This window comes from Styela clava, chromosome 13, assembly GCF_964204865.1.
Source record: "Styela clava chromosome 13, kaStyClav1.hap1.2, whole genome shotgun sequence".
Taxonomy (NCBI): Eukaryota; Metazoa; Chordata; class Ascidiacea; order Stolidobranchia; family Styelidae; genus Styela; species Styela clava.
The window spans coordinates 1107260-1165389 of record NC_135262.1 but is presented as its reverse complement, the minus strand read 5'-3'; the positions used below and the strand labels follow the sequence as shown (position 1 = coordinate 1165389).

General features: G+C 35.6%; 4 protein-coding genes and 1 long non-coding RNA gene across 8 annotated transcripts in view; 1 reads left to right on the top strand and 4 right to left on the bottom strand.

The window, feature by feature from the left end:
* Positions 1 to 5022, bottom strand: part of LOC120328261 (kelch-like protein 24a) — an 11394-nt gene extending 6372 nt beyond the window's left edge. Inside the window, exon 1 of one of the 2 annotated variants that reach the window (XM_078119235.1) lies at positions 4131 to 5022. In XM_078119235.1, the coding sequence (XP_077975361.1) occupies positions 4131 to 4195 (65 nt within the window). In that variant the 5' untranslated portion in view covers positions 4196 to 5022. The remainder of the gene's footprint in view (positions 1 to 4130) is intronic. The other variant, XM_078119234.1, reaches the window with a different exon arrangement.
* An 11191-nt stretch (positions 5023 to 16213) lies between these two features.
* LOC120333333 (uncharacterized) lies at positions 16214 to 17297 on the bottom strand. The gene is made up of 3 exons (XM_039400737.2): positions 17253 to 17297; positions 16823 to 16968; positions 16214 to 16431 (listed from the first exon to the last, which is right to left on the bottom strand). The coding sequence occupies exons 1-3, from the start codon at positions 17295 to 17297 to the stop codon at positions 16308 to 16310; spliced, it is 315 nt and encodes a 104-aa protein (XP_039256671.2). The 3' UTR covers positions 16214 to 16307.
* Positions 17298 to 17841: 544 nt separating this feature from the next.
* On the bottom strand, positions 17842 to 32826 carry LOC120333323 (kelch-like protein 28). 3 transcript variants are annotated; one of them, XM_078119231.1, is made up of 14 exons: positions 32491 to 32826; positions 31258 to 31401; positions 25496 to 25616; positions 24624 to 24771; positions 24022 to 24239; positions 23698 to 23844; positions 23020 to 23113; positions 22878 to 22898; positions 21702 to 21778; positions 20978 to 21185; positions 20250 to 20375; positions 19634 to 19789; positions 19041 to 19182; positions 17842 to 18628 (listed from the first exon to the last, which is right to left on the bottom strand). In XM_078119231.1, exons 2-14 carry the CDS (start codon positions 31320 to 31322, stop codon positions 18505 to 18507), a joined length of 1647 nt encoding a protein of 548 aa, XP_077975357.1. In that variant the 5' UTR covers positions 31323 to 31401; positions 32491 to 32826; the 3' UTR covers positions 17842 to 18504. The 3 variants fall into 3 exon arrangements, with proteins under 3 accessions (XP_077975357.1, XP_077975359.1, XP_077975358.1); XM_078119233.1 differs by having other exon boundaries at positions 21005 to 21185; positions 32491 to 32813; XM_078119232.1 differs by lacking the exon at positions 32491 to 32826 and having other exon boundaries at positions 31258 to 31402.
* Positions 32827 to 42695: 9869 nt separating this feature from the next.
* Positions 42696 to 45453, top strand: LOC120347776 (uncharacterized). The gene is made up of 4 exons (XR_013479960.1): positions 42696 to 42821; positions 43285 to 43392; positions 44149 to 44371; positions 44862 to 45453. It is a non-coding gene; the product is annotated as an uncharacterized LOC120347776 (long non-coding RNA).
* Positions 45454 to 54858: 9405 nt separating this feature from the next.
* On the bottom strand, positions 54859 to 57698 carry LOC144431434 (uncharacterized). Its single transcript, XM_078119576.1, is given in 7 exon segments — positions 54859 to 55929; positions 55932 to 56013; positions 56094 to 56267; positions 56448 to 56556; positions 56626 to 56725; positions 57423 to 57476; positions 57591 to 57698. Coding segments are annotated over 7 exon segments (630 nt in total). The 5' UTR covers positions 57655 to 57698; the 3' UTR covers positions 54859 to 55882.
* Positions 57699 to 58130: the final 432 nt, after the last annotated feature.

Below are 58130 nucleotides of genomic sequence, written 5' to 3'. Positions count from 1 at the left end.
AATAAAGACCACAACAATTACAACCAAAATGATATAGTGTAAGAAATACGATTTTCCTGACCAGTTACTTTTCAGTGATATTTCTTGGTGACTGATGAAAGCGATAAAATATATTAGAAATATATGCTATATTAGAAAACTCAGGGTGGGCTACTATATATGGTGAAATGCATATGTGCTAACTGATTTATCTTTCACTATATTAACTGTTAATAGTATAATGAGGTAGTAAATACTGCATACAAGTTCCTTCCACTTATACTAGGTAACTTTTAACTTAAACATTTTAGATGAGATCAATACACATCTCTAATCTGAATATATGTTTCCTCACAAGTTTAATATTCAATATTCCTGTAAATGCCCACCACTACCTTCAGTTTTTTTTTTAATTTTAAATTAGGTTAAGTTATATATAAGTACTATTTTGTTTGTTTACTAAAATTGCCTCTTATTTCAGAGGGTACATTAGGAATTCAAATATATAAGACTTCACCAGTTATCATTTGCCAATATTGCCTCCTTTTTCCTAGCCAACTCCTTGCTGTCTGTCAAAGTTGATTAATTCTTGTGAAGTTTACGCCTTGCTGCTTCGAATAATAGTCATGTATCTAAAATTATATTTTAAATGGACCACCATTTTCTTTGTTCGACAAAATTGCTCCTTATTTGAGAGGCTGACGTCTCGCTGCTTCGAATAATAGTTATGCATCCAGACTTATACATGAGACTTACTTGTGTATTTGCAAAAGCCATTTATTTTTTAGTCTGAACCTTTGCTGCTTCAAATAATTATTTATTTACCCACATTTATATTTTGAGAACTATTTGTGTATATCTGCAAAAATTGTCTTTTATTTGTGAGGGTGAAACCGTACTGATTCTAATATTTGTTTAGTTATCACATTTTTATTTTGAGGACTATTTGTGTATCTGTAAAAACTGCCTTTTATTTGTGGGGATGAAACCGTACTGATTCAAACAATAGTTTATTTATTTATATTAAAATATTTTGAGGAATATTTGTGTATTTGCAAAATCTTCTGTTTATTTGAGAGGGTGACCCTCCTGCTTCAAATAATATTTATTAATCCAAATTCCCATTCATATACGAGAACTATTAGTATATTTGCATACACTGCCTTATATTTGACTTATCTGACTTATTGCTGCTTCAAATAATAGTTTATGAATTGGTATTTATATATGGGTTTCAGTCATTCATCTGCCAAAATTCTTTGCTATAGTAAGGCTGTTTCCTCGCTTCAAATAATAGTTTCCAAATTTGAGTATTAGTATTTCAATTGCCATATTGTTTTTTATTTGTGGGGCGTAGTCCTCGCTTTTAAATAATAGTTTGTGTATCCAAGTTTGAAAACAAGTATTACGGTAGTTGATAATTTGCCCATACTGTTTCCCTTCTCAAAGACAAATCCTATTTGTTAAAAATTGACTTTACTAAAATAATTTTTTTTTGTAATCGTATTAATTTGTACATGCAACTCAACCCATCTCTCATTCTCACATTTTGTTTTCAATCATTCCAATTGTCATTGGCTATGAAATTTGGTGTCCAATGGCAGCATGCAGGCAATCTAAATATTTGATAACGGCTTCGAACCTTAGGTTTCACCTAACATCACATATCAGAGCGATAAATATGTATCCGCAATCTTTTGACCTGACCTCTTCATAAATTATTCTTCCTATCCAAAATGATTATTCAAATAAAATATAGTAATGAGTTTGTTGGTTGCATCATATGGCATTTCATAACTTATTTTATATTAGGGCCATTCCAAGCAAAAGTTGAATTCCATCAATTTTTTAAAAAGTGTAGTGAAAGTAATTTTTTTTATTTTTGATATCAAAAGACATTGGAATTTTATTGGACTGCATTCATTTCATCGAACAATTCAAAATTTCACCCAGGTTTTTGATGGTTTATAAAAAATGGCCTGAAATGTAGCAATATTTTGTGATGATTCCTGACACAAAGTGTTTGATTGTGTGGTACAGTTATTTCATATGGAATTGACGCACTGGATTTAAGTTAATATAGTTTAAATGTTTGCAGTGCTGTAGGACATTTCTTCACCCATTTAATGATTTATTACCAGAATTTTAAGAGATGATAGAGGCCGCTATTCCGAAGTGGAAAAATGTCCTGTAGTGTCACGTCCTGTAGTGTCACATACAATATGCACATTATTGGCATGGATTTTCAGTGTTACATTAAGTAACTTGAGCAACACATAGAGGGGTAGTTCAGCTACTCCACCAGAAAATATTATGGGCTCCCACTGTACCATCGCAAAAATTTACAGCACAACACAACGTACTGTTAGTGCATGGTGGGTTTTCCATTCTGTAGTGTCACGCTATATTTTACTATATTTTTTTTATCTACTAGGTAAGGTTGGATGTAACTTTTGTGCAATTTTTTACATATTCAATAAAGCAACTGATTGGACAATGAAACAAAACATGTAGCTGAAAATGCGAAAATATATTGAATTCAACAACATGCAAAATTTCTGGAATTGTCCTGTAGTGTCACTTGGAATAGCCCATTACTGTTTGTATATCCAAGAAGTGCATTTGTATAATTACATGTTCTCATCCTGAAATATTGCTTGGCCTTTTTTCCCCTTTGATTGTTGTTTGTTTCTAAAAGTCATATTTACTGTGAACTTATCAGCGCCAACTTGGAGGCAGCTGACTTCGATGTCTGCATGGTCACATTGCTTCCTCCAGTCTATACTGAGAAAAGTGTTTTTTGTAGCCTTATTTTTTTATGACTCTTATTTTTTTCTAGTTTGACATAATAGATCTCTCTCTCTCTCTCTATTGAATCATTGTCCCACCTTTCTATGCTTATCTTATGTTGTTCAACACTTTTGCTAACCTAACTTATCTCTATTTAACCTAAACAGAATAAAGAGAATCAAAGAAAATATATAAGAAAATTAGTGGTGGGACAATAACAGCACAGTAATAATATACAATTTATTTTAATTCCAATAAATAGAAATTGCTAAATGATACTGAAATAATACTAAATATATAATACTAATGATAATAATATGATGATAAAAAAAAAATAATAAAATGATAAAATAAATAATAATAATGATACTAAACCGAGAATACCTGACAGTTTTACCAGTGATACATACTATCGCAAAGAAGTCAATATTGTAATACGTTAAATGCATCTCAGAACCCATAAATAATGCTATGCAAAATAGCAATGGTATTGAAATAAGATTATTCTGACCAGTTACGCTTCAGTGATAATCTTGTGGATAAAAAAAAAAATGAAGAATACTACACAGACCTAAAAAGTACTGGCTTGCAACAGTTCTCAACAGATCCCAATATAGCATTCAATTTAAATTATGACATACAAACTCTAAATCTGGTTTACAGAATAATCATAGCCTAATCAGAGGGTAATGATTCTGCCAGTTTTTTTGTGCTGTAGGAGGGCGGCATACTACATTTCATAAAGTTCTAAAATTACTTGATCAAATTTCAAGCAATTATAAAAAGGCAGTAAATTCAACTTAAATTTTATGTACTCAATTGTTAAATACACCGTGATTTACAAAAATATATATTATTTACAAATTTAAGTAATAAGAATAGATAAATACTTCTAAAATTCCTGACCACAGTACTGATTGAGCAAAATATAAAAATTTTATCAACAAATTAAATATTAGGACTAAGAAATTCAATTTACTGTATGACACCATCTAGGAGGTATATTGTGTCTTATTATGATTCCGTGCCATAATCTGGAATTATTAGACATTCATTTATTATTTGGTTTTTAAATTATTCTGAATCCTAATAGTTTCCAGCAATACCATAGGTATATAATATCCATGTTTATAGCCCACACTAACTTTTATTTTTATAAACTTGCTTGGCAGAATATTCTTTGTGTATTTTAAGTGTAATAATTGTGTCAGCTTAGATGCATTTTTCAAAGCTCTTGCAAAATAAGCAAGAAGATTCTAAGGATTTGATATTATATTTCAGAAGGTTCTGAATATTCTCAGTCAGATTTCAACACAATAGTAACAAAGCAGTAAATTTTACATGAATTTCTATGTACTTACTTGTTTAGTGCCATCATCATTTTCCCACAGTGCTTCAAATCATATGCATCAAGAGTTAAATTCATTGTTTCAGTTCCAGGTTGGAAAGTTCTAATTAAACTCACTATGTTACAGATCAACCTTAATATCTTGATAAATAATAGTTCCACAGATCTAGTTGAAGGAAAATATCATATCAGAAAGAGTTTTATGCAAACTGAACTTTCAAAAGTTTGCATGGAAGTCACAATGCCTAGACTATATTTTTTCTGGACCAAAATTGCAAAACTGAAACTAGTTGTCAATCAGAACACTGATTTTACATCATCGCCAAAGCATGATAAAAATTTAATTCTTGCACATTTGCGTTATTATATGCAAGATAATGAAGAAATAAATGGAGAAGCAGTACTCCCGAAGTATGTGAACCAAGATGGAGGACACTGTAACGTAGTATGTGTACCAGGTTAAGCTAGGGTTGCCATACCGTCTGAAAAATTTCGGACATGTCCGGAATTTAAGGTTAAATTTTGCGTCCGGGAAAAATTGAAAAAATGCTCAAATGTCCGGAATTTTACTGCATCTGCAATTGTACTGTACACACTGCTAATACAGAACACTGTTATTTCGTACCGTGCGCATATTTTTTACTACGAGGTAATGAAAATAGTCCTGCACTGTCCAGAATTTTGCTTTTTTAAATATGGTGACCCTAGGTCAAGTCAAATTTACAGGTACAAATACTATGGCAGTCATTTGGCTAGTCCCCAGTACTCACAATAGAACTAGTATATGGAAAATTGGAATAAAATTATGGCCTAACTCTAACCGACTACGTTGCGGTGTCTGTCATCTTTGTTCACATAATTTGGAAGCGCCGGTGGAACAACTAAAATTTGTTTTCATGGTGTACATAGGAAAGGTTCAATAGTCCCTGTTCATATTAACATGACAGTTTCACTGTAATTTCCACATCTTACATTTTCATGCCCTACCTGCCTACCGGTACTAATTTACGAGGATTAGGTAAGGCGCACCTTTTGTTTTTGTTGGCTCAACGAAAGAGGTAAACTATACATAACCAAACAATACCACAACAAACATTCAATACATCGCTTATTAACACACAGCAAACAGATACCATAACTTATACAAAATATTGCGTAAAAGCTTTTACTTTACAATAGCTTTAGGTACCAGTAAGTATGAAATGCTATCCCAGTCAAATTATCATAAAAACTGGTTGGATGACTTAATGTAATGTATATTTAGTCTGACAACTGCGACTCTTGATTTACAAGTCCATTACGTGGTTCCAGACAAAAGCAGAATCTGATGCATCAATATAGGGGATTCCCCGTCTACTCAAAACGGTCGTGATTATTCGTGCGTTAAATGTTCCCGGTGTCGGGTATTCTATCTACATCAGTGGTTCTCAAACTTTTTGGACACGAAATGGACATAACGATCGTTTCAAAATTTTGTTGTTATTGTTATTTGTCTCCGTCTCCATTTTTAAAAAATCGCTTTTCTCTTCGAATACTGGACCAATTGCTTTGAAATTTTCAGTGGTTAAAGATAAAATTTTTCTCCAGAAGGCTATTACTTTTTTTTTCGCTATGACGTCATCAAAATTATTCCCACTGGGTGGCGCTACGTGTCCATATATGTGAGCATAGCTCTCTCGTTCCAGTAAGCATACCGGAAAAATTTCAAAACAAATTTTGCGGACTGGGGGACCTTTACGGAACCTGCCGACCAGAAGATTTTCGCTTTCCAACTTTCAAATCCTAGTCACTTGTGCGCGCATGTTTGACAGAAATTAGGCGACCCCGGAAAATCTTCACGCGACACCGGAAAATCTTCATGCGACCTCGTTCGGGGTCGCAACCCACAGTTTGGGAACCACTGACCCACACCGACCTGGTGAAAAGTACAAAAAACTAGTTATATAATTGATGTAATGCATCTTTAGTCTGTCAACTGCAGCTCTTGATTCACAAGTCGATTATAAGATTCCAGACGACAACAGAGGAATCAGGTGTATCAATATAGGGGATTCCCCGTCCGGTCAACACATTGTGATTATTGATGCATGACTTGATAACCACCCAACTTCGCTCACGATGTCAGGTATTCTACATTTAGGCCGATAGCTGAGGCCATTTATCTTCCAGTTTCGTAGCGCACATAAGGTAACTACCTGAAAATGATTTTAAAATGTTCCTTAGAAATTTAGTAACAAATATTGCCTTGTTCCCACTTCCAAAAGTTGCACGTTTTACAGAAAAGACGCTTTTACTACATTAAATATGTGGTACCATCTGTCCTATTTTCTCTGTTTTTCCGGTATCATGGGCCAATGAACGCAGACTTCTGCATGACGTAACAACAAATTAGTCAGCTGTAGGTGGATCCCCCGTGGTCGGATGAATATCAGATGTACTACTACTTTTGCGTTGAGCAGCCTTTCCATATTTTTTTTTCAGTTAATATTAGTTCAGTTATTCTAAGAAGGTGTTGAAAAGTATAAGTAAGATATCCTTACCATGGTATATCCTTACCATAAATAGCAATTTTAATTGAGCACTACCGGTAGCTCATAAGACGTTGTTAAATAGGTACGGTGCGGTAACTCCAAGGAAGACTAGAACTAGAATAATATGTCACAAACAACGATATTTTCTGGCTTGCATGAAATGTTTATGATTAATTTAATGACTCTTCTTAACTATTCAGCAGACTTATACTACTATATAGGCCACAGCATATTTGGAAATAGAAATTAATGGCTGTTTCTGTAATGCACGGTTGTGAGAAAGAGAAGAAAATAATCAATTTTACTAATGCCGGTTGGTCTAAATCTAAATTCACAGCGTCGATAAGAACCTGGGAAGCAATGATAAGTTATGCCGGAGTGGAAAGAAAGTAGCATTGGAAGCAATTGAGAGGTGAGATTCAAGTTGTAGACAGACAGTTGTTGTTTCAAAATATAGTCTATAGTCCTGAGACGACCACGTCTATAACCCTGTTTTATTCTGTTCGCCCATATTTATTCTTACCACTTGAGTCACTAGTGAGCAGCTGTGTAACTTTCTCTTTCAGCTGGTTTGTCAGACTGCCGGCAGTGTAGATATTTCTCTGTGTATATTGTTATAGCGTTTTATTGCCGTTAATTTGTGTAATTATTGTTGTAAAATGATATTAGTAATACAGGTTTACTGTTTCTCTAGTTTGACATAGCTCTGTTCACTAGTTAGCTTGTATTTAACGTTTCCGTAACTAGTCTATTTTCGCAGTTTATTTCCTGTGTGATTTCCATATTTCTATGCGTATTTCCATGTATATTACCTGTTTGTCGATAAGATAGGATTTGTGTTGTATCTTTAGTGTCATACTAGTTATTCTTATGTATATCTGGGTGTGTTTTACCCGGTTTTTAGTATCCCATTATAAGTAAATAGTTCATGACTGTGACGTCATAGACCAATTCCGTATCTTGTGTTACGTATGTATCCTACGGTATTTGTACTGTGTTTTTATTTGTTTATTGTATTTCTGATTGGAGTATTTGGTTGTATTAAGTTCTCACAGGTGTATAATTAATCTAGTTAGTTAACTTAGTTACTCTGCTGTATTTGGAACCGCAAGAAGATTACTTTGTGATCGACATCCATAGCAATTACAACGTCCAAGAAGCTGGCAGAAAGAACCTGAGTGGTGATATCAATTTTGGTACGCCACATATACGAATTTTTGGCGAGCACACGCCAGGATATATTATTCGAAACAGGGACTATTAAGACTTAGCCGATTAGGTAGGCTAGTCTGTGACGGATAATATTTGGATAATATTGGACAGATAATTGCCGATATTTTTTTTACTACTGCGTTTGCCTGATATTTTGGAAAAATGGTTAAGAGAAGTAAGATTGTACCGACACCAAAGGAAGCAAAGGAGAATGAACTTTTGCATCTGCAAATACAGGTATTGAAAGCGAAACTTAAAGATTCCGAGGAAATGCAAGAGGATATGGACAGCCGTTTGCAGCTGATGGACAGTCGTATAGAACAGATTGGAACTCGGAGTTGGAATCGGTTGAACTCCAGAATTCAAAAATGGGCTCGCAAATTTTCAGCATGCTGCAAGATATTTCTGGCAAGATAGAAACAGGAAAAGTTGCTGATCCCGAGGAAACCCAGCCCATGTCACATGAACCGGATGTCAGTCTGATCACTTCAACACCAGCAGCGGTTGTTCCTAAATTACTACCTATTCTCAAGGATGATGAAATTTCAGATTTTGGATCTGAAGATGGACAGCCAGAAGGAAAGCGGAACGCATTCTCACAGACAATGGAAGTAAAATTTTCAGAGGAAGCTCACGTGAGTAATTTTGTACCTGTGGTCCCTTTTCTGAGTACTAATGGTAAAGAGGGCTCTAATACTGTCAAAAAACAACCCAGGGCTAATCCGAAAATGGTTTCAGTGGCTACACAATCAGCTCCTCCAGTGAGTTCTAGCAGTGTCGCAAATAACAACGTTAGTAATAGTGTTTTCAATAACACAGCCAATGCTACGATGATGGTGAGAAATGCCAAAAGGCCTATGTATTTCGATGGGTCAACTGTCATGGCGTGGCCTAGTTATTTATATCATTTTCAATTGGTTTCTAGTTATAATCAGTGGAATGATGACACTGCAGGGTTAGAATTGGCTACTTGCATGACAGGGCAGGCTCTTAATGTGTTGAAAGATTTACCCGAGTTGAAACGTACTAGCTATCGTGATATTGTGGCTCATTTTAATCATTTCTTTAAACCTGCCGGAAATGAGAGTTCATACCGTACTACATTTCACTGTCGTGGGATTAAGCCAAATGAAGCGCCACGGGATTATGGTAACAAGTTGAAAGAGCTTGTTATTCTTGCTTACCCAAATCTTGATATTGCTGGTCAGGATGATATTTTGAAATCGCAGTTTCTCGCCGGTTTAACCGATGAAAGCATGATCAAACATGTTACCATGCAACAGCCTGATAATTTTGAAAGTGCTTTGTCTCTTGCAACACTGTATTACTCTGTGGATACTAACCACTCTGAGAGGAAAGACGTTTCCAAACCGCGTATTGCGGCAGTGAAACAGAGTAATCCTGGTAATGCAGCTAACCAGCAAAACGACTTATCTTTCGAAGGCAGTATTGGCGAGCGCATTTTAGCAAAACTGGATGAGATACTAGGACATGTGGCGCCGCGCTCCAACAACAATCGCAACTTTGCTGGTACACCACGCAACCCGTGTCCTCGATGTGGTAAACATGGTCATTGGGGTAGGGATTGCAAGGCATGTTTTAATTGCAAGCAGACTGGTCATCTTAAACGGGATTGTCCACATCTCCAGAATCCTGTTGACCCTGCAACATCTGCTTCTTCTTTGACTGCAAATTTAAACGACACTCAGCGGACTTGAGGTCCTCAGTGTCCGCTGAATTATTACTTGATGACGGACCAACAAACCAGAATATAGACCTGAATATTTGTTCCATTCAATATGACAATAGTTGGCATGCGAAGGTACTTGTAAACAATCAACCGTTCAACTTTCTTGTAGATAGTGGTGCCATGACTACTCTTATTGACATTTCCATCTTTGAGGCTATAGGTGGGAAGGAAGCACAATTGGCACCGCTCGAAGAATCTCTTGTTGCAGTGGGAGGGCATGATTTATCACCACTGGGTACATTGGAGGTTGATTTATCGATTGATTCGTTTGTATCACGACGCACTGTGATTGTTGCCAACTTAGGCATGACTAGTGGTATTTTAGGCATGGATTATCTCCGAGAACATGACTGTGTTCTTTACTTATCATCGGGACACATGATGATAGAGGGTCATGAAATCGAACTGTTTACTGAAAAGTCTGTACCGTGTTGCCGTGTAACTGTTCGAGAAGATATTACTATACCGCCATATTCTAAGGTTGTTATCCCTGCACAACTTAGTCGCCCTTGGCCGAAAAGCATTGTGTCTGACGTTGCAGCTCTTGTTGAACCGCTGAATTCTTCTTTCCTTGCTGATGGCGTTCAGCTGATCTCTTCTGTGGTGGATCCTGGAAAGTCCACTGTTCCAATTCTTGCAGTCAACCAGAAAGGCAGACAACTTAAGATCAGGGCTGGATCTTTGCTTGGTATTGCACACCCTAAACTTGTAGCACCGATTCAAGTTGACGAATCCGAAAGGGTTATAGCTTCTGAATTACCAGAACATCTACATGACATGGTCAATTCCGTTGAGGATCTAACCCCGAGTCAACGTTAACAGTTGGTCAACTTGATTTGTGAATTCCATGATGTATTTGTAGGACCAGATGGTGAACTTGGCCGTACTTCAGCAGCAAAGCATAGGATCATCACAACCACACCACAGCCGATTCGGCAGGCTCATCGTCGAATGGGGTGGGCGCGTAGGAAGATAGCCGAAGAAGCTGTTGATAATATGCTGGCTCAGGGTGTCATAGAACCCAGCGATTCCCCATATTCTTCTCCCATTGTCCTAGTTCCCAAAAAGGATGGTTCTACTAGATTTTGTGTGGACTTTAGATTGCTTAATGACGTCACATACAAAGACGCATATCCCTTGCCGCGTATTGAGGATATCATTGAGTCCTTAAACGGAGCACAATGGTTCTCAACTCTTGATCTCGCAAGCGGGTACTGGCAAGTGGAGGTTGACCCTGCAGACCGTGAAAAGACAGCATTCAGCATTCCTGGACGTGGACATTTTCACTTTGTAGTGATGCCATTTGGGTTAGCTAATGCTCCCGCAACATTCGAACGGATGATGGACAATATCCATGGTGATCTCCTGTGAAACGGGTGTTTCAATTTTCTTGATGATGTTTTGGCTCATGGTAGTGATTTCTCAATGGCACTCTCAAATCTTCGGGAAGTTTTTATAAGACTTCGCCGTGCCGGTTTACGCTTGAAGCCCTCAAAATGTAAACTTTTCCGTCGAAGCACCTCTTATCTTGGTTATCTTATTTCATCTGAAGGTGTCTGTTGCGACCCTGGAAATGTTGCGGCTATCGAAGAATGGAAAACTCCCAACACTGTTAGTGATATTCGTAGTTTTCTTGGTACAGCGAGCTACTACCGGAAGTTTGTTCAGGATTATTCAACAATTGCTGGACCTCTTATTCGATTGACCAGGAAGAATATTCCATTTGTATGGAGTAATGAATGTCAAAAGGCTTTTGAGACGTTGAAACATTGTCTGACATCAGCTCCAATTCTTAGCTTTCCTAGAACAGTCGGCGAGTTTGTATTGGATACTGATGCCAGTGGTTTTGGAATTGGTGCGGTGTTATCTCAAGTACAGGACGAGCATGATTGGTACTTTCTTATGCCAGTAAGACTATGTCCAAGTCTCAACGTAGATACTGTGCTACACACCGGGAACTATTAGCTGTGGTGTGGGCTGTTCGTCACTTCAGTCATTTTCTTCTCGGGAGACCGTTCAGAATTCGCACAGATCATGCTGCTCTGAAATGGTTGATCAATTTTCGTAAACCTCAAGGAATGTTAGCAAGATGGATATTAACACTTGGCGCTTATGACTTTAAGATTGAACACAGACCTGGCGTGAAACATGGCAATGCTGATGGATTGTCACGCCAAGTTCGCAAATGCAAACGAGAAGATTGTTCTGATTGTGGTACCAATGGTGATGTGGCTGTGAGCAATGTTATTGTAAGTGCAATATCAAAACAGCCCGGTCAATCATCGTCAGACGGTTCCGATTGTAATTGGCTAGATACCTACACAGATGAGCAAATTAAATCTTGGCAAAGTGAAGATCCAGATATTTCTGCTGTTTTGAAATGGAAACAACTTTCTGCTCAGAAACCTGATATTCAAGAATACATGCCTGAATCAACAGTGACCAAACGTTTAATGTCGCAGTGGGACTTGATTTTTGTAGATAATGGACTTCTCTATCGTCGTTGGATTCCTGATTGTAAATCGGAGGAATCGCATATCCAATTGATTGTTCCATCAAATTTGAGGCAGGATTTGTTTCATAAGCTCCATTCTTTGCGCACTGCAGGTCATCTTGGTGCCAATCGAACTTTCAAGAGTATAAGGCGCAGATTTTATTGGCCTGGTTTCAAAAGGGACATTCTCAAATGGTGCAAATTTTGCAAGTCTTGTGCTTCGACCAAGATGCTTTACGGAAGAAGACGGGGAGATTTGAAACAACTTATATCTGGAGCTCCTATGGAAAGGATCGCCATTGATTTTCTTGGACCATTGCCTGTAACTGAAAATGGAAATGAACACATTTTGGTTTTGTCGGACTATTTCTCTAAATGGGTGGAATGTTTTGCTTTACCAAATCAGCGAGCTGACACCACTGCTGATGCATTGGTTACTCAATTCTTTTCGAGATTTGGGGTACCAAGAATTCTCCACTCAGATCAAGGAAGAGACTTTGAATCAAAATTATTTTCAGAAATGTGTCAATTGTACGGGATTCAAAAGACTCGAACAACTCCATATCATCCTCGTTCAGATGGACAAGTTGAACGTTTCAACAGGACTATACAACAAATGTTGAAAGCTTTTGTAAATGAGAATCGAAATGATTGGGACGATCATCTCCCATACCTTTGCATGGCATATCGCTCCACTGTACATGATAGTACAGGATATTCACCGAACAAGTTAATGCTTGGACGAGAAATCGAGATGCCTGTTGATGTAATGTTTGGCAAACCAGAGTCATCTACTCATCCTTGTTACACTGAATTTGTCGAATGGTGTTCCTGTGCAACTGAAAAAGCTTTTCTTCATGCTAGGCAACATCTAAATGCTGCTGCAACCAGACAAAAGCGAAATTTTGATCTGGGTGTTAAACCACTTACTTTCCAGAGAGATGAATTGGTGTGGTATTATTATCCACCAAAGCATCGCAAGTTGAGTATTCCTTGGATTGGACCTTATCGAATTGTGGACTGTTTACCTAATCACTTGTATAGGATTCAGAAGAATTCGGGAACACGTTCTCGAATTGTACACGTTGACAAGTTAAGACCTTACCTTCATGAAGATGAAGAAGACAATGACATTGACTTAACTGAATTTGACATTTTACCTGATGTGGAACCTATTATGGAAAATGATGAGCAGGCTGCTCATGATATTTTTGTAGAATTACCTTTCTCTTCAAGGCCAGACACTGTACCGGAAGAGGTTACAGTTGATGCGAACTCTGATAATGGCCAACGTACTAGGCGAAGGCCTAGATATTTGGATGATTACATTTGATTCGACTGTGATAGTGCTTTAGAAATTTCGTTTGAGTGTACAGTTCTTTACAATTTCTTCATATTTTTATGGATCTGAAAAAGGGGGGAGTAATGAGACGACCACGTCTATAACCCTGTTTTATTCTGTTCGCCCATATTTATTCTTACCACTTGAGTCACTAGTGAGCAGCTGTGTAACTTTCTCTTTCAGCTGGTTTGTCAGACTGCGGCAGTGTATTTCTCTGTGTATTAGGTTATTGTTATAGCGTTTTATTGCCGTTAATTTGTGTAATTATTGTTGTAAAATGATATTAGTAATACAGGTTTACTGTTTCTCTAGTTTGGCATAGCTCTGTTCACTAGTTAGCTTGTATTTAACGTTTCCGTAACTAGTCTATTTTCGCAGTTTATTTCCTGTGTGATTTCCATATTTCTATGCGTATTTCCATGTATATTACCTGTTTGTCGATAAGATAGGATTTGTGTTGTATCTTTAGTGTCATACTAGTTATTCTTATGTATATCTGGGTGTGTTTTACCCGGTTTTTAGTATCCCATTATAAGTAAATAGTTCATGACTGTGACGTCATAGACCAATTCCGTATCTTGTGTTACGTATGTATCCTACGGTATTTGTACTGTGTTTTTATTTGTTTATTGTATTTCTGATTGTAGTATTTGGTTGTATTAAGTTCTCACAGGTGTATAATTAATCTAGTTAGTTAACTTAGTTACTCTGCTGTATTTGGAACCGCAAGAAGATTACTTTGTGATCGACATCTATAGCAATTACAACGTCCAAGAAGCTGGCAGAAAGAACCTGAGTGGTGATATCAATTTTGGTACGCCACAGTCCATAATCATAGGGCATTTCAGACTGTGATATATCAAAATTTAGTGTAGATATAGTCTAGTACTGGTATGCAAAAACTGCTGGACTGTAGTGCATGCAATGAGCATATATACGATCACTCAGTACATCAGATAAAATGCATTATGTATTCAATGTATTAGTTAGTATTTAGTGGTATTTTTACACTCATGCTGTTCCAAATATGATTTTCCTCCTCATTTTAGATACTGTACTACAAAAGAAAACGGCAATGTTCCACCAATCAGACCTAACGCAGGCTCTAATCCCTGCTGCTATCAGGGCTATAAAATGGATTAAACAAAAAGTCTTGAAGCGTAAAGGTATATGAGAATCATAATAGTTGCAAACAGCTTAGGTGAGCTATTCATATTGAAATACTTTAGCACTTTTATGCAATTGGAACTGCCCATCAAACTCATGTTGGAGACTTCATTAAGGTTTTCAATTCATTTTTTTCTTAACTATGAAGATCTTTTGAGGTTGACGAGGCATTAATAAATAAAGCTGAGGAATTTGTTTGTTACTGTATGAAGAGGATATGAAGAATGTAAATGATACCAGGGCACGTCTATTTAACACTGGCAAACATAAGGATTATACTCTCCCATCCAACAATGATTCACTGAAGAAGCATGTGGCTCTCAAATCAGTTCTTGAGTTGGCAAACTGCAAGTGTAAGAAAAATAGTCAAAATAATTTATGCAAGTGTGCCAAAATCAACTTAAATTGCACAGATTTTTGTTTTTGTATTGCCTGCAAAAATCACAGTACACTTATAGAGAAAAAGTCGATTTTCGAGATAGTGGATTTCGAAAACAATTCAGAAGAAAGTGAATTAGATATTGCAGTTGATTTAATAAGTATCATTTATTTTTTTCGGACATTTGTTAGTGTCGTAGCCCTGTTTCTAGAAATAATATTGCCTTTGTTCAAATACATAACCACATAAACTAAAAAAAGACTAATTGTAATATTTCTGTTCACTATGTTATGTAGATATTGTACATTAATTTAATTTTCTTGACTTTTCCGGTGAATTTCTAAGTGAGAAATAACTGATTTATTTGTGTTTTCGTGCTCACGAAGTTAATTTGTGACTTCATTGCTTAAAAAATAAATACATTTGATAGCTTCTATAAAATGGATGTAGCTTTTTATGCCGTTCTTGTTGCAAACTGCTTGTGGTTATTACATAAAATTTATTCGCTAATGTGAATCAGCGTTGTTGGTGTCGCTGCTTGAAGACCTTTCGAGGTCACTCGCGACTCCTGCTACACAATTAAAGTATTTTTTTGTTGTTGGCTACATGTATGCCATATTTTTCGTAATCTACCTAATAAATTATGATTGACTGGGGAAGTCTGATTTTGGTCAGTCAAAACATTACAGGAATACATTTGTGTTAGCGTGCTGTAGGGCTCTCGAATTGCATAGTTCTTATGTATGTGTTGTAAATCTATGGTTATTGAATTTCCGGGAACCTCTTATATTTCGCATCAGAATTGTGGAACAAGCTGTAATGCGTTCAGTATGTTCATTTTCACACAAAACTGAAGAATTTATTTAGTTACCAGATGTGCGCTACGAAACTCATTTTCTGGGCGTTTTCAAGGCTTCGTCTCACGGCCCATATCCGTGGTAAGGATCTACAAGTGTTTAATAACTTACTTATACTTTAACAACGTCTTAGCATACCTTAACTAATAATAACTAAACAGGGCCATGGAAATGCTGCCCAACTCAACGCAAGATCGAGCAGTAATAACTAAGATTCATCTGTTCGCTAACAGCTGATTCGATTCAATTGTTACGTCATGCAGAAGTCATTGTTCATTGCCAAAAATAAAATTATAAAATTGTTCAATCCATCACGGGGGAGAGTAAGATGCTCTTCGTTGTTTTATATCATCGTCGGGTGGCCTAACATGTTGGATTGGTAAATTAATGAAAGTTTTCAAACATCAAAGTGATTGTCAATCGCCGCAGTGCTTTGGCGTGGGATATTCAGACCTTGTTTATAAAGAAACATTCAAAGCGATAGAAGCCCATATCTGAATGTCTTTCCCATCCATTGTTTCAACAACTTTCCAGGAGTTAACAGCTGGATCATATTCTTCTATTGTGTTCTTGGAAACATGCCTGCAATAAATAACGACGCAATCAAATTATTAAATAGGAAACCCAAAATTAGTATAATAGAGTTATACATTAGTTGAATTTTACTTATTTTATTCCTTTCTATCAAAACGACAAAAGTACAAATGATGGCTAAGTAGCGATAGGATAGATACACCTTGGACATGGAAATCACCCAATTTGGGTTGCGATTAATCATGCTAGAGCTAGACTTAAAGAATCTAATTTTCCAGACATGGCAGATTTGAACTACCGAATGAATGGTTGCTTATTCAGAGTCTAAATTACTAATATACAAAATAAGTTGTTTTCAGTTTTGGACTAAACAACATGTTGATTGAATAATAGATACGTGCAATAAATAGCTTAGTTTATAAATCAAGTTCCAACTCACCCTCCAACAGCAAATATCTTTCCTTCAATAACACAGGCTTTAAAATATCCCCTTGGATTGTTTAATCTGGCAACAGTGGCCCATGTTTCGGCAACTGTATCGAAGCATTCCACAATATTCGAGTAAAAAAATGCCGCCGTGTCCGCCTGAAAAATGAGATATCTCAAACTATCATTCGAATTATAATTGGAAAATTTATTTGATTTTGTTTCTTGGATTTCAGCCACGTGAGTTTATGTCAATATTGCTTGAAAAAATTATGTAACACTTTATTGGGTCTGTTAAATAATATCGACCCGAAGACATATGTATCGGTGATGTGTACGTATGGCCAGTAAGATGAAATTTTGCACACATCCGCGAGGCTGATTTATGAAACCTATTCGCAGTGTATCATTTACGCAGAATATATTTGAAAATAATTTCTTACCCATGTCATAAGTCTTCCCATCAAGTTCAACTGCTTCTGCACCATTTCTTGCAGTCGGCATTGAAGGAAGTTTCGTCCATGTTGAATCTGACGGATTGATTTATTGTATTTGATAGATATTTACCGTTGTAACTTCCAATACAGTAAATGAAGCCTGAATAGAATGATATGAAGATTTTGTGAACTTAGATTTTTAGGTTGGCAATCGTCATGTAACCATAAATTCTTCCACAAAATTAATGTACAATGCAGATGGAGAGCTGTTTTATAGAATTAAACTTTTTTAAGTCGACATTTTCTATTCAACTTAACTTTTCTGCCCACACGTATGCAACTGGAGAACATGCACCAACTGAATTCCTATTTTTTTCCCTCTTGAATCTTGTTTTGCCTCATAAGCCACCGACAAAGAGAATTTATTCTTTGTAAATTATACCAACTCCTTAGAACCATGTCCAAGTACTCTCTAGTATTGAGATAATTTTCCATTTCCAATACGTATAATTTACCATTTTCGAATGTAGCATCTAATTTCTACAGTTTTTCATTATTAATTATTTTTTACGTCATTCCGAGACAACCAAATTGCTCTAAATTTACAAATAAAATTATTCTGAATTATTCCGGAAATAAAGAATTCAGAATATCAAATACAGTTAATTCTGATTCAATTCCAGTCGTATATGTCTTGGCAATTTCTAATAAAATCAAAAACAGCTCAGATATTATTTTCAAAATTGTATATTGGTATAGATTCCTGTTACATATGCTCTGTCACTAGTACAGCCAATTCTACATTAAGGTGTTTATTCACACCAAGATAGCGAAAATATTGATATATTGAAAATCTGCTGTTTTGATAAAGCACATAGGATGAGTAAATCAATGAAAGTTCCATCAATAAAGTTTATCAAAATCAATTAATAAAGAAACATTGGAATGATGAAAAACCATTATATATAGTAATTACTAAGTTAAAACAAACAATAAATTCTAGATAAAAGAGTCTCAACAATGGAATCCTTTACTTAAGTCTTAATATCGACCTGAATTGTTTGATCTGTGAAATGATATTTACAATTTAAAATCACACCAAGATATCGAAAATATTGATATATTAAAAATCTGCTGTTTTGATAAAGCACATAGGATGAGTAAATCAATGAAAGTTCCATCAATAAAGTGATTGTTAATCATAGCAGTTTAAAAGGGTTGAGGGTTGAAGTATTGACGTTGGATATTCAGTCATTGTTTATAAAGGAACATTCAAAGCGATGGAAGCCAATCTCACAATGTCTTTTCCATCCATTGTTTCAACAACTTTCCAGGAGTTCACAGCGGGATCATATTCTTCTATTGTGTTCTTGGAATTATTCCTGCAGAGAATAACGACGCAATTCAAGTATTGAATGGTAAATACAAGCATTGATATATTTATGTAGTTATACATTGGTTGAATTTTACTTATTTTATTACTTTCTTTCGAAATGACGAACGCATAAATGATCGTCAAAGTAGCCATAGGACACGCATAGGATTTCTGTTTTACACAGTTATATCTGGATATGGAAATCACACAATCCGGGTTGCGAGTAATCATGCTAGACTCGAAGAATCGAATTTTCCAGCCATAGCAGATTTGTAACATCGAATGGTTGCTTATTCAGAGTTTAAATTACTAATACACAGAATAAGTTTTTGTCATTCTTGGTCCATGCAACATGTTGTTATATTAGTCATAGATACATGTAATAAATATCTTAGTTCGTGAATCAAGTTCCAACTCACCCTCCAACAGCAAATATCTTTCCTTCAACAACACAGGCTTTGAAATAATATCTCGAATTATTTAATCTGGCAACAGTGGTCCATATTTCAGCAACTGTATCAAAGCATTCCACAACGTTCGAGTAGTTATGGTAGCATCCACCTTGTAAAACAATAGAAGCGATGAAATTATTTGATTGTTTTATTAGGGGCGATTTGCAACATAATGACTCGACGCAAGTCAATTCGTGAGCTTATGTTGATATAAAATGCTGTGTACAATCAACTTCTAACTGTTAACTGAAAAATAATTCTGGACTTGAGAAATTCATATTACATTTTAAATACTGCACATTTCAAATTTGTTGCGAGTAATTTGCAGTTATTTTGTATTCGAAGTGAGTTGAAAAAGAAATTGAAATTTATGAAGCAATGGCTAAATCTATGTAATATTAACCCGATGTTACGGCATTAAGACAGCTTATGCTACAATGGAGGTGGAAAGTTAATGGTCAATTTGCAGAAGATCCGAACACCTGAAAAACTACTTATCGTTGGCACCTGGCTGGAAAGGGATGTACAAAATAATTATTTTCTAGAGAGTAAATTCTCACCCATGACATAAATCTTCCCATCAAGTTTAACTGCAGCTGCACCATATCTTGCAGTCGGCATTGAAGGAAGTGTCGTCCATGTTGAATCTGACGGATTGAATTTCATTGCGTGAGATATACACCCACCACTGAACCCCCCTATACAGTAAATGAAACCTGAATAAGGTAAGAAAATAAATGTTATTTGCAAATGTAGCATCCATGTTCTACAGTTTTCACAAATGAAAGTTTTTTACGTTATTCCAAGACAACCAAATTGTTATAAATTTAAAATTGAAATTAATCCAAATAATTCCCGGAATAAAGAATTCAAATTATTAAATAGATATAATTTTGAATCATTTCCAATCTAATATGTTTTGAAAATTTTTAATTGAATAAAAAACAGCTCCGTCATTATTTTAAAATGTCTTAGTAGGTATAGATTCTTGTCACATATGCCCTGTCTCCAAAACAGCCAATTTTACATTAAGGCGTCTATGAAGCAGTTCAAGCACTTGCTTTGCTGCTTTAGTTCGCTGTCATTACAAAAATTACTACCCAGCGTGTTTACTGTAGATTATATGACTACACAGTGTATATTTTGCAGTATAACTTCATTTTTCATCAAACATACCTCCTGCAGCAGCTATTGATGCCAAACATCCGTCCACAGGTTTATCAGTGACATGAGACCAAGTTACATCAAATTTCTCAACTGCTTTACTGTTGCTGCCAGAATCATCAAATGCATAGATTGAACCTGGTTGATGGAATATAAATGAATCGATTCAAATGTAGAAATAAAGAATCACAGAATCAGCATCGGGAATGTAACATCATGCCACTAAAAGTAGCTCACTGGTAGTTTCGAGTTTTTTTCGTTGCTTCTACAAAGTTATAAACACTATTGAATCACAGATAATATGACTACTGACTTAGTTGACACATATCCAAGTCAACATAATATCTAGCACTTGAAGTATTAACGCCAAATACTCGCATAGGACAAAGGACTTTTCGGTGTTATGATTTCAAAATAAAATTCTGACTAATTTATTATATATTTGGCTTATTCGGATGAGAATATATGGTGCCACATGGGTCGAACAAGGATTAGATAATTATGGGTGAAAGATCATTGTGCAGCGCATGTAAAACTCAAATATCTCAGGTAAAATCTGGACTGAACAAATATAAGAACAACAATTCATATTTGTTTTCAATTTCTCACTGCGCTTGATCAATACTACAGAGCAAATATGATTCAAAATAACGTATGCTGAAGTAATGGTGACATTTCGGTTATAAAACCAATCATGTGAAATTTGAATATTACAATCTAAAATACGATCCCGGATTCACCTTTAAACTTGCTTCTGTCATACCAACCTTCAAATGCAACAGCAGCCACACGTCTCTTTGTCAATCTCCGATCTGCCAGTCTTACCCATGTAGCTTTGGTATCAGTAAAATTCAGTTGATAATTGGTTCCATCATCCACAAGTACATATGTGAAGTTACCAAGTACTACAGCAGTGAAGTCTTTACCAAGAAATTCCTCAATGATGCCCTGTTGAGAAACATTGCAAATAAATTTATACGATAAAACCATGGCACCGCATAACATTTTTATTTTTGTATTAACCAACTTGGATTGGAAATTAATGACTGCGTACACAACATAACTAGTCATTGGGATTCAGAGTAAAAACATTTAAAATGGGCAACATAAGTCAAAAAAATTCTCAAGAATAGCTTGCATGCATTAAAGTTTTTGTGGTCAAAATTTTGACAATTTATTTATTGCATGTGATGAAGTTGTTCCATACTACATACAATACTACTTATAAAGACTACTTACAAAACATTCAGAAGACACTTCAAGCAATACCTATATTTGGTTGAAATTTTCTTTCCTTTATTTCTAAAAAAACTCGAAAAAAAAATTCTTTCAAACTAACAAGAGTATTTGGAGTTAGTCAGGTATCAGTTACAACATAGATTTCAATTTGTAAATAAATAAATGATTGAAATTTGAATAACACAATAATAAATAATGAACAATAAACCAATAACAGTGTCAAACCTCCAGTTCTATCCAGGTTTCTATCTTTGGATTAAATGTTTGAATTGATTTAGATTTTATATCAAAAACAGCAATTGCTGAAAAATAATGAAGAATTGTAAACATGGATTGGGAAGAATGGAAAGTAAATGAGACCATCAACCAATAGAATTGCTTATATAAACGAATGATGTAAACCGGGGGTGCACAACCTGCGGCGATTGGAGATGAAAAGTGCGCCCGTGGTGGTATGTGTTTAAGCTGCAAAATAAACACAAGACAAAAATATTTACAACGCCATTAGTTACCCGTACTTCTATTAGTTATTTGCGGTGTCGTTGACGTACCCTCTCATGCTCATCTTGTCGGATGTCACAAAAATGTATTAAATTAATAAGGGAATTTACGTTCGAAGGTTGGTGTTGGCCCCTGGATGTTGTGACAAATCAAAGCAGTGATTGGAAAATAGATTATCGGTATCATAAAGCGTAATGCTTGTAAATATCACTTCATACAAGCAGCAACTGATTCAACGACTTATAAAGAAGTTACTGTTGTTTGGAATGACCGAAATCTTTTCAGTTCGGCATTGTCTAACTATTTTTCCAAAAATATGTATAATAGTATGATTAGTATTAACGGAGAAATGTAACACTGAGGTGTCACTGGCAGGTCGGGTCATGCAATGACGTCTGGTCGGGATGTTTATTTAACATGAAACACGGATGCGATAGACAAATATAAGTTCAAGTTTCCGATGCTTGCTAAACAACAATGGCGTATGGGATGGGGATAATCAGCTTATTTGAATGGTCGCATAAAAATATCTACGATAGCAAAAAATAAGCCACGTTTTCTGCCTTAAAGTCATTTCCAATGAAGGGGGGTATCAATTCTGAGTGCTTCACATTGTATATCAAAACTATTTGATATATTGAATTCGTTGACATATTGTATCATAAAACACTCTTTTGGCGGCCGTAGTCTTTTACAATGACATAATGCGGCCGTCTGTAGAAAAAAGGTTGTGCACCCCTGATGTAAAAGAAGTTGAACCAAACACAGATTTTTATTTGATACGGTTTGTATTTTCCAAATAAACTAATCAAGTAACACATAGTTCATGTTATAAGGTCATGAAATCATGTCACTAACTTACGGCAAATAAAACTGATATTTTGTTTCCTATAACCTTACCGTTAATCGGCTTGGCAGCATCTGAAAAAGTGAGAAACATTTTTAATTTAATTATAAATCAATGACTTGTGACGAAAACTGAATTAGGCAAAAGTTTGCTTATCCAGTTAGTGACGTTATCAAAACCAATCTATATACGTACTTCTGATGTCAATATCTTCAGCTGTAACTTGTGATCCAGCGCTTAAGATATTCTGAAGTGCTTCATGGTATCGTGCAGAATCAAAGACCAGAGGCTGAAATATAGAATAAAGTCAACTCATTGAGTGTAATATTCACTTAGCCACAAGGATGAAATGAAGTACTAAATCATGGTGTTCACTGTGAATTAAATCTAAACAAGACACAAAACTGAACAACAGGGTCACGAACGTTGTCATTTTCTGTACTGTGGCAACGTATGATAGGTCGGGACTTACATATGTATTCCAGGGGAGAGGAAGCCGATAAGACGGCTTAACCCTATCGCGAACCACGGCCTCTCGTCCGGTTACCATTCCAAGTCAGGTATGAGATTAGTTAGTTATTTGTTTTTTTTCGGAGGCATGGATTTGATGGTCGAGGAAGCCGTAACCGACCAGTGGTTACGTGAACTATCCAACGGCGTCCCGCAATCCTCTCGCACATAACCATCCTTGCATGATATTCGAACCTGCGAACCCACGCAGAGTAATCAGAGGTGCGGTGGCAGCGTACTACTAATGCTCAGCACGATGAATCACACTGCCGCGGCAACGTTCAAATTATGAAAAACATGACAAAATTAGCAATGCTCTGTTGCCCATATAACTATCCTTGATGACAAACAATTATCCCCAACCTCTTTCTCCACCAAAAACTTTTGATATTTCTTCGATATCTTTGCCAAATCCAGATTTCCAAATAATTCTTCAAACGTCGATGCCCGAGTCTTTAAATCAAAGTTGGTCCAAATAATCAAAGCTTTACACTTGACAGCTTCAGTTGCCTACAATTGAAAATAATCCTAAATATTAATGTGTAGGAATTTGAGTTCCTTCAAACAGATTTTAACGCTTCCACTTTGTTATGATTAAAAATATCATCTGAAAGTAAGGACTAATGTTGTATTTCTACTGAAGTGAATATTAAAATGTATTTTTTAATATAACTTTAAATCCCATACATTGATTGATTTTGATCCAATAAGAAAGGAAACATAAGCTTCATTCAAATGTTTGAAATCGTCCTCACATACAATTGCTTGAAAATTTCTCGAAGCATATTTGTTGCAACTTTCAACTAAACTGGCGCAGTTGAAAGTGTTAGCGATCATCTTTGTTGAATAGAACGATTGGGGACTCAGTTCTTTCTCAAATGATATTGCAATTTTGTCGCACAAGTCTAAATATAGTTTTCAAGTAAGCTTATACATAAAGCAGAAAATAGCGATTTTTATTTATTTATATTAGTTAAAATTATGATCCAAACTGTGTCGCGCGTAACCTGAATTGAAACGTAAACCTTGATAAATTGAAGACTTGTGAACCGTTAAACAGATGATGTAAACACGCTATAGTATGTCTTGTTACTTTAATCTATAACTCATATTTGACATGAAGATTATTCTGTTATTGTAAAATGGGCGTTGGTAATTTAAAATTGCTGTCTATTATCAAAGTGACGCTGATAATGCTCACTTCGCTCAGAATTCATCAAGTTGTAATGCACATTTAATTGGGTATACGATCTATGCCAACTCCAAAAAAATAAACACAACCCATCTACCTTGTAACTGGAGCATATGAGCGGTATGCATTAGTTGTTCGCGATTAGCAGTTGGAACATGACCGGTGTAAATATAATCGATGCATGTTTTCAGATTTGAGTATTGAACATGTTTCATCACCACAACGCCACTGCTGCTCTCAACATTCTGAAATATATCAGAATACATTCGGTTTGTTCTGTTCAATATACATTCTACTCATCATAAACGGATGTACGTTAACAATGGTTTATTATTGCAGTCTTGTGGCACTGTTGATGCAGTTGAGATAGAATATTTTGGCATACGATAGATACAGGGTGTCTCAAAAGTAAGTATACACTTTTAAATTCTGATTTGCTATTCAGGTACTCATCATAGAGCGCTCATTTCTTCAGCAAACATAGTATGGATGAGTAGTAAAATTTAGGTATTGTTTGCATTTTTCAACAACCCAGAGAATGACATGGAGATTGACTTAAGATATAATGTGCAAAATTGCTGTTTGGCAAAAAAGCATATAAATCAGTATGGCAAACTCAGTGCCTTTTAACAGAGAATTTAGAATTAATTCGCCTCTGAATGCTTTCATCAGAGTGTCCGCGCCTTGGTCTTCCTGATTTTTTTACAGATCCGGTTTCCATGACTTTTCGATGAATTACATAAATTGTTCGTCGTGTAGTAGCCGAATTAATTCCAAATTACCAAAAAGCAATTTATTACCAATTTCTTGAGTTAATCTGCTTATCATTCTGCGGGTTGTTTAAAAATGCAAACAACACTTAAATTTTACTGCTTATCCATACTATGTTTCCTGATAAGCAAATCAAAATTGAAAGTGTATACTTACTTTTGAGACACCCTGTATCTATCTTATGCCAAAATAACTCACTTCATGAGACAACATTGCCCGAAAGTAATCTGATCCTGCTGACAGAACATTCCTGTGTGTAAGTATTTCTTTACCATCAACCATAATTGTGAAGTCACTATGCTCTTTGCTTTCTCTTTGTCTGAAATTTCAAAACAGTGTACAACGTACAATGTTCATTTCCAAAACATTGATGTATATAAATTTTCGTTTTAACCTCAAACAAGAGAGAAGTAAATGACGGACAGCATCAAAATCAAAACATTGAATTCAAAAATAAAGCAATATATATTATCATTAGAGTCGTCAAATTCTCTGTTTTTAGATACATTACTCTTTCGAAGATTATTTTTTTCAAGGTGGATTCAGTACTTTGAGAAATAACCATAGATTATTAGAAAGTGGAAATTTTGGAAAAAACAGCACAAACGTAGATTATCAAACACTGTGAATCGGACGGCAAATTCAACAACTCTATATGATATTTTATTTCTCAATTTTTATAGAAACACCCAGTTGCCATAATTATACGAATTTTGTATTATCTCCAATTATTGAGTTGGAGTATTACTATCTTGTTTAATATTTGATACTCTCCCGTAATTGCCTAAATGACTAAATTGATTGTATCTGTGTTTATCTCACGGAACAAAACTCTTTTATTGGTCAAAACTTATCCATACCCAATCTAATAATAATTAACACAAACAAAAAAGGATTAGGCAATAGCAAATTGTTACCTATAATTGGAGTTTAATTTTAATTCATGAACACTTATATAAGACACATAGAACACTTTATATCAGTGTATCACTATTAGCGTACTTTTTTGCAAAAACTGTGAGACTGCGACATCGCCTTTTTCCGTTTTTGGAGTGAAATAATTTAAATTTACCAAATTGTTGTAGTTTCAAAGTTGACAAATAAACTTGGTGCGAGTAATTTTGTAACCTAATTTGACATTACATAATGGTATTAGTGAAGATATTAAGTGTAAAGATTTCATGTTAACTGCAAAATTCTAATGTGATATTTTATACAACCATTCGGATTCCACTCCTGCAAAAATATTAGAAAGCGTTTCTAAGATCGAGAGTGTACCACAGTCTATGATTTTCTGGTGCAAATATATGACTGAAAAATATATAAATTGGAGCAGAAGTTTATCAGGTCCACTGTTTCTTGCTATTCAGAGTGTTTTGATGCCAGACACATAGTTCGGTGATGAAATTTCGGTCATTATTTGATATTTATGGTTTCCTAATAAAGATTTGCTATTGTCGCAGTGGCCCAAAATTATATCACAGAACGATATTTATTCGTCAGAGACAAAAACCCTCCATTATAACTGAAGCAGATTTAGCGAAAAAAACATTTGATTTCATTAACATTGAAATACACAAATAAAGTTTTACATTTAATGGAAATCTAACCGATGCTACATGTGAGATTTATGCCGGTGAACGATTATATCGCGACTGAATGTCTGACATTTCCAGGATTTTATCGTACATGCGAGCGCATAATAAATAATTTCTTTCGGAAAAGGATTGATATTTTCCGACATACTCAAAATTAGATGGGAACCACTAACATATTATTTACCGGTATTCATGTTGTTTCGATATTGATATTATTTCGTGTAAGTTCACAGAACTTATTTGTGTCATCGTTGCTAGTAGTAACGCCGGGAATGGGAACGCCGCAAGTGACATCGGAATGCAAATATTTCATCCTGGGTCTGCAGCATTCCAGAGAGAGAGCTACAACATTCGTTTTCTTATCTCGGTATGTACCTGATACTTGACTAATTCAAGAAACAATGAAAATAAAGCAAGGCAATTTGAGGGGGACTTCGACTATGTAATGACTACTGATATTGATTTCTTTAATCTTTTACGTTCGAAAACGTCATTTTAATTTGTTTTTGTTCCATAATAACTTTTAAATTAGGAGCATGCATGACATGGCTGATAGCAAGCCATCAGGCATTGCGAGATTGTGACAAAGATTTCGCATGAAATGAATGTGAGAAAAAAAATAAGGAAAAACTGCTATGGGAGTGGTCGAGAGACTTTTTACACTGTGTGTGCTTTTCTGTTATATTTCAATATGATTCGAATAATTTGCATCTCTATGGGACAGCCCTAGTTATAATATATTCAATGGGCACAACCAGGGTTGTCCAAAACGAATCGAATATTCGAATACCTTTTCGGCCGATTTTTGAATAATAGTAATAGTGAGTTTTCGCCATAAACGAGGCAATTCGTTTTAGAGGGATATCTTTTAAACGATATTCCTCACTTTGTGACGTATTGGAATGGCTGTGAAATAGTATCAGCACTTTGATTGCTTATCTTCTGTGCGAGTGCACCTGATATTATTGTGACACATTTGCACGGTTTCGTGATTTGCACTGTCGCCATTCCCTTCCAAGGCTTATAATTTACGCATTCATTGATTTGCACTGTCGCCCTTCCCTTCCAAGGCTTATAATTTACGCATTCATTGATTTGCACTGTCGTCATTCCCTTCCAAGGCTTATAATTTACAGCTTCATTTTCATTAAGTCACACGTCTCGCATAGATCTAACCATACGAGGTGTGGCTAAAAAGAAACGAGACTGACGTCACAGATTGCGCAACTCGATTAACCATTGGTAATCAACACTTTTACAGTGTGGTGTAATATGTGTTCTTTGTTCAACAGCTTTTTTGACACAATATCGCAATTATTTTTGCTCTTTAGGAGCCATAGGTGAATGTGATTAATTGCTTGTTGAAAAAAAAATTGCCGTGCGAGATCTGATTGAGTTTTTTGGCGATAGGGGGTTCAATTGCAGAATGACGATTGAGCAATGAATTAACATTAAATTTTGTGTCAAACTTGGAAAAACGGTGACTGCGACTTTGAAGAAATTGTGTGATGTTTATGGAGATTCTTCCATGTCCAGAACAAGAGTTTTTGAATGGCACAAGCGATTTGTGGGATGCAGGGAGGATGTGGAGGATGATTCGAAGTCAGGAAGGCCTTGCACTTCCACAACTGATACCAACATCGAAAAGGTATCAGTTGTGAGTTCAGTTGTGAAAGGCAGTTGATTCGCAGCGACCGTCGCTCAACAATTCGCGTCATTGCGAAGTTGGAAAAGACAAAAAAAAACGGTTCGCTCCAGTTTGGTTGACACTTTTGGCTTGTGAAAGGTGAGTGCCAAAATGGTGCCAAGGCTGTTGACTGAGGAGCAGAAAGCTCAACGATTAAATGTTGCCCAGTTGACATGCATTTTTCCAAGTTTGACACAAAATTTAATGTTAACTCTTTGCCCAATCGTCATTCTGCAATTGAACCCCCTATCGCCAAAAAACTCAATCAGATCTTGCACGGCAATTTTTTTTTCAACAAGCAATTAATCACATTCACCTACGACTCCTAAAGAGCAAAAATAATTGCGATATTGTGTCAAAAAAGCTGTTGAACAAAGAACACATATTACACCACACTGTAAAAGTGTTGATTACCAATGGTTAATCGTGTTGCGCAATCTGTGACGTCAGTCTCGTTTCTTTTTAGCCACACCTCGTAGTGGTATATTAAATAAGTTAAATTAAGTGCGAATTAAATAAGTGCGATTTGTTACAAATTACGACACCCGATAAATTGTCGCAAGTCTGAAAAAACGAGTTGATTTATTAGGATAAAAAATTTATATTTTTCACTACTTAATTTTGATAGTTGGAGTATCGAACCTGTACCAGAATGATTTTCTGTTGCGCAAAATATTCAAATCTTTGAACGCTTCCAGCATTTAAAATGCCTTACCATATTAATTTAGTTTTGTTCAATTACCGTAACTAATTGGTTGCCTCGACGAAAATATATAAGCATCACTATGAAAGACCGCGGACATAAATTGTGTGGTAAACTGCCCGATTATAATTAATTTTTGAATCCTATTTTCGTACTTACGAAAAACAATAGCATTACAAGTTACAACTCTAGAATATCGGGGCAATCTGTGGACATAAAATGTATGGTAAACTGCCCAATTATAATTAATTTTGATTCAAATTTTCGTAGTTACGAAAATACACAAGGCATACTACTATCAAATTTCACGACAATCGACGGACATAGAATGTATGGTAGCCAGCTTGTAAATAACAGTTATTCCATTGTTTATTGTATGCAAAGAGAAGCATAAAAGCTATATACATATACTTGAAATTATTTTCGAATGTATTTAAAATAGTGAATTATTCGGTATTGGCCATCCCTGGGCACAACGCTTTTTCGAGTACCTATTCTAAAAAAGTTGAAACGAAAGATCACCTAAACTAACTCAATAAAATTAGCCAGGGCACTTTTTTTTAAAAATCAGCCGGTGCTACATGGAGAACTGCATAATATGCTCACTCATATATGGGTAATCTTCCACTAAACTAACTGGGAAGAGTATAATGAACTAGTAAATGCTGCATACATGTTCCATCCACTTATATTGATTTATAATTTAAAAATTCTAGATGAGATCAATCCACATCCCATTATTGACCCACCACTAAGGTCAGTTAATTTTTTAATCTTAAGTTAGAATAAAGTTATCCTGACTTATTGACCCACCTTTCTATGTTTATCTTATGTTTTTCAACACCTCTGCTAACATAACTTATCCCTATCTTACCTAAGATAAACATAATCAAAGAGATTAGAAAAAGAAAATAGTGGTGGTGCAATAACAGCACAGTACCTAATTTACAAATTATTCGGTCAGGCTTTAAATCATTTCAAGTGATAGAAATTGCCGAACGATACTGGAATAGACTCCAGTCATGAACTGAGAATAACTGACAGTTTGACCAGTAATGCTATCGCAAAGAAGTCAGAATCCTAATACAGTAAATCCATCCCAGAACTCACGAATGAGGGAGGTCAGGCAAAGAAGCAATGGTATTGAAATAAGATTATTCTGACCAGTTACGCTTCAGTGAAAATCTTGTGGATATTGGAAAAAAAAGAATACGACCCACACCTGAAAAGTAGTGGATTGCAACAGTTCTCAACAAATCCCAATGTAGCATTTGATTCGAATTATTACATACACACTATAAATCTGGTTTACAGAATAATCATAGCCTAATCAGAGGATGATAATTCTGCCAATTTTATATGTTTCGCCTTCTGGATAGGACCAGACTATTTTTAAAACAGAATAAAAATGCTGTAGGAGGGCGTGATACTACATTACATAAAGTTATAAAATTACTTAATCAAATTTCATCCAATGATAAAAAGTCAGTAAATTCAACTTAAATTTTATGTACTCAATTGTTAAATACACAGCGATTTAAAAAAATAAATGTTATTTTCAAATTTTAGTAATAAGGATGGATAGATACTTCTAAAATAACTGACTATGTTACTGATTTTGCTAAATATAAATATTTTATCAACAAATTAATTAGTAACACTAAGAATTATTATTCCGTGCCATGATCTGGCATTATTAGACATTCATTATTTGTTTTTTAAATTACTCTGATCTTAATAGTTTTCAGCAATACCATAAGTATTTATTATCTAGGTTTACAGCCCACACTAACTATTATTTGTAGAAACTTGCTTGGCAGAATATTGCTTGTCTATTTCAAGTGTAATAATTATGTCAGCTTAGATGCATATTTCTCATATTAATATTGCATGACATAATGGATATTCTCAGTCTAATGTTAATGCAATATTAACAAAGCAGTAAATTTTACATGAATTTCTATGTACTTACTTGTTTAGTGCCATCATCATTTTTCCACAGTGCTTCAAATCATATGCATCAAGAGTTAAATTCATTGTTTCAGTTCCAGGTGACTAGAAAGATCTAACTGGACTCATCTACCACTATTTCTCGATAAATAATAGTTTAACAGATCTAGATAGATAGATAGATAGATAGTTTATTTCGAAAACTCCATAACAAACCTAAATTTAAAATGGAGAATTCTGGAGGGCAAGCAAAACCTACAAAAAAGTTTAAAACATGAAGTATCTCATGTGCCTGCCCACCAGCACGCACACAAAAACACAAGCCCAATTAAATGAGGCTTGGGCCAAACTTAAAAAACAAAATACACGATAGTAATAAACTTTCGGGCTGTTGTACATTCTTTCAATAATTACGTTGATAATGACCAATACCTACAACCTCATGCAAAGATAACGTGGGGAGTGGAATGTAATAAATTTGCGACGATAGTCATACTCATGAAGCCATGAAAGCTTTAAGAAAAACCAAGCCATGAAAAACTACACTGATTGCTAGATTGGGCATTGCGGAAAAGGTGATAAGTGGTTTAATATACAAACAAACGCAAAACCATGGCGGCAAATTCGGTGTGCGGACACTCATAAAAGCAATTATTAGGAAAAACACTAATCACACGTGAGCAGGTCTGTAGCCTAATTGATACATTGACGTGGCCAACATTGTTAAAACAGTACCGGTATACACACAGAGAGAACAAATCAAAAATATGCCACTAAATGAATGTTTAAAAATGTTACACTGTAAGTTACACTGCAAACTATTTACACATATATAGTTGAATACTCAGTATTCAAGCGGAATTTCTAGAAATAGCAGTATATCATACTCTTTGTCACAAAATAAAATATCTGAATCAATCCCTGTTGTATTCATCTTTCGATTCTGTTATGATGTCCGTATGTTGCCTTTATGCTGCCATGTAATTTCATATTTCGGCCTTTACTTGTTGATATTCCTTAAGTGCTGGTTCATTGTTGTCAATCTAATCTTTCTGCGCCGTTCAAAAATGCAACCGCACCCGACGACTGCCAAACACAAACTTTAAATCCAATCTTTTATCCATAAACTTCTTTAATTCCGGTGGATGGGCCTTGATCATGTTGATATCACGAGATACAAATCTAATAGTAAATACCGAAACACACAGCGTGTAGCATTCTCAGTCCAACAGCATTGATTGATCTTTCATCTAACCAAGTTGAATACGGGTCCGGTATAGTTTAGTACCACATGCACTTCCAGTTGGCCTGGCTCAACAATTTTTGCATATGTCAATCCTAACCCCCGCCTGACTACGTCACCGAAAAATTACGTCATTTCGGCGTCACAGTGACGTAATAAGCCCACCAAAGTATGTGGATGATCATCCAAAACGGAACGGATTGGAAGTACTTGTGGTACTAGGTATACTAGACCCGTTGAATATCGTAAACAATAGCTGTAAAATGCTATCCCAGTTAAATTACTATGAGAAGCAGAAAACCCAGAACTAAAGCACCTACACCGGCCTGGTGAAAACTGCGTAAAATTGGTTAGGTAATTGATGTAATGCATATTTAGACTGACAACCGCAGCTCTTGTTTTACAAGTCAATTATAAGATTCCAGACAACAACAGCAGAATCTGATGTATCGGTACAGGGGATTCCCCGTTTTGCCAAATAGTCGTGGTTATTCATGCATTAAATAATAACAAGTCAACTTTACTCACGATGTCGGGTATTCTGCATTATATCACTGGCCAAAATAAGGTAACTGAAGTTCGTATTCATTTTGGGGGAGTATAAAATGTCTTAATTGTTTATATTATTATAGGGTAACTGTAATATAGTGACCTTTGACCCGTGTCCGTTCATGTCTGAAGGTGACTTCTAAGTTCTGTACTTATCACGTGTACTGTGGGACATTAGCTGTTATGAGTTGGTACTGTGTGCATTAACTGTTTTAAGTTTATCTATCTGGAATGTGTTCTGTTTCGAATGTGAATAAAGTCTACAAATGCAATATAGTTGTGCGTGTATATACACCACCTTACATTGGCGACGAGGATAAAGCAACGGTAACAGATAACGTTAACCTAAGTGGTAAAGGAAGCTAAGTGCAACCTCGAATACGGGAAATACCTACGGAACTTGGTGTGAATTAGTGGTCAACGGAAGTCAAGAGTCAACTAAGTGTTGTACAGTTTCAAAAGCCAAGAAACATTCCAGAATTGTATATTGCATTCCTAAGTGGTCTGTGCTGTTTACAAGTTCTTAACCCACATATAGAAGATGGCAAATCTACCAGATTTCAGATCATTTGATTGTGAAGGCTTATCAAATGCTGGTCCCCGGTGGAAGAAATGGTTATCGCGTTTCGAAGTTTTAATGTTAGCCATGAACCTCAAAGATACCGAAGATGACAGAGAAAAGAAGAATAATCTTTTACTGCACTATATGGGTGATGAGTGCTATGATATATATGAAACATTAAAAGAAGAATCTGACAAATTCTCAGACGTAAAAGACAAACTGACATCATATTTCGTTCCCAAGTCAAACAGTGAATATGAAAAATATATATTCCGAAATTCAAAACAAGAGGAAGGTGAAAGTTTAGATCAGTTTTGTACGAGATTGAAGAAGATTTCATTAAACTTTGAATTTGGAGAAAATCGTGATTCTGAGATTAAAAGTCAAATTATACAAGGTTGCCTATCTTCAGAACTAAGAAAAAAAACTCTCACAAAGTCAATGAATCTCACAACATTGCTTGAGACTGGAAAAGCGATGGAGTTGGCTAAAGATCAACTGTGTGCAATGGAGAGTGAGTCAAGTATCCAAGGAATATGTGGAGTTAGTTCCTACAAAAGAAAGTGGAAAAAGAACATTTCATCCAACAATTCTAGTCATTCAAGAGATCAGACAAAGAAGCATCAAAGTAATAAAGGTAAAACCTTTCATACAAAACGAAAATCATGTTTCAGTTGCGGTGGAGTGTATCCACATGCAGAAATGTGTCCTGCATATGGTCGCAGATGTTATACCTGTTCCAAGTATGGTCATTTTGCTAGATTCTGTAAAGAAGCGAATAGTAAATTCAACAAGCCCAAGTTGAACAGTGTGCAAAATGAGCCTAAACATGATTGCAGAGATCATGAACTGAGTGAAATGAGCTCTGAGAATCATGAATATATTCTCTCAGTGAATGGATCAATGTGTAATTGTTCCAATAACAATAATCCTGCTAAAGTACAGTTGAAAATTAACAATGTGCTTTGTTCTATGCTTATAGATAGTGGTGCTAGTGTCAATGTACTCGATTACAAAACTTTTCAAAATTTAAAAAGTAGATCCAGTAAACCATGCAAATTGGAAACTGCAAATATTAAGCTTTATGCTTATGGAAGTAGAAAGCCCTTGTCTGTGAAGGGGAAATTTCATGCAGTTGTAACTTCTAAGTGTGGCAAATGCATCAACACTGTATTCTATGTTGTTAGATATGCAATTGGTTGTTTGCTCTCTTTCAAGACTGCTAGTGATCTTGGTATTTTGAAAATTATTAACTCTGTGTCAAATGATCGAGTGGATCTCACTGAAAATATTTTAAGGGATTATAATTCAATTTTTCAAGGGTTGGGGAAATTGAAAAACTTCCAATTGAAGTTGAATATTGATGATTCTGTAAACCCTGTTCATCAAAAGCACAGACGAGTTCCTTTTAAAATGCGTCAAAAAGTCGAAAGTGCTGTTGCTAAACTGTGTGATGAAAACATTTGTGAAAGTGTGGGAAATTGTCCTACTCCATGGGTCTCTCCTATTGTATGTGTTCCTAAACCTTGTGACCCAAAAAACATTCGACTATGTGTCGATATGCGAGCTGCGAATGAGGCAATAAAGAGGGTAAAACACCCTATGCCTACTGTTGATGAACTTATACATGATTTAAATGGATATAAAGTATTTTCCAAGCTGGATTTGAACCAGGGTTATCACCAAATTGAATTACACCCTGACAGTAGACATATTACTACTTTTAGTACCCATATTGGATTATACAGATATAAAAGATTGAATTATGGAGTCAATGCTGCTAGTGAAAAATTTCAATATTTGATTGAACAAGCATTGCACGGCTTAAGAGGTGTCAAAAACATCTCAGATGATATTTATATCAGTAGTGTAAATGAGGCTGAGCATGAGAAAGATTTAAGAGCCTGTTTGCAACGTATAAGAGACTGTGGTCTTACTTTGAATAAGAAAAAGTGTTCATTTTTTCAATCGTCTATAAAGTTTTTTGGAAATATTTTTGGTGATAAAGGTGTGTCACCTGATCCAAATAAGGTTGAAGCTATAAACAAGGCTGATAGACCTTCTGATAAGCAACAAGTTAAATCTTTTCTTGGTATGTCGAACTATGTGTCTCGTTTTATACCTAATTACTCAACTATTGTTAAACCTATACAAGAGCTTGCTAAACAAAATGTTGATTTTATATGGAGTGAAAATTGTGAAAAAGCTTTTTGTGAATTGAAAAATAGTCTCACAAGTGATACTGTTATGTCTTATTTTGATCCTAAGCTTTGTACTGAAATTATTGTAGATGCATCCCCAGTTGGACTTGGTTGTGTTTTAGTCCAGAAAGAATCTGACATTGATAATGAATATGTCCGTGTGATTGCGTATGCATCTAGATTGTTGAGTGACGTGGAAAGTCGTTATTCCCAGATAGAGAGAGAAGCTCTTGCTGTGTGCTGGGCTATAGAACATTTCCATCTCTATCTGTATGGTGTAAAATTTACTGTTGTTACTGATCACAAACCCTTAGTGAGTGTGTTTTCTAGTGTGACTGCTAAACCTTCTGCCAGGATTGAGCGTTGGTGTTTGCGTTTACAACAGTACACCTTTAATATTGTACATCGTCCAGGGAAAACTAACCCTGCTGACTACATGTCAAGGCATCCCATTGAAATGCAAAATGTACATTCTGATAAAGTCACAGAAGAATATGTGAATTATGTATGCGAGAATACATGTCCCAAAGCTATCAAACTGTGTGAAATAAAAAGTGCTTCTGAAAATGATAGTGTGATACAGAATGTGATAAAATGTTTGCAAAATAACTTATGGTATAAGTATAAAGATTGTGAAGAAATGTCTATTTTTGCCAAAATTGCCAGGGAACTTTGTGTGACTGAGCAAGGTATTTTATTACGAGGTAATCGAATTGTTATTCCAGTATGTTTGAGACGTAAAATTGTTGACATTGCTCATGAGGGACATATGGGTATGAGTAAAACAAAATCTTTGTTAAGAGAAAAGATATGGTTTCCTGGTATGGATGCTATGGTAGAAAATGTGGTGAAAAGCTGTGCTGCTTGTGCTTCTGTTGTGAAAGATGAGAGAATGCTCCCTTTAAGCATGAGTGAGTTGCCACAAAAAGCTTGGCAAGCTGTTAGTTGTGATTTTTCTGGTCCATATCCCAGTGGAGACTATTGTCTTGTTGTTATTGATGAATACTCTCGTTTTCCTGTTGTTGAAATTGTTAAAGCTACGTCTAATTTTTATGTCATTCCTGTTCTTGATAAAATATTTTCAATGCTAGGTTTTCCTGAAGTTGTGAAAACTGATAATGGTCCTCCTTGGCAAAGTTATCAATTCAGACGTTTCATGGAACTGTGTGGCATACGTCATAGAAAGATAACTCCCTTGTGGCCTAGAGCTAATGCCCAGTCCGAAAATTTTATGAAACCTTTGGGTAAGGCTATCAAGACTGCTACGGTTGAAGGCAAGTCTTGGAAGCAGGAAATGTATAAATTTTTGAGAAATTATAGAGCATGCCCCCATGTTACAACAGGTAGACCACCTGCTGAATTATTGTATGGTACTAATATTAAAGTCCTATTACCTGAAATTATTGTTTCTACTGTTGATAATGATTTACGTGATCGTGATTGTTTTCATAAGGCTAAACAGAAAATGTATGCTGACGCAAGAAATTGTTTAAAGCCGACTGAACAAATTCATGTTGGTGACTCCGTGATCATGAGACAAAATAGAAGCAATAAGCTTTCTTCAGCATATAGACCTGAGCCTATGGATGTTATAAATGTAAAAGGTTCTATGATTACTGCACAAAGTCCCAATATTGGCAGTAAAACTAGAAATGCTTCTCTGTTAAAAAAAAAAGTGAATGATTGTACCTTTCGCAAGCGTTTTACAAATATCACTGGTGCTGATGTTTTACATGATAATGATATTTCTGACGATACTGCTAATTTGAATGTTGATAATGAAACAGCAGATCCTATTGCTGAAAGTCCAGCACCTTCTGTTTCCCCTGTTCCAAGTGTTAGAGATCGTCCTAGAAGATGTCCAAAAGTGCCAAGTAGATTTAAAGATTTTCATATGGGACGAATTACAGTATTGACTGCTTAACTGTATTTTGAAACTAATGTGTACTGTGTTTTGCATTGTATTTCATGAAGTTGATATCGATATTTATCTGTGTGAAGACTTGAACTAAAAGTTGGTGTGCTGAATCCTAAAATTTTGTTATCAAGTCTTCATATGGTTTGTCGTTCATCGATGTCAATTTTTGTGTTTTTTTTTATTAAGGTTTGGAGGGATGTAATATAGTGACCTTTGACCCGTGTCCGTTCATGTCTGAAGGTGACTTCTAAGTTCTGTACTTATCACGTGTACTGTGGGACATTAGCTGTTATGAGTTGGTACTGTGTGCATTAACTGTTTTAAGTTTATCTATCTGGAATGTGTTCTGTTTCGAATGTGAATAAAGTCTACAAATGCAATATAGTTGTGCGTGTATATACACCACCTTACAGTAACCTAATATGGACCTGAAATTAAAAGGATAGTAAAATCATGCGACGCGATATGCAAACTGTTCGGCACGCATTACGTCTGTGGACAAAAAATAACTCCAATATGAAACAATCGTTTTTAGTTTAGGCATTTATTGCACATTTATTTCACTAGAAATTTCATGAAAACACGAGCTTCCTTGTCTTCATCAAGTTTCTAAAATCGTGACGTGGTTCTCAACGACTAACGACCAATTTTTAATAATAACTTCTATGTTGGCAATACAGTATCTTAGTTCTGGGAACACGGACTCGCCTGGAGTCGAACCCGCAGCAAAACATTCCCTCATTAAGATACTAGCTATGCCAAGGTGTAGGTGGTTACACGAATTTCCAGAATAATAAGCGGCAAAATATTCTATACTTTTATGTTCTTTTATTCTACACTTCGCTTTTAAGGCATTTCAGTTGCATATACCTATTTATAATTCTGGTCAAAGTGAGGAACCGAGCCTTAACTACCTACGGATTAAGTATTTGGGGGGAGAGTTAAAATGCAAATGGAATGACACACGCAGCCATATCTTATTTTTTAGTTTTCTCTTTACATGAAAGAATTAAATGCTTCTTACATAAAATTGATAAAAGAAGAATCGGAATAATAGAATACATATTACTCGGAGTAATTACTAAGCTAATACAAAAAACGATATATTTTAGATGAACAAAGTCTCAACAATAGAATCTAAATACTCTCAAGTTCTAATATTGGTTTGAATTTTTCCGCTGTTGTGACATTATAAAACTATACTTACAATTGAAAATCACACTAAAAAAGCAAAACTTATCGATAGATTGAAAATTACTGGAGCTAATACAACAATGCATTCTGGATATGTGTAGTTTTAACAATGGAATCCAAGTATTCTAAAGTTCTAATATTGACTAGAATTTTTTGCGTATCGCAGAATAGTCTATATATACAATGGAAAATCACACCGAGGAAAAATATTTATCTATTGAAAATCCGCTGTTTTGATCAAACACGTAGGATGAGGGAATCAGTAGAGTCGTCAAACATTGAATTGATTGTCAACCATAGCAGTGTAAAAGAGTTGAGGTTGAAAGCATTGGTGTGGTGTGGGATATTCAGTCATTGTTTATAAAGGAACATTCAAAGCGATGGAAGCCCATTCCTGAATGTCTTTCCCATCCATTGTTTCAAAAACTTTCCAAGAGTTTATAATGGGATCATATTCTTCTATTGTGTTATTGGAACTATAACTGCAACGAATAACGACGCAATTCAAGTATTAAACAGCAAATTTGAGAATTGATAAATATAATTACACATTGATTGAATTTTTCATATATTTTTTAAATTTTTTTTTAAATATCGATTGCGCAAATGATGTCAAAGTAGCGATATGACACACATTGGGTTGGAATTCTATTTTACATAGTGATATTTTAAAATGACTCACTCAATCCGAGATGATATAAATCATGCTAGTCTCGCAGAGTCGAGTTTTCCAGCCATAGCAGATTTGTACGATCGAATGGTTGCTTATCCCAAGTTTAAATTACTAATACACAGCATAAGTTGTTTTCACTTTTGGTCTAAGCAATATTTTGATTAAATAATAGATACTTGCAATGAATATATTGGTTTATGAATTAAGTTTCAACTCACCCTCCAGCAACAAATATCTTTCCTTCAACAACACAGGCTTTAAAACTGTATCTTGAATTGTTTAATCTGGCAACAGTGGTTCATGTTTCAGTCCCTGTATCAAAGCATTCCACAATGTTCAAGCTATTTTTGATGATTCCACCTTAAAAAAATAATAAAGATGAACTTATCTGAAAGTTTTATATCGATCAGTCAAATTGCAATATTTGGGCATGACACAAGTCAACTAGCGAGCATATGCCGATATGACTAGAAATATCGTGTACAAATGTTTTCTGAAAGCCAATCCAGAACGATGCTGGCATTATGAGAAACTCATATTACATAAAGATATTTCACAATGTATTTCGAGTATTTTGCTGTTATTTTGGAGTATTTTGTAATTTGTAAATTTATGTAGCACTTAGCTAAATCTACGTAATATTAGCCCGATGTTAACGGCATTAAGACATAGAACTCAGGGCTTAGTATTGGTAAGTGTAGCGTTTGCTTATGCTACATAGAAAGTGAAACTGTTAATTTGCAGAAGATCCGCACCTACTCACTCACCTAGGGTTGTCCAAAAGGAATCGAATATTCGAATGTATTCGAATATCAAAGTATTCGAATACTTTTTCGTCTGATTTTCGAATAATTCCGAATAGTAGCCACTTTTCGCCGTAAACTCGTTGTTTGGTTTTCGTGGGAATCTTTCAACGAATTTTGCGCTTTTCACTTATTGTAATGACAATCAAATGGGCACTTTGATGTTTATATTCTGTGCAAGCGTGCGTTGCATGTTGTTGCGACACCTTTGCTCGATTGCGTGGTGTAGATTACGGCCACGCCCCTACAGGGCTTCTAATTTACACTTTCATTTCCATTACGTCGAAAAATTGAAAATTATTTAATGTCCAAATTGTTATGATACCTAATAAATTGTCGCAAGTCGGAATAACAAGTTGATTTATTAGGAAAAATAATTCATACTTTTTCCCGCTTTTTGGCAAATGATGTTGATGGTGATAGTTAAAAGTTTCGACTTTTTACTAGGATGATTTTTTGTTGCGCATAATATTCGAATCCACGGCCGATACCAGCATATAAAATTATTATGCCCGATTGCTTTAATTTTGTTCATCGTAACGTTTGATTGCGTCGACAATCTGTGGACATAAAATGTGTAGTAATTTTTTCAATATTAGTTTTTGATTCCTATTGTCGAATTCACAAAATAATAACAGTGTTAATGCTTTTAAATACTACGGGAATTTGTGGACATAAATTTGTGGTAAATTGTCCGATTATTATCAATTTTTGATTCCTATTTTTTTACTTACAAAATAAAAAAAGTATTGATAATCTGAAATACTACGGGAATTTGTTGACATTATATGGGGTTATGATTAATTTCTGATTCATATTTCGTATTTACAGAATAACAAAAAAAATATCACTCTGAAATAACACTGTAATAACACAGCAATCTGTGCGATTATTATTATTTTTGATTCCCATTTTCGCATTTACAAAATAATAAAAGTATCATTACTCTAAATTATAACGGCGATCTGCGGACTTAAAATGTGTGGTAAAGTGCTTGAATATAATTGCCTTTTGATTCGTATTTTCGGACTCACAAAAAAATTGTCACGAGTCGGAAATATAATTTGTACCTCATCCCGCTTTTTGACAAATAATATGGATAATGGTTGGCATTTAAAAGTATGGACTTTATACTAGAATAATTTTGTGTTGCGCAAAATATTTAAATCCATGACTGGTACGACCTTGCCATATACATATAATAAATTTAATTCTGTTAAACTAACTCATGGTTGCGTTTACTTGAGAAATATATATCGCAGTAATCTGCAAACATGAAATGCCAGGTTGTAGAAAACAGGTATTCCATCGTTTATTGTATGCAAATTTCTTCATGTACTATTGATAAGCTTCCTTCATCTGATTTTATTTTTGAATGTATTCGAAATTTCATATTCGAAAATAATAATTTTGAATGTATTCAAAATAGTGAACCTTTTCGGTATTGGCCATCCCGTACACATGAACTGTTACTTATCGAGCAGCTGGTTTACATTGTGTACGCAAGCCAAAATATATTGAAGATTTCCTCACCCATGACATAAATCTTTCCATCAATTTCAACTGCTGCTGCACCTTTTCTTGCAGTCGGCATTGAAGGAAGTGTCGTTCATGTTGAATCTGACGGATTGAATTTCATAACGTTTGATAGGCTCTTACCGTTGTGACCTCCAATACAGTGAATAAACCCTGAATAGAATAAAAAAAAATGAATGTGTTTTATAAGTTGAAAATCATTATGTAACCACAAGTTATTTCACCAAATCTTATATAAAACTCATAATATCTTTAGAGTAAAAATAATCGTTGATATCAATGTGAGAAAAAGAACGTTGCATGCTTAGAACAACGATAATTCAGGACCATGTAGTGAGTACTTTATAACCATTTTGGATATGTGCATCTATTTTCTAGTTTTCACAAATGAAATTTTTCTAAGATACCATGAGACAACCAAATTGCTCCAAATTTACAAATGAAATCAGTATCAGTAATTTATTTTTTCCACCATTTGAAAATACGCAAGGTACATATACAGAATAAAATTAAAGAAGAAAAGCATTTCAGGGTGGAGGGAAACTCTGAAAAACCCAGTACTGGTTATCGAGCAGCGACACCCTAGATGGGGTCTAACACAGCATGACGAAATATCATGAAATAGAAAGCTCAAAATGAATATGAATGAAAAAGCAAAATAATCACACTAAATAAAATTGTATATTGGAAACGTTCAAGTATCCAGCGGATTTTCGGGAAATCCAGAAACTCTCGTTAATATAAAAATAGACTCCAAGCACCATCAAGGTAACCACGGCAACTGCTCAGCTGAAGCACTGGTTGCGGGCGAGTGTACAGTTAACGTCAAACCTGATAGCCGGAAGGATGTCGGTATTGCAGTAGGAAATTAAAGATTCTATTCAATGGATTGGACAATAAATAACAGGTAACAATAAATACTACAGTATTTTTTATATCTAATTTATGTAGGACATGAAACTGTAGCAAATTACATGTCCACAATGAGCAGAAGATTGAAATGTGTAACAACAATTGGTAAGTAGACTACTAGTGTAGAGGTGATACAATTCATAATGACAATAGTTGCAAAATAATATAAGAAAAATATAACATTTATTATCATATAGCATGTAAGCATGTAATGGACTAAAATGTTGGAGACTGAAGTCTTAGTTATTGACCCAGCTCCATGTAGAACTAAGGTGCTTTTAAGACCGGGAATTGATTGATTGCGTGGCATAAATGAGCTTACTGCACACATAAAGATTAGGGTGATACGCTTAAGATACTGTTATATCCAAGTACATGCCACTGGTCCCAGATAGGTAAGATATTGAATGGAATTTGAGCAAATCACAAAAAGAAGATACGAATATTTATCATTCCAGGTATTAAAGACCCAACAGCTTGAAATGTGGTCAAATGTTGAGCTGACAATAGCAAGAAAACAAGACTCAGACATAAAATCAACTGGAAGATGTGGCGGCACCGGATTGGTAAGTGGAGATCAAGAGTTTTTTGTATTTAGCTTTGAACATATGTTGTATCACGCAGGGTTTGGGGAATGCTATTCCAAGTTACTACTCCTTTGTATTTCAAGGAGTTTTGGGATTTACTTGAGAGGAAGCGGGGTACAAAAAAATTTGACTTTGTGGAAGAGCGAGTGTGATGTTCGTGCACAGACCTAACCGTAAAAAAGTAATTGTCAAAGGCTGCCGGTAATCGATTGTTTTGGAACTGATTCATGATTTTAGAAACCTCAAGCTTGTGGATGTCAGACAATTTAAGCACATTAGTTTTGAGATATATCTTATTTAAATTAAAACGAACAGGTGCTCTAGAGAGGATTCTAACAGCCCTGTTTTGTAACAATTCCAATTTGTGCAAATTTGAAGGGGCTGCAGAGCCCCATGCAGCTATGGCGTAATGAATGTGGGACTGGAAGAGAGAAAAGTATACGGTCCGCAGTGTCGAGTCTTGAACATAATATCTCAGTTTACCCAGAATCCCGGTTGATCGTGATAATTTTTTATGTATTTCAGTGATATGAGTATTCCATTTTAGTTGATTGTCAATAAACAGTCCAAGATATTTATATGAGCTGACAACTTCTAAAGATATACCCTTAATTTTGATTGTAAGATTTACATTTCCAGAACGAGCTTTCGAGTTAAATAGCATTACTTTAGATTTGTCAATGTTGATTGGGAGTTTGTTAAATGTCATCCAATTGTGTATTTTATTTATTTCAGTGTTTGTGTTGGTTTGAAGAGTTATCAAATTCTTCGCGCTATTGAGAAGGCAAGCATCGTCAGCGAACAATTTGCTTAAAAGATTTGATGAGTTCGATAAATCATTTAGGTATAATAAAAATTCAAGAGCACCCAACACAGAACCTTGAACAGCTCCACAGTGAATGGGCAATATTGGAGACTTATGAGAATCCACCTCCACAAATTGATATCTACCAAGCAGGTAATCACATAATAGATTACCGGCTGTACCTCGAAAACCGTAATGCTTTAGCTTTTGGATAAGGATATTGTGGTCAACGGTGTCAAACGCTTTCTTTGGATCTAAGAAGGTACAACAGACAAGCTCACCTTTATCAATTTTATCGTAAATATACGAGGTTAGGTCTACAATAGCATGGCTGGTAGAATGACTCGTTTGGAATCCAAATTGACATTTGTTGATAAGATTAAATTTCGAGCAATAATTCAGAATTCTTTCTTTTATTATTTTTTCTAGAACAATGCCTATGGTGGGCAGGATTGGACGGGTTATTTTTGTTGCCATTTTTGAAAATTGGAATCACCCTAGCTATTTTTAACGAGGAAGGGAAAATGCCTAAACTAAATGATGAATTGAAGAAATGACTTAGAGCTGGAGATACAATATCAGCGATTATTTTAAGAAAATAGGTTGGAATACCATCTGGACCAACTGCTTTGCCTTTTTTCAGGTTCAAGATTATTTGATGAACTTCGGGAGGTGTCGTTTGCTCGAGAAAAAAAGAATTTTGTAAAGGAGCGCCTAAGAATTCAGTGGGTGACTTAGAGCTATGTGGGATTTTATCCGCAAGTTTCTTGCCTATAGTGGTAAGAACTTATTGAACTCTGAGTCCATTATTACGGGGTCTTTAACAATGGAACCATTTTCAAGTTTCAATTCTCGGATGGTGGAATTATCACTGGACTTAACTTTGATAATCTCATTGATAGTCCTCCAAGTTCGTTTAACGTCCCCTCTGTTGTTATCAAGGATATTATGGTAATACTGTTGCTTGGATTTTCTCAGTAAATGTAACAGAATATTTTTGTATTTTGTAAAGTAAAGGCGCTGAGATGCATTGCCCTTCAAAAACTTTTTTTTGAACATGCTGTTTTTATGTTTGATGGACTTACGAATTCCCCTGGTAAACCAAGGTTTGGAGTATAATTTAGGGACTGGTATAATAAAGTGGGACTGGTTTAATTTTTACATATTGACTCAACCTCTAATCTAAATAAGTCTTCAGCAAATTTTCTCATGTCGCGTTTTAAGCGAGTTTTTGACTTGATATTGATACCAGTAGTTGAAATTGTACACATTATTGGAAAGTGATCGGTAAGATCACTAAAGAGAATAAATGATGACGAACAAGATTTTATGTTACTAGTATAAATATGGTCTATTAGGGTTTGTGGGGACAGGGTGACTCTTGTCGGTCGTGTTATAATTGGGAATACAAAATTTGACGCAAGCAAGTCCAAATACTTGGATGTGGAATTGTCACGGCTATCAAAAAGGTTAATATTAAAATCACCTAGAATCAGGAATTGCTTTCTTGCCATTGTCAGCTTTTCGAATGAGTAACCCATTGCTCCCGTAAATAATGGAATGTTGTTTTTTGGGTGCCTATACATTGCTCCGATAATAAGGCTTTGGGTTTTGGAATTTGGTTGAAAATAGTTGATCTCAATCCATAAGTCCTCACAATTCGGAAACGATAGGTTGAATTCATTATTAACTTGGAAGTTTATGTTGTTCCTGATATAAAAACCCACACCACCCGCTTGAGTTATGGAGGGAACATGGAGAAAAGTGTATCCCGGAGTATCAAAATTGAGAACAGCGGTATTGCTTTTGATTCTGGTCTCGCTCAGGGCAATTATATGTGGCAGTATATGAAAATTTGAGATCAGATGAACTAAATCATCGTAATATTTTGCTAGGGACCTAATATTGAAATGTATTGCAATAAGCTCTGAGAGAAGAAAACTAGAGGACACATTATCGATATCTTGTATTTCGAGGTATTGACTAGGGAATGATGTTACGTGGGGATGGAAACTAAGTGATTCCCAATTTAAGTTAGGCTTGGCAGATAGCTCTAGGACTTAAAGAATTGCAAGATAATAATTTGCTTGGAGAAATAAAAGTAGAGTTTACACACACTGGGGTGGGTTCAGTTATATTGACATAAGACACAAAAATAGGCAAGGATCACATTATATGAATTTGTCAAGACGTTTTTTAAGTCTGTCATATCACTATAAGGGATGATTTATTAGTAGTAGGATTAAAAAAGATGGAACTTATCTTATTTTGTCCAAGTCTTCCTCATCTGTTATAGGTAAAGAGTTTGTGTCTTTGTTTTTCTTTATTAATATCTTTCCATTTGATGTCCATAAAAAGGCATAGCCACATCGTCTTTTCATAACTTTTGCTTGATAAAACAAGTTCTTGTTTTTATCTGTCAGGTTCTCAACGATGTAAGCTCTGGAAATATTTCTTATTCTTGAATTTGCAGCGGTTTTCGAAAGGTGGCGATTTTTGAGGATTCTTGCTCTGATTTTCCGGTTAGTAAATTTAGCGATGATAGGTTTATGTATGTTGTAGTTATGCGTTGGACTGCGGTGGGTTACAGATATGTCGGAAGGTTTTATATTGACATTGATCGTTTTTCCCAGTTCCAATATCAGATTGTCAGTGTCCTCGTTCTCTTGGGGGGCGATACCATGGAATTCCAAATTATCCAATCTGGAACGACGTTCTTGGTCCTCCAATTCATCGGTTACGAAAAACAATTCTTCCTCAAGATCTAAATCTTCCAGATCTCTTATTCTTTTGCCATAGTGAGTGAGTTTTTCATCGGTTATCTTTTGATGGGCTAGAATTTTTGAAATTCTGAAAATCTTTGATAGTAGCTATATCATTTTTTATTTTTTTTGGTGATGTCATTTGAGATTCCATACATTCCTTAAGGCCTGGAATCAGGGTTATGTATTCAGAAGAAAAATTCGCAGAGCTGGTATTTTCCGCTAGGCATTTTGCTATTAAAGATGGGAGTTGGTTCATAATGTTCCTCTGTATAGCTTCTTGAAGTCTTATCTGTAAATTTGAGTGTTCTTCTTGGAGTTGAGCAGTGGGAACAATTGGTGAGAGGCCTGAATCTGGAAGGCTCCTACCCAAAGGTTGCTTAGGCTTGGAGATGTTGCTGGATGAAGCCTTGTCATTTTTGCTGCATGACATATTGTTGGTAGTGTTTGAAGTGTTGATGATGTTGGTCGAAGTGTTAGACTATCCAACTATTTAAGGTTACTTAATTATACAGCGAATTGGACACTATTACAACAATAGCTTAGGTGTTTTAAAAGTATAACGTCCGGAAGTTCCTATGCATTCGAGTATCTTTTGTTTGATTATTTATGGCCCAAGCCTTGTTTTAACTAGTTTTTATGTAATTTATTTTTTTGTGTGTGCTGGTTAGCGGGCGCATAATATTTCCCATGTTTTAAACTCTTTTAAAGGTTTTGCTCGCCCTCCAGAATTCTCGATTTTAAATTTGTGTATATTATGTAATATTCAAATAAACTATCTATCTATTACGAAATCGGGGTCTGTGAACCCCCCTGCCTATAGGTTTCATTCCCTTTACACAATGAGCATGTATACAATGAGTGGAAACTTGCAAAGATTTGCTCATTATGGCATTGTTCCCTGCATTTTTACGTCGTCCAGCTAAATGATTCGTTGCATATTAAGAAAACGCATTGCTCGCTGCCAAAATCCCTTGCTTCAGCCGAGTCGGGTGCGAAATTGGCTGTATTAACTTGACTTGAGGTCTTTAATTCTTCAATACATATTTGATTTTGGGTTTCGAAGTATGGTACGCTGAAAGCATACAACTATGAGCATATGCTTATTGGGAATGCATATCTATTAGACAGAAAACGTATCTACAGAACAGAATATGAACCAGTCGCCGAGAGGAGTGAGGTTATTTATGTATTCATTGATTGATATTACATGGGATTTACATATTTATCCAAGGGGAGAGGAAAGCTGAAAAGAAGGCCTAAATATATGGCGAACCACGGCCTCTCTCAATCATAGCTCTGTCCTCTATATGAATCACATGGCTCTGCGAGCTATTCGTTCACTTATTGAAAATACTGATTTTAACTATAAATTACTCTGGGATATCTTGCCATTGAAAACAAAAGTCAGAAATTGGAAGAAAAGCAGGGAATGAAATGTGTGTATTATGTAATGGAGAACCTGAGTTTGTTTCACATATTTTCATGTATTGTAAATTTACAAAAAATATATGAAGATTTTGTTTCAGATATATTAAAATTGATTAGAATACATTTTGTTATCAATATGATTCTTGCATATTATTTAATTTTAACGATCCTTTATATAGTCGTATAGATACTGTTGATTTGGATGCAATTATACTTTTGTAATCAATAGTGAGAAATATTTCATGACTGCTATTAACTATTTACTATGCGAATTAATTTTTCTGTAATGTAAAGTATTTCCATAACTGCTTTTACTGGGCTGTTTTTTCGGTACTCTCGTAGTATGTGTACCAGGTTAGGTTACGATTCTCCTTATTTTTGTTCTATTAAAAGTTCGGGAATTGTCTGTGTTACACAAGTGAATATCCCCCTACCGATAGAATTTTGTCCATTTACACAACTTGATATAAAGTAGGCGAACAAAATTAGTTACCTTCATATTGGTACACATACTTCTGGAGCACCATTTTTTTTTGTAATGTAAAATATTTAATATGTGAACTAATTTTTCTGTAATGCAAAATATTTTCTACAGCTTCTGTATTTTTTATATGTCACTTTTCATTTCATTGATAATACACATTGTTCATTCTTTGTGGAGTTTTTGGTAAATTTACAGATGGAATAAGACCGACATTCAGCTTTTTCTGTTTCACAACTGTAATACAAAAAGGTACTCTTGAAGTATGTAAACCCAGTTGGTAGACACCGGAACCATGTGTACCAGGTTAGGGTCTACTACATACAAACATTCCCAAACTTTTCAAGCCGCACCCCCTTTTTAGAATTTGTGAAGTCTTGCGCCCCACCTCAAAAATAATTAGCTAACAATAATAAGCTACAAATAACAGTAGTAAGGCGTAAGCATGTTTTGGAAAAACATGTGGAAAATACATGGATGGAACGAAATAAATGACAAGTTTTGATATGCAAATATTTACAAGTTTTGATATGTTTAAAATCAGTGGCGGCGCGTGGTCATTTTGACAACCGGGGCAAGCTACTGCGGGACCAAGTCACCCCCATCTACGGGGACAGGATGAGCGCTGTAAGTTCTCCCGTCATTTTATGAGTATAAAAACCATTCCATCGGTAACAACCAAGCGGCAAAAGCACAATTTTTAACGATAAGAAAGTGTCTTTAAAACCGGTCCAAGTCAAGGGATTAATAAATATAGACATAGTTTATTTTGAAACCTCTTTCAAAAGAAAATGCAATATTTACCCAGATAAATACAATGACATTTTAACAGAAACTTCGGGAAAGCAGACAAAACCTAAAATAAGGTTTAAAACGTTACTATGAAGAAAGGAAAGCTAATGCAAAGATAAGGACACGCGTCGCTCACTCATATATATATATGCTGCTAGACTTCTACTGCTTGAACATATATGCAACACGCCGCGGTTTCTTGGAAGCAAAATGCTCAATAACGCGCTGATTAAAGTCATGCATCCGAGAAATAACGTCTCTGTGAATGGATAAAAGAGCCAAGGAATTTAATCTATCTTGCTTCATTGTGTTTCTGAGATACGTTTTAATACGCTTCAGCGTGCTGAATGTTCGCTCTGCGTCGGCGGAAGAAATAGGCGTCGTCAAAATGATGTCCAGAAATTTTGCAGACGCCGCAAAGGTAGTTACTAGAGTGTTATCTATGAGGAACCCATAGAGCGCGCAAGTTGATGTGATGTTCAAAAAAGTTTGATTGGTGTATATACATCGCAATTCATTTTCCAATTTACCCACGTTTATCATGAGGTAAAATTTGGAGACAGTAGCCAACAAATGGATGGGAAATTGACGTGCAAATTTTGAAAAATTTTTGGGGTTCATCCAAGAGAACGCGGCAAGGTGTTCAGTGCGCAGACGATCGCCTATTTGATTCACCAGAATGTCACAGCATTCCTTTGCAGACAAAATCAAACGCTGCGTTGTTTGCCCGCGGCGTAAAGAAGCACTCCATGTGTCGTCGTATTTTATTGTTTCCCGGATACGAGATACAGCATCGCAGAAGTCTGAAATACACGACTGCACAGACGCTCCATCCATTAGCCTTGACTGCAATGCGCCGTATAATACATCCACGTGATAGAATATTGTGGAGAAAAAAGCGAGAAAAAATGAAAACTCACCATCTTCTAGCAGACGCTTTAGACCTGCCGCCTCCCTCACAGAGCGTTCGTCCCAAACCGGAGAGCTCTGAATGCCATTGAAACACTCAATGAGCTCAGACCTAATTTCGGACACGCCCTGCACCACGCGTGATTGGAAGTTCCAATGTGTTGGTGCACAAGCTGGGAGACGGCGGCTACATATCTGGCGAAGGGGGTCAGAGCGCGTCGGCGAAACGGAAAAAAATGAAGAAAACCCCGAAACATTTGCAAAAAATATACGGACGAGAGGGGTACCAAGACACATATTTTTAATAACGAGGTTAAATTGGTGTGCATAATAATGTAAAAAATGCGCATGAGGAAAATCTTCTTTTATATAAACTTGAACACCATGTTTCGACCCACTCATGACTGCCGCGCCGTCATAAGTTTGAGCTATCAATTTTGACTTCGCGTTGTAAGGCTGTAACACTTCTTTCAGTACAGCCGATATCCCGCAAGCCGTGTGATCAACGATTGGTACAAAGCTGTGAAATCTCTCGGTAGGTTTACCATCTTTCACAAACCGAAAAATCACAGCCAGTTGGGAAACGCACGTGATGTCAGTTGTCTCGTCAGACTGAATCGAAAGGAACTGGCAATTCTCAATTTCCAGAGCCAAATGTTGTAAATGAATTTTATACATTGAGTCGATCAAATCATTTTGGATATCCTTAGATGTCCCTTTCGAAACAGTTGCGGCATCAAGATGGTCTCTCAATACTGTATCTAGGGATGCGGTGTATTCCACCATATCCAAAAATACCCCTTTATTAGAAGAGCCAGCCCGTTCATCGTGCCCACGGAGGGACAGCTCGTGACAACCAATGAACTTCAAAACATCTATCAATCGACCGAGAACATGGCGGTTTTTCTCGACGTTTTGGTTGTGCCGACGAATAGAAACCGCGCGTCCTTCATCCAACTGTGCTGCAATATTAACATTTCCGAATGTTCGGTATTTTACTGCATTGCCCAAATGCTCCATAGAAGATTGATGATCCATGGCACGCTCGGAAAGATGTTTAAGATCTCTAAAACCAAATTTACACCAACGTGAGTCACGGGCGGTAGCAAAAAGTAGGCAATAAAAACAAAAAAGTGCATTTTTGTCCTCGCTGTAACACAACCATTCGTGTTTTTTATACCAAGTTTCTGCGCAGAATGTGCGCCGACGCTTTCCTCCGTCATTGGATTGTTCCAGTGAACAATTTTTTGGTTGATAAGGCCCAAGACATTGTACTTCTAATTTTTGTTCCAGCGGCAGCTGCGAAAACGGAGTGCGAAGTAGTGCATCAACCTTATTCATTATGAGGTCTAAGGCTGAGAAATGCGAAGCCGGAAAGAAGTGAGGAGCTCAAAAGGGATGTGGAAAATCGAAAGCAAATGGACTAAAGGTCTCTAACTGATTCAAATAGCGAAACAAGCGACAAAAACGAAGGCGAGGAAACTATCAACTCTTCAAGCAACCAACGAACGAGAAGGAATGCGTGAATATGTCAACACGTTGTTGTAAGAAACGTCGGCATTGTGTCGTCATAATTTCGGGGCTAGCCCCGATGATTTAGTAAAAGAAACAGAAAACAAACGAGACATATGCGGCGAGTGGAAGATAAAAGAGAGAATACGATATACAATGAGCAACCGGGGCAAAATCGGCGTCGCCCCGTCTACGTTCGGCGAAGGCTTTGCGAGCGAAAAATGAACCATGTCGGGAGAATATGGCTAGTGTAGACAGTCTGTGCAACCGATATTGAGGTATTTTTCGAATATTTTTTTATTATACCGAAAAAACAACCGGGGCATTGCCCCGGTTGGCCCTATTGACGCGCCGTCACTGAAAATTAGCCAAGTCCAGAAGTCAGTATTTTAAACTAATAGAGAGAGAGAGTTTATTTCGTTCGTCAAACCATGAACATATATAAATTATAATAAAAAAAAACAGATGCTCAGGTGTTTGACTGGGAGACAACGTTACGACATTTCGGGTCATTTAACAGGTTCGGTGTTAAATTCTCCAATACCTCTCATATACCGTATTCACTATTTACATTATTCACAAGAATTTTTGATTTGGAAAGTACTAAATAATCATGTTTTGTCCTAAGATCATCATTTATTCAGCTGATAAGTTGACATGTATTGCATATCAACTGCATAAAAATGGGTTAGCGAGGATACCTATTATTTGGAAAATTTGTCTACTAAAAATGAATGTAATAGGACATGGATTTTTTATAAGCAAAGATGGGGAAAATTCTATTATTATAGCACTTTAATTATAAACATTTGGTAATAGTAATGAAATCATGAGTAGATTTCTTTATACACTATAATTTGAACACATCAAATTATAATACTTGATTATGACTGGCAAGTGATTTGGAGGATAGTAACACACAATAATACATGATCAGGATTTGACCCTTCTCCAGCAGATATATATATATATGAAATAAAGTGCTCGTGTACATATCTATATTCGGCTACAGAGCACGTAACATAGAATGAATTTTAAGGCGAAATATTGATAATATACTGAAATAGCAATGATACCCAATAGGTTATTTTTAAATAAGTAAAGTGCTCATATACATATAGATATTTGGATACAGAGCAAGTATCATAGAATGAAATTTAAGTCAAAAAACTGATAAAATACTAGAATAGCAAGTATTATAAAAATTATGACACTTTTAAATGAAGTATTACTAAAAAATAAATAATGTGGTCATGGACATAGATATTTGGAAACAGAGAAAGTGTCATAGAATGGAATTTAGGGCGAAATATGGATGCAAGTATGATAACAATTTGATATTTTTATAAAAAGTGTTACTAAAAAATAAAATAATAGATTATGGAGTTCCAGCAAGTGTGCTCATAACAAATAAAAAGATAGCAATTCATTTACCACAGTGAATTAAATTCATTACACATTACTACTTGCTATAACAATTCTGCTATTCTTCCAATTTCTGGCTTTTGTTTTCAATGGCAAGATTTCCCAGAGTAATTTATAGTTAAAATCAGTATTTTTAATAAGTAAACAAATAGCTCGCAGAGCCATGTGATTCATATGGAGCACAGAGCTATGATTGAGAGAGGCCGTGGTTCGCCATATATTTAGGCCTTCTTTTCAGTTTTCTTCTCCCCTTGGATAAATATGTAAATCCCATGTTATATCAATTAATAAATACATAAATAACCGCACTCCTCTCGGCGACTGGTTCATATTCTGTTCTGTAGATACGTTTTCTGTCTAATAGATATGCATTCCCAATAAGCATATGCTCATAGTTGTATGATTTCAGCGTACCATACTTCGAAACCCAAAACCAAATATGTATTAAAGAATTAAAGACATCAAGTCAAGTTAATACGGCCAATTTCGCACCCGACTCGGCTGAAGCAAAGGATTTTGGCAGCGAGCAATGCGTTTTCTTAATATGCAACGAACCATTTAGCTGGACGACGTAAAAAATGCAGGGAACAATGCCATAATGAGCAAATCTTTGCAAGTTTCCACTCATTGTATATATGCTCATGGCTTTACACAACTTGATGTGAAATAGGCGAACAAAATTAGTTACCTACATAGTGCCTCCACAATTAGAAAAAAAAACATAACTATTGTAATCAATAGTTTATTTCTTCTTCATGCTGAAAATACACTGGAATGAAGAAAGTCGCGGAAAGCCAATACTGGTTACCGAGCAGCGTCACTCTTTGGGAAGTCTAACGGAAAATGATAAAAAAAAGGCTATCAAGGCGACCTTGGATACTGTGTAATGTTTATTTGGGGTTAAAATATTATTTCACGGCCTTGGATTTATGGTATGTCAGAACGCAAGCCTGAAACCACAAAAAATGAAACAGAGAACTCACTGGCGGGTTCAAAGGTCGTTCCACATGAGTATAGAGGTACAGAAGTAGGAAATGCGATGTCTTTCTCAGCGCGATCTATTTCAGCGTAGGCCGTTTGGTGTTAAGATGTCGCGGGTTTGTATCTAGCCGATCCATCAGTTCAGGGTCATGATTCGGTAGTTTGCATTTGGAATTATTGAATATGTCCTCCTGCTGTTTACTATCAATATTGTGTTGGCCTCTGCGATTGAAAACCACTGTATGTTACTCTATTTTTATTTGACTAATATCTTACCATTTATTCTCAAAGGTTGAGTAACCAACTCAAGCATACATGTTACTATTAGAAGAAGCTCACCAAAAAGTTGCGCAGGAATATGCTAAACAGCCACATCTTATAGACTTTGCAGGAATTCAAAAAAGTTAGAAGAGTCTCAAAATTTCGATACCAATGTCAATGACATGCTACCCTGTTGCGATGAACACAAAGAAAGTGTCAAGATAGCAAGATATGTAACGAGTTTATTTATAAGAGAGCTTTCACATGCATATGCAAGAAAGTTGTTTTACAAATTATTCAAAAAGAGGGCCCCGGGGTCTGGTTTCTGTTCTAGAGGTACTAGACCAGATTTGGCAAAAATCAGCAACAGTCATATTTTCAATTAATATTTTTTAGTAACTGCAAAAATAAACAGCTTGAGGTACTTGATCGAGTCTATTGTTAAATCATCGTGTGGGCCAGGTTATCTCAGTGATTCTCTTATGTACCAAACAAGAGGCACTTAATTAAATTTGAGTCGCCTGAAATACAAAGTCTCAAATACATCAGTCTGTTAAGGCAATAAACTGCATCATCCACTCCAATCTTCTGCCAGTCAAACTTGTTATTGATTAGCATGATTCATGCTGAAGATGCCAGACTATTATGAAACAGCACTAATAAGTTTCCGAGCAGCCTGTGAAGTCCAGTAAATTTAGACCATAATTCAAATTTGACAAAGAGTTCGAAACAGACTACAGCAAACCAAACTTTTAAAGAAACTTTAGTGAGTCTTATTGAATTTAATTATCTATTGAAAATACTTTTAGTCAATTCAATGCTTAGTTTTTTAGAAAAATTTGAATGGGATATTACGATAAAAATTTGACTCTGATTAAATCAACCAAATTTTGCGCACAGCTACGATATAAAAAAAATGGATTCCACAGCCTCGTGTGTAAGGTCAAATGTTTTGAACAAAAGACCAATATTGATTTTACGGCAACAATCCACGATATTATAACAGAAAAATCATAATCTGCAAATTCTAAATATCGTAAGTCATGATTGCAGCCGAAATTATGCTAATGTTCATTTTTTTGATGACAATGGATGTTCACATATGTCTTTTCAGACATTCGCTTTCCCATAGGTTGTATTACCACCTTTGACCTCTTGATGATCTTTCTTTGCGAAATTTAGGTTATTCCATAGGATACTTGAGATATGTCTGAATTGCTTGATCTACATCCAAGTTGTCTCTATGAATGAGATGCTGCGGATTAGATATATACATGGCTAGATAGATACCCATACAGTCCAGCCCCCCAAAAAATCTCACCAAATTTCCGAAGAAAGCTTCCAAAACATCCTGATTAAAGCAGTGCAAAGACATGTACTCCAAACCATTCGCCGGAAGGTATTCACACATCTCTATGAAATTGTGTGTGGTAAATTTCAGTCCCTCCAAGGTTGGGCGAGTCAGAAAACTATTTTCATCTCTACCATGCTTATTCTATAATTGTTTTCAAAAATTAACAATGCATGAAAATAACACTTGCCAACCCAAAATGACATCTCTCATTTACAATGTTATGGCATAATGAATACAATATAATCTTCAAAAGCTATGATTGTAGATATTTTTAGAGATTGTGTCCATATTAAATAAAATCACACAGAAAATACAACTCACTTCCCACTCCAACAGTGAACCTATGAAGTCACTCGTCAACCAAGACAGCCTATCATCGTCGGCGCATCGTATGGGGCAATTACAGGAACAGTTGACAATTTCATACCATCTGAATAGACGATACATGCATAACTGACACAAAATAGGAAATTTTTCTTCTAAAAAATGACCGACTTACTTTGCAAACATCAAAACAAATTTGGCAGTTCCATTTGCCCCATCCATGGTTTTTAAACATTGGCCGACGTTCCAGCTCAGCACATCAGTTGAAAGGTTGACTTTCATCTAAAAATAAAGAAGATTTTCCCAAATAACTCGGTATTAAAAAAAAATTAGTTATTGAAAATCCTGTTACCACAGTTAATGGCGTTGGCAGCGAATCAGAAAACTGTAGTCGAAATTAAGCCCATTTCAGGGATTTCATCAGCGTGTCGTGCCGCCAAACCAACATAATTAGACTATTAGCTAACCTTACTATATGGTGTTAACTCTATATGCGATGGACTCAGTCTGGTACGCCCAAGGACCTGAACAGATTCCTGCATAAAAAGATCTTTAATATGCCTCCACACAATGCCATGCCATTTGCCCATTTCTTTTATTACCTTGATCAAAAGTGATAGATCAGAACATAGGTAGGCCTATATCAGAGTCACACATATTAGGAGCAACCAATACACCATCACAAGGCAATTCCAAGTTGCCACTTAAATGTTGGAAAATGCGGCGGTTGGTACTGTGACCATCTGCGATTACAGCAAGAATCTTTACGCTTAGGCTCGCACATTCAATTAAAAGTTCCCAAAACACCCGACAAAGCTTGGAGGCTGGGGATTTATGGGTAGCATACCACGCCAAAGGAATTGACAGATATCGCTTCATGGTTCTAACGTAGAGTACTAAAAAAAACATGTAGAACATAAATACTGCGTTACATGAGAAGTCTATCGTAGTCTAACCATAAAAACAACTTACCTAAAATGTGTGAAGCAAACTGGTCATTATTGCCATTCCTTGCCTTTTCCTTGTCTATGAAATCAATCAAATTGCCGTTAAGACAGATCAGATTTTCTCTAACTGTATTAGAGATTCATATATATGACAATAACATAAGATTTGAAATAAAAATGAAGGTGAGCTCACCCTTCATCTCATCGAGAGCAACAAATTCAATCAATGAACCCTTGTCTTTGATGACTCTCTCCATTTGGTTGGTCTCCAGTTAGTTAATCCCAGATTGTGGTGGAATGACATTTCTGCCAAAATAAAAATTAATCAGCAAATGCGAGTCACTGACCAATGAATGATATAATAAGTAGACAGATAATAGACAAAATATATTTTTTAAATAGACCGAAAGAAAACAACATGGCCAAATCAAAGTGGTTGGTTATGGTTATCGAAAACATGGTTATCAAAGTTGATTTAAATTCACCAAAGTACACCCCAACAATTGTCAGAAGCATTACATTTACCTGTAGCGAAGTGCTTGGGGAAGGGAGAGTCAGCACCTGACTTGTTCGCAATGATCATAGGCAGAAGGAGATCTGCAATAAAGTTCCGAATGGCAACGATGCGAAGCGGGGTGAGCATTGGAGTTGGCAAGCTGCTGAGCAAAAACCAAAATAATTTTATTCTGAGTTTTATCCTCTGGATTTGATCTTCCTTATCACGACTTGTAAA

Bases quoted from the DNA above. Each gene is read 5' to 3' on its own strand.
- LOC120333333 (XM_039400737.2), bottom strand. From the start codon at position 17,297: ATGGTGCAGAAGCAGTTGAACTTGATGGGAAGACTTATGACATGG. The intron at 16,969-17,252 runs GTAAGAAATTAT...CTCATTTTTCAG, and splicing joins TGGGAAGACTTATGACATGG to GCGGACACGGCGGCATTTTT. The intron at 16,432-16,822 runs GTGAGTTGGAAC...TATTTATTGCAG, and splicing joins AAGATATTTGCTGTTGGAGG to GCATGTTTCCAAGAACACAA.
- LOC120333323 (XM_078119231.1), bottom strand. From the start codon at position 31,322: ATGAATTTAACTCTTGATGCATATGATTTGAAGCACTGTGGAAAAATG. The intron at 24,772-25,495 runs GTGAGTTATTTT...GATATATTTCAG, and splicing joins GGGCAATGTTGTCTCATGAA to AATGTTGAGAGCAGCAGTGG. The intron at 23,114-23,697 runs GTTGGGGATAAT...TCTATATTTCAG, and splicing joins AGTTTTTGGTGGAGAAAGAG to CCTCTGGTCTTTGATTCTGC.